At 49.9% G+C, this 53,864-nt stretch overlaps 9 protein-coding genes across 9 annotated transcripts; 5 read left to right on the forward strand and 4 right to left on the reverse strand.

Annotated features, from left to right (window-relative positions):
- Positions 1-4,616: 4,616 nt before the first annotated feature.
- On the forward strand, positions 4,617-6,836 carry FTJAE_7849 (CAMK kinase; the record flags this gene model as incomplete). Its single annotated transcript, XM_037354604.1, has 1 exon — positions 4,617-6,836. The coding sequence occupies one exon, from the start codon at positions 4,617-4,619 to the stop codon at positions 6,834-6,836; it is 2,220 nt and encodes a 739-aa protein (XP_037205105.1).
- A 4,212-nt stretch (positions 6,837-11,048) lies between these two features.
- FTJAE_7850 (clr5 domain protein) lies at positions 11,049-13,812 on the forward strand (the record flags this gene model as incomplete). Its single annotated transcript, XM_037354606.1, has 3 exons — positions 11,049-12,158; positions 12,210-12,391; positions 12,441-13,812. The coding sequence occupies 3 exons, from the start codon at positions 11,049-11,051 to the stop codon at positions 13,810-13,812; spliced, it is 2,664 nt and encodes an 887-aa protein (XP_037205106.1).
- An 878-nt stretch (positions 13,813-14,690) lies between these two features.
- FTJAE_7851 (tRNA (adenine-N(1)-)-methyltransferase) lies at positions 14,691-16,123 on the forward strand (the record flags this gene model as incomplete). The annotated part of the gene is made up of 3 exons (XM_037354607.1): positions 14,691-14,775; positions 14,842-15,077; positions 15,134-16,123. 3 exons carry the CDS (start codon positions 14,691-14,693, stop codon positions 16,121-16,123), a joined length of 1,311 nt encoding a protein of 436 aa, XP_037205107.1.
- Positions 16,124-16,775: 652 nt separating this feature from the next.
- FTJAE_7852 (uncharacterized protein) lies at positions 16,776-21,158 on the reverse strand (the record flags this gene model as incomplete). The annotated part of the gene is made up of 1 exon (XM_037354608.1): positions 16,776-21,158. One exon carries the CDS (start codon positions 21,156-21,158, stop codon positions 16,776-16,778), a length of 4,383 nt encoding a protein of 1,460 aa, XP_037205108.1.
- Positions 21,159-27,283: 6,125 nt separating this feature from the next.
- Positions 27,284-28,116, reverse strand: FTJAE_7853 (DNA-binding SAP; the record flags this gene model as incomplete). The annotated part of the gene is made up of 2 exons (XM_037354609.1): positions 27,284-27,891; positions 27,975-28,116. 2 exons carry the CDS (start codon positions 28,114-28,116, stop codon positions 27,284-27,286), a joined length of 750 nt encoding a protein of 249 aa, XP_037205109.1.
- Positions 28,117-29,924: 1,808 nt separating this feature from the next.
- Positions 29,925-31,760, forward strand: FTJAE_7854 (phosphatase DCR2; the record flags this gene model as incomplete). Its single annotated transcript, XM_037354610.1, has 4 exons — positions 29,925-29,939; positions 30,022-30,855; positions 30,907-31,433; positions 31,487-31,760. The coding sequence occupies 4 exons, from the start codon at positions 29,925-29,927 to the stop codon at positions 31,758-31,760; spliced, it is 1,650 nt and encodes a 549-aa protein (XP_037205110.1).
- A 916-nt stretch (positions 31,761-32,676) lies between these two features.
- FTJAE_7855 (uncharacterized protein) lies at positions 32,677-38,904 on the reverse strand (the record flags this gene model as incomplete). The annotated part of the gene is made up of 1 exon (XM_037354611.1): positions 32,677-38,904. The coding sequence occupies one exon, from the start codon at positions 38,902-38,904 to the stop codon at positions 32,677-32,679; it is 6,228 nt and encodes a 2,075-aa protein (XP_037205111.1).
- Positions 38,905-42,085: 3,181 nt separating this feature from the next.
- FTJAE_7856 (uncharacterized protein) lies at positions 42,086-42,877 on the reverse strand (the record flags this gene model as incomplete). The annotated part of the gene is made up of 1 exon (XM_037354612.1): positions 42,086-42,877. The coding sequence occupies one exon, from the start codon at positions 42,875-42,877 to the stop codon at positions 42,086-42,088; it is 792 nt and encodes a 263-aa protein (XP_037205112.1).
- Positions 42,878-47,626: 4,749 nt separating this feature from the next.
- Positions 47,627-48,523, forward strand: FTJAE_7857 (endonuclease exonuclease phosphatase family; the record flags this gene model as incomplete). The annotated part of the gene is made up of 1 exon (XM_037354613.1): positions 47,627-48,523. One exon carries the CDS (start codon positions 47,627-47,629, stop codon positions 48,521-48,523), a length of 897 nt encoding a protein of 298 aa, XP_037205113.1.
- Between the last annotated feature and the right edge of the window lie 5,341 nt (positions 48,524-53,864).

Below are 53,864 nucleotides of genomic sequence, written 5' to 3' on the forward strand. Positions count from 1 at the left end.
GGGCTGTGTAGTTGAAGCGGGACCTTATCAAGGATCTGCGTAGACTTTATCCATCTTATAAAAGCTTATCCTATTGTTATTGACTCTCTCTTTCATGATGTTGAATGGGTAAGGGCAAAGCAGCATCGTGATGTTTTGCGCGGATCACACAGTCTTGCGTTTGCAACGAGATAACAAACTTAACTCTGTGATGTGACCATTGACGGCAGTATGCCTGGGATAAGATATCCCTGCATTAGTGGCCGTTGAACATGGCTCTTGAGTGTTCTGTCGAGTTCGTTGTGGCATATGCTTGTGAGTGTTGGGTTGCATAGTTACGGTCTTCTTAGGGATGCTTGACGAACAATGCTGGCAGGCAACAACGCAATGAAGTCAGAAGTGAGATATCATGATGATTCATCGGTATACCACACGATATTGACAAACAACGTTATTTTCTAGGCCATTGGCTCCGTAGTACCTGGACGGCAACGAACTGAGATGAAGTCAAAATACCAGCAACCATCACCTTCGCTGTCTCCTAGAACTGCCTCAAGTAAGACACGAGCTGTTTTCTGTTAAGAAATAGGACCTTTTACAGTGCAATTAAATAAGAGTGTTCCAGGATAGGTAATTATAAGAAAAGGTTTTATAGAAGCGACTGCTCTCGCTATATATTGTATTTACAAGTCAACCGTCAATAGGAGCTTTCAACCACTACCCGGTAGGCTATTACATGCATAGACATCAATTAGAACTTTCCATCTAAGCAATAACATCCGGTATGGTGTAGTGGCTAACATTTCGCGCTCTCATAACCTGAGGGATTAGTACCGCGGAGCCCAGGGTTCGATTCCCTGTACCGGAGTCATTTATCTTTTGCACTTCTGGTAAATAATAATAATAACATTCTTTTTTATAACTAAATACTCGGTTCAGCAAGCTGTTAGTTAGTTACTATTAACAGGCAGATACAGCAAGATATATTACTTAATAATATAATTATTTTACTTATCTTTTTATAAATCTTCTGTTTTTTATAAGACACCCTATACCTTATATAAAAGTCGGGTATTTCTAAATACAGTGTAATAGTATTTGAAAGGTATATAGCGAGTATTAGCTTTATGGAAAAGCGGCCTAGCAAGAACAGTTCTGGGAAATGTATTTCCTGGCTGGGTAACTCTATCTCACGATAAATTGACATGCATTACCATCTTTAATAATTATAGATATAAGTGACAGCGTCCTCTGACGATTGAACAGAGACCTATCCCAGAACGTGTTGAGCCTTTTCATAAGGATGCCACGGGTTTCAGCGGCTGGTATAATTTGTCATTGAGATGGTCTGTAGAATTAGAGTGTCGCTGCAAGTAAGCCAATAATGTCAGCGGATGGACCATGTGGTCGAGGCAGAGGATCAGGTCGAAGCGTAACGAATCTCGGAGGCGTGAAAGAAACTCGAACCGAAAAATGATGGATGTGTGCTCAGTGACGCGAGTGGTCCGAAAGGATCTACGGCACGGCGCGGCATCCAAGTATGTTCGTTCATGATAAAAGCAAATGTCTTTACTCCTTTGAGACGCTTCCTTGGGTGACATCAAAGGCGTCGTAGGCCGAAGTGTACCAAGACTTGGCAAAGCGAACATTGCGTGGAGCTTACTAACGGTGAGTGAGGTGAGGGTGGTATTTCACAGACGCCGAAGGACCCAGAGGGTTTCGGCAGTCGAGAGACCGGAGGGCCGGAGCGGAGGGATCGGGCGATGACATCGAAGAGCGGTACATGTGACGACTCATGAAGTTACAGTTATCGACGTCATGACAGAGCAAAAAGCGACAAGGGGTGAGGGGACCAGTTTGCAATGGAATCAAGGGACGATCGCAGAAATGCGTAGGAATGGAGCGGGTGGGCGATTATAGGGCTCTTAGTGGCCGCCTTGGTGGGCTCTCTGCGGCGGCAGTGGGATAGGGCAGCGTGGCAGCGGGGATTGAGAGTGGAGAGCTTCAAGATAGAGAGAGAGATAACTGGAGAGACCGGGCAGAGAGTGTTTTGGTATAGTTGTTGGTGAGGGCTTGATGTTTGCCTGTTACCAGCGTCAATACAAGAGCAAAAGGATCCAATGCAAGTAATGCATAACCGACAGATGGGTGATACACATAAAATTGAAGCCGGCGTTTTTGTCACCATCGTTACTGAGCGACCATCTGTGTTTCGCTTATGTTGAATCCTGGTTCCCTCTCTCGGGATGCCCCAAAGAGACAGCAAAGGTCGAGGAAATATGGGGCAATGCATGCAGGTGTAACGAAGCAACACAGCGCCAAACGTTACTTTGCAGATGAGCCCCTGTAAGTTAAGTGCAAAGTACTGAAGTGTACTGTATCAGTATCAAAGATGTTCTGTAATTTGCGCCTTCCCTCTCTCTGTCTCAACTGAGTCAATCAGTTTCCTATCAGATATGTCTGAGCTTGCTTCTGAGAAAAGTTAGATTTGTTTGGTAAACTTAATTGCCCAACTCTACTGCATTACCGTAATACCTCCCCTCGTATAGTCTTTGCTAATTAGTGGAATTAATCACATAATAAGTAGAATACGGAATAATTAATATTGAGGCTCGTGTTGTAGATGATATACTCGTGTAGTCTGCTTCCATGTGCTTGGGCATTCATTCGGCTTATTTGTTGGGTGGTGGTATCTAAGATATCGTAACGTTAATATCATCAACCTCCACACCAATTTCATGAATCATCCATTCATTCATCCCCCATTCCAACACGGGCTGCAGTGTCCTTTTTGACCTTCTGTTTCCACCGGATCTTTTGTTTCTTATCTACAATCAATCTGCATCTTCAATTGAGGGAAATCTTTGACCCTAGGACAAAATCTTCTCTCCAGGAAATTACAAGTCCATGCACTCCCGGCTCAACTCAGCGTGACCTCCAATTTCACCACACCACGCCCAACAACATACCATATCCGTAAAAGTGACCGTATTGCAATATTTGACGTTCCTGCACGAGACCAATTGTCCTGGATCCCCAGCTCGACAGTCCGTCTTGGCTACTGCTACTGCTACAGTTACCGTTGCCGCATACCTACCTAGATACTTAGGTAGCCCTGCAGCTCATTAAAGGCGCCGTCACCTCAATTGACACCATCGCCTGCACAACATCAACGAGCGTCCACGACTCAGCAAAAACAAAGTTTACCTGGGCCCGATTTCAAGGCAAACCTAACTTAATCCCGAACTCGAACCCCTCCTTTCCCTCTCGTCTCCAAAGCAGAGCACATCCATACATCCTACTAACCATCAAGCGATAAGGATTCCATCGTCTGCAAGTAACTTTGGAAGCGCTCAACGCTGCAGGGGTACCTAAAGCTACTATCGACTTATCACTGTGACGGCCCCAGTTTTCCTCACCCGCTGCCAAAGCTTTGAGCAGAGCCCGGTGGATGAACTCCCGCGGCGATAGGCAAGGCCAACTCCTCTCATTGAGGTAGAACTCCTATCCATTCAGGAAGAAATATACAAGGAGAAGGGGAGCGAGTCCAAACACAAACGGTCGAGAAAAGAACAAAAAGACGACACAGCGAGACGAGTTCAGACGGAACGAGTCACAGAGACAGGAAGGACCCGCTCCGATCCCCGGTCCCCAATCTCTGGTGCTAACCTAGCACATCGCACCTGCACTCGTGCTAGTGGAGGCTACTTGAAGCTAGTGGCAGTAAGGCCCTCCAAGTGCGGTCCATGCCCCTCGAAGCGCAAAAAGGACCAAGACCTCGGATTAGAGGGGCTAAAATAATCAGGTAAGGTAGTCATCAACATCTCCTAGTTTACCACAGACGTTGCCCCAATATTTCTGTCACCCATGATCAGCTCTTTAGTTTTCTGACATCCCTTCCCTCAGGGAGCCTGTCCTGTCTTTGCTTCTCACAGTTCAAAGGTCAAAGGTCAAAGGCCTGGCCTTCCATGCTACTGCTGCTGTACTGTACTGTGCTGTGCTGGTACTGGTGCTGGACCCACGAACGATCAACCACCCAAATCTTGGCTGTTCACGTCGATCTTGACTCCTTTGACTTCTCCTCTTCTTTCTTTTCTGTTCTTCTGTTTCTCTTGTTCTCGCTCTGTTTGAGCGACACCTGTCGACACATTCATCCTCCCTCCTCTGAACGACGTTTCGAACCGCCTCTCATGTTCGCGTTATAGAAGAGCCTTTGGCCAATTTCTCCTCTTCCTTCCGCCGTTCTCCTCGTCCTTATAAACGAACCCCTTGGACTCCTTCAACTCGATCAACGCTCCCTCAACCAGCATCGCCAAGCCCATTCCTTAGCACAGTGCTCCCTTGACGCATTCGCATTCCCCCAGAGTTTCCCTTGCGCCAAGGTACGTTCCTAAGGCCTTCAAGATCTCATCATTGCATTGTCTCTGAATATCAACACTCGTCACCCCACCTGGATTTCGAAATACAGCGACTTAGCCAATTCCATTTTCGTACATATCTCATTCGCAGCAGGCTGACAGGCAATTCAACAGTCTTGCGATCTAAACAAACGACGATTACTCGACTATCCCCTCCTTCAAATTCGCTAGACCTTAATCTGGTTCTAAGCGACTCCGACGACCCGACAGCGCGGAGCCATGAACACGCCCCACGCCCCCCGAACTGCGACGGCCCTGCCCCTCGACGACAACTCTCAAGACACAGGCAACAATTCTTTTAGAGGTCGTGATACCTCCCTTCGCACAGCTTCTCGTCCCATACCAGTTCCTGCACACACACCTTCTCGTGCTGGGGCCTCCCTTACACCAAATCCTCGTCGGCACGACCACGCCTACGCTACATTGTCCACCAGTCCCTTGTCGTCCTTCACGCTTCCTGATGTCTCTGTTACAACGCCGCCGCTTGCTCATTTCCGTGCTGATACAATAGCACCGACTTCCATACAAGAGGGCGAACTCCCGCAACCACAATCCAATACCCTGTCCATTGGATCACCGGCTATTCCAAGACGCTCCGTCAGTCCTGTGGGATCCTTGCGTATCTCAACTGACTTTGCTACACGTCCCGTAACCCCAGACCGCCGTGAATCATTCAACAACAGCAACGGGAATGGCAGTGGTTCATCCCGTGGCTCGTTGACGTTGAACCACAGGGCTTCGTCCAACAGCCTTCATCCCATCTCCCGGACACCAAGTCTTAAAGCTGCCTTGACTAACAGTCTTGGTTCTGCCAGCGGCACAAGCAGTTTGGTGCCTAGTCCTATTATTTCTGCTATGGGGGATATGACGCCCCTTCCAAGCCCGCTCATGTCGGGTGATTCCCCAGGACCCTGGAAGAGGCTGAGCGCAGGTTCTGCGTCACCTCCCCAACAGCGCCTCAAAAGCGTAGGAGAGGGCTCTGTTCTGGTTACGAGTACAGGTGAATCGATTGATGCAGCACTTTCCAATGGTGCCAAACGTAAAATCTATTCAACCCTCGAGCCCGGCGACCATGTTCATACACAATCGCCTTCTAACCAGCAGCCACGACAGCATACGAGAAACCGCAGCGTGAGCGAATACGTTCCTGATCCTATGGGCATTCCTAAGAGACAAATATCCGTTTCAGCACGACCCAACGCCGAGGCTTCAGCACGGTCCCATGAACCCCAGCTTCGAAGAGAGCTTAACCTTGCAGAATCGCGAGGACTTACCCCTTCTGTGGTTCAGCCACCAACTCCTCCACCAAGCGAGTCTTCGCGAGACTCTGCTGATGGCGCCGGCAAGCCTAAAGGACCCCGATTCGAATATTTCGAAGCAAACGGACGCAATGATAAGAAGCGGCGCCGATGGAGGGCCGTGCGAATGCTTGGTCAGGGAACCTTCAGTAGGGTCATGTTGGCTACAAGCCAGATTGAACCCGACGAAGACTCTCCCGAAGTTGATCATGGAAGGCTGACACCAAAACCGGAACAGAGCCTTGACCGTAAGACTTTGGTTGCCGTGAAGGTCTGCGAGCATGGTCCAAAAGGCGGCGCCAGCGAGGAACGCGTTGAGATGAGTCTAAAACGTGAACTTGAAATCATGCTTTCCATCCACCACCCCTCGCTTGTCGACCTAAAAGCTTGGAGCATTGAGCCTACTCGGGCCATCCTTGTCTTGAGCTATTGCCCTGGAGGTGATATGTTTGATATCGCGACCAGCCACCGTAGTGTGCTCAAAGAGCCTCTATTACGAAGAATATTTGCCGAAATGGTTGGTGCAGTGAGCTATCTCCACGAAAGGAGAATTGTTCACCGAGATATCAAACTCGAGAATGTCCTCGTCAACCTCACCCCCTCTGAGCTTGCAGACCCATCAATCGACTGGGCTACCTACCCTTACTCAGTGGTAATTCTGAGTGATTTGGGCCTTTCGAGACGCATCGCCGATGATGAGAAACTGGAAACTCGATGTGGATCAGAAGACTATGCAGCCCCCGAGGTTATCATGGGACAACCTTACGATGGACGAGCTACCGATGCTTGGTCACTCGGTGTTCTTCTGTATGCTCTTCTAGAGGCTCGGCTTCCCTTTGATCCTCACCCAGGTATGAGTGAAGCGCATCGCATGCGCAGTCGCACTAGCCACCGTATCGCGAGAGTCGAATGGAAATGGGTAGAATATTACGGTGATGACACCGACCACGATGGCGACGAAGCTAAGTTCAAGCAAAAGGGTCTCCTCGGTGCTATGGAGATCACAGAGGGGTTGCTAAGGCGAGCTAGGGGTCGTTGGACCGTCGACAAGGTAGCCAAGACTCCCTGGGTTCAGGGTGCCATCAACGTCGAAGGCGGAATACGTTTCCGCGAAGAGAAGGACGGCGAGGAAGTTTCCTGACATTCAATTTTGCGACTCTAAAGTCACAGAAAGTATCTTGACTTCTTTCAACTTGGACCAGAGGTCTGTTCTCGGATATTGCCCATAACCAACTTGATGATTCTTGAAACCATCGGTTGCACCACTGCCACCAAAATGGCGGCTCCCTTAAAACTACATTACAATCTATTGCGCGCCCCTTCTACGAATCTTTATACGACTACATGACGGGACAAGGGGGCACATGGGTAACGGATTGATCAAATCAGGAAGAATGATGGAAGGTGTTGTTTCATGGGTATCAGTATGATGCGGTTTGGTTGTGTATTTATAGCATTTGGTTGTGTTTTGGCATTTGTGCTTTGGCTGTCTTGGGTTTGGTTCGTTCTATCTTGACATCCTTTGTTGTTTTATCCTTCGATTACCCACTTTGTTTCCTCGTTCTTACATTAAACCATACCACTCGTAGGCTTTCAGGAGTAGAAAAAGGTTATACCAAAATGGATAGAAAGGTGTTTTCATACTCTATTATGTTCTCATGCCTAATGTGAAAAGCAAACTTCTCAATTGTGAGAAACTCTGCAACAAAGATAGTCTGTACTTGTTGCTACACTGATTCAACTACTCAGACTTTTGTCTAGAACAACATGCACTTTGGTAACAGTGGTTTCACTGAGGCATTGACTATGGTGATATCTTCCAGAGTAAGACTGAGTGCGACTTGAGGGGGTTTGCTGCGTGAACCCCCCTCTCGTAGACTGCAGCTTGTTTGCTCTGTTGCGTCGTAATAATGGCTGTCGCATTGGAAAGCCATTTTTCGTATTCTTATTGGCATCGTCTGATTCCACCGACGTCATTCTGTGCAAGAATGCCTTTATAAAGTATCTAGACAATGAGCATTCTATTCTGCAAAACGAACAACAGTTTCTTGTCTTCCCCGTAGACATGCCTAACTTCTTCATGCTTTCAAAAATGCTGCATCGATTTCCTCCTTCAGGCCTACCATGCTCGTATATCTTGTTCACATGCTACTCTTCATTCAGGGACTGAATCTGACAACGGTCGACGTTGACAGAGTTACCGGCCCGTTTATTGTTTCTTGCAGAGGTTAATTTGACTCAAGGTTTGGCTGCACTGCACATCGTATTTCAGGTCGTAATGCCACTGATGGCTCAAGTTAACGCCTTGGATTCCCGCAACAACAAAATATGCTTATATTGACGTCCAACTCCGGTTCGGGGGGTTTGTTCCCCCTCGTTGATGACTGGCCAGTCGCTTAACACAAGGTCACATTTGTCTTATCAGCTGGAACCCCTCTGTATCAGCTAAGAGATCTGCAAAGGCTGGCCATTGACCTGGCTATTTTTATCTGCTGGGGGACAACTGACAACGAACCATGAAGTCATGAGTCGACTCAGTCTACTGGGAGCTGTCCAATGAACACACAGTTCAATATCAGCACAAGAACTCAGCTCCCCCCTTGCTGCCTTGAATTTCCCCCCTTATCACTGTCAATCGAAAGGAAGAAAAGAAGGACGGATGGAACACGTAGGGGGCACATCAAGCAGGCTAGCTGTTGAGGTTGTCAGACGTGATGCCGCATCCAGTGATATGCACCGACTGGGCCGTAGACTATGTCTCGGGGCATTTAGCTAGAGACGCGGCGGATGCGGACCAGATCACCGTGTACAATGTGGCTTGACCCTACTGCTGATCTCAGCCTTGGCAGCGGCTTGCTCTTGATCAATCTGCTTCAATTGGACCCCTGAGAAAGAAACCGTAAATCTCGTAATAGCATCACGGCATCTGGAGTGATATTATGGAGTACACTCCAGTGACTGCTTTCAGGGACCCGATGACGAGCTTACTGGATCGTGCGAGATGGAGTTGCGGCATGATCTCCGTCGTTCAATGGGAGCAGGGGACAGGGGGTGCCGGCATCGAGCAAAGCACATGCAAGGCGACTCGCAAGCATGGGTTTGACTATGCTGTCTTGGGTCATATCCCCAGGACACTCGGGCACAAAACAGACGCTATCATAGCAACCTGAATTAGAGACAAAGACTTGTTCTTCTGATGAGTTGCATTGACGGTCATATCCGTGTGATATTTGAAAGAGTATTACATAGAATCACAAGCGACTCGTTATCTTCGAACGACACACATCAGTTCTTTGAGATAACTCGGCCGCTTTCTCGGCCGAGTACATTTCGACTTATGGGAGCCGTTGCCGGACCAGGGCTGTGTGGCATGTCATGGCTCCAGCCAACATGGAACGTTCCATTTTCAGCCCATTCCGGTACCCTCTCGTAAAAGCGAACGAGCAATCATAACTGAGCAAATGATTTCGCTCTGAACTTTGCAGTTGTCGAATCATTCAAGCAAGCAAGACTTTCCAAGGTTGATCTTGCGTTATTCGGGCCCAGTAAGGCGTTGTCAGTCCTCTTCGAAACATTCGAAATTTCCTTCTCCTCGGAACAAATTACGGGAAAACGAGACTTCTAAGACAACGGCGCCATGTGGACGGTAGGAAACGAAAGCCTCCAAGGCTCATTTGCAGGCTATCGGCGGGAGCCGGCTTGGCTACAGAGCCAGTAAGAAGCACGGCTCTCGCTCCCCCACAACATTGTGTCTTCCTTCAATTTGCAAGATAACCACTGTCCTAGGGCAGTCTCCTCATTTGATTGGAGCAAACTGACTGAAGATCGATAGAGCTCCTTCGCGTCGAGATACAGAGCTTCGCAGCAGAACCTGCGTCTCGGTACCCTGATTCGCGCTCAAGCAGCAATCCTTCCAGGGTGACAATGCCTGGCAAACTTCGTCACTAGCCACTTAGACCAACTCACGGTGTGGCCTCAGAAACAGCAGGTCGAACAGACAGTGGCGTGCGCCACGGCCGAAGCGATCGGACGGCCAGTAAAGTTTCCAAGTTCAAGTCAGAGTCCCAAGCTTCTCCGAAACCATTCCCATTTCTTCCTGTCCACCGAATGTGCCGTGCCGATCGTATTGTCACTCTTGCAGCACCTGACAATATCAGGGGAATAGAGTTGCGTCTTGTCTCTCGTGGTGCCTTTGATTCAGCTGAGCTGAGAGAGAAAACCAAGATAACGAAGCCTTCTGGAATATCTCAGAACTCAATCCTCTCAGAGCATACACACAGGATAATACGCTGGAATGCTCATCCCCTCGGCAGATTTCCCTGTCGGTACGAGCCCCCAGAGCCGTATCGAGTCAATATGATTGGTGCTTCTGAGTTAGGGTGGTGTCTCCGTCTTGTCCACCTTCTGCTTTTGGCCGTTTGGTCGCATGCTCTCACAAGCGCACCCCTGAAAGCTTTCATCTCACTGGTTGAATATCATCGACCCCAGCGATGGCGTTGTCTTTCTAAGTTTCTAGTGCAGCCTTATCGGCCCTTCTTTCTCTGTGCTGCTGAATCTCCAATTCATAATTCGTTCTCTTGAGGTCGTTCTCTCTTTTATCGCCTCTGCACTGCCTGGTAACTCGAGTCGTTGGTTTTGAGAGTCATTGCTGCTGTGTTTTAGCTGTGCCTGGATGCTTTTTGGCCGCGTTTGGTTTTAACCATAAACCCCTCGGAACTGCTGAACCGAGGATATGTCTGTTTCCCTCTTATCTCCCTCAAAGAGCCCACTCCAGCCTCCTCTAGACAACATATTGGGTTGCCTTTCTGGGAAACTTTGGCGAGGGAACTTTTGCTGGCGCTCTCTCACGCGCATTACTTGGCGTTCTGGCCGTGGACGCTCCCCGTCTTTTTTCTGGCTCCCATTGCATTGATGGTCCTATCACAGCACCGCCCATATCTTGTCTAGCTGCTGCGTCAAGTCTGGGGAACGATAACGTTAGCAAGCCCTGGCCATTGCTTTGGTGCGACTCACTGCACTGTCCTACAGGCGGCAGACACCCCAGTCCTTGTAGTGTCCGCTGGGTTGTCGTTCTTGGTTTGGTTCTGCTCGCTCTTGCCTGTCTGTACTGTCCGTTCGAGCGCTCTTCCTTATTATACGTACCGATAGACATGAGCGTTTCTGCCCGCCTATTCATCCTCCCGTTCTTGAACCTCCATCTGAGCTCTCCCGCTCGCCACATTAACGAGTGATGAATTCTCGCATTGGCGACTGAGGACACAGCCGAGGCCTTCGACTCGCCTCAGTCCGTCATTGACTGCCTTTCAGCCAGCGGACCGGGCCTCTCACGTCCGGCCTGGGCATCACCGGCGACATGTTTAACCATTCAGCAGGCGGGCCTCGCCCTTCCGACAACAATGAGGACCCGTCGTATGGTTTCGCCGACCAAGGCTGGCACAGGTTCACCATGAACAATAACAACACAAATAGTTTCTCGACGGGAAATTCGCAATCATATCACGATGGCGGCGCATCCTATGGCGACTCATCCGGCATGGATTGGGCGCCAACTCCATCAGCAGAATATGACATGCGATTCGATCAACACGACCCCATGTCTCAAGATGTCGAACTCGATAACATGAGCTCTTCTCATGGTGGAGGAGGTGGCGTTGGACGTCTGGTTGCGCATTTCGAGAACAAATCCTTTGCGCCCCCTCTACCTCCAAGACCATCGAACGTCGTAACAAGCCCAGTGCATCAAGAGCCTCCCGTTTCCTCGCCGTTCGGAAACTTCAGTGTCACCTCGCCTATCGTTACAAGTCCTCTTGACAGTCCTGCAGAGCCCAACTATGGACTCTTGAGTGGTCATTCAAGAGTCACCAGTCCGATCGTTAGCCCGCCGCCCGCCCTCGCTTTTGGCGGATTTCATGATATACCAGTCCACAGTCCAGGCGTGGGTTCGCCGTCCGGTCCTTTCGGAAGCATGAACAGTTTCATGGTCAACAACAATAGAGTGACGACCCCGATGGAGACAGCATCCATGGCTGGGCCTTCAATGATGCCAAATTCTAGCATGAACGCCAAAATCACCTCACCCGGTCCAGTCACCCCAGGTGTGCCGGGTACGCCTGGATTTGCCATATGGCGACCACCAGTACCAATGACTTCTAAACCCTCCTTGGATCAACCACAAGGTAGCAGCACTTCCTCAAATTCCGGCTATTTCGCAAAACCCCCGATCCCCTCTACACCTAAACCTGTGATGAACGCCGGAAGCCAGCTGGTCTTGGATTTCAATACCAATTCCACCTTTAATGCTAAAGGCAAGGCCCCTGCGAAGCCGCCTGTCAAGCCGCCTAGGCCTGTTCGACAACCCTCCCGATCATCAATGTCCACACCTGGCCCTTTTAGCCCTTCTATTAAACAGGAACCCTCTACACCACAACTTTCTCAAGCCTCCACCTCCTCTATGCTGCCTCCGGTATGTTTCGTGGGATCTCAAGCGGGGGAACCCATTACTAACTCGTCTCAGAATGAACGAAGACCTTCTGTATCTCAACGATCTCAAGCAGGAAGCCGCCCTTCAAGAGAACAGGTTCCCGCTGAGGCATGGGAATCTTTCAAGCACACAATTCGTAAATTGTATCTTGAGGAGAGGAAACCACTTAAAGAGGTCATGTCTGTCATGGCCGACCAGTATGGCTTCCAGGCAACGTAAGTCCTTATTCATCTCCCACCGAGTGCCATAACTCATCCTTTGTAGACCAAAAATGTACAAGACCCGATTCTCGCAATGGGGTTTTGTGAAGAATAATACTGAAGAGGAAGTGAAGCGCCTGCTGTCCATGAAGTTCCAGCGCGACGCCGAGGGCAAGGTGTCTGAATTCGTTCGTAACGGCAAGGTTGTTAATTTGGGCACCTACTTGAAGAGAAAAGGTGTTACCGAGTATGACTTGGTCGATTTCGAACTGCCTGCCGATTTGCCAGCACATATCAGATGCAGAACACCAACTCCGCCTCCAACACCAGGATATCTCCAATCACCGGATCTCCTTCGGGCTCAAGAAATCATCATCAGCAACATGAGAAAAGCGTTCTTGCAATGTCGACAGTTCGAAGTCGAGACTGACGCCCAAGTTGGATGGCAAACTATCATGGTGTGGGGAGCGGGCTCAAGTGATCTTCTTCTTGAGGCTAACCACTATTTCGAGATGAAGGACCACGATCAGGGTGGTCATTTCCTGATGAAGGCTTTCCAGCAGCTTGAATCAGATCTGAAGAAGTTGTCTCCTCAGGGAATCAAGGAGTTGCTTCTGGGTATGGTTCATCGCGATCCAGGAATGATGACGGCCCTCTGCAAGTATTTAGCGGCTTACTCGACGACCAACTTCGAGAGGTCACATCCTCTGCGGCAGATCTTCTCTTGCTTATATGAGGTGCAACAGAAGCATGGCCCAGGCACACTATCGGAATTGCTGTGGGGAAGCATTCCAACCATCGCTGAGGAGCTGGAGGCCATTTATGGTCGCAAGCATCCCTATGTGGCTCGAACATGGGTTGACCTCGCCATGTTTTATAACCATGTGAATCAAGAGCGACTAGAAAAATTGGTTGGAGAACTACGACTGCTGCAGCGACAATTGGAGCAACGACTAGGCCCTGAAAGCGTTGACGTCCTCGTTCTCCGATATACAATTGTCCAGTTGATGTTCGCGGCTCACCCTCAATCTGATGCGACCAAGCAAGCAACGATCGACCTCTGGCATCACATGAGAGGCATGGGACTTCTATTCCCTATTCGTAGTCAGCAACCGAACATGTTCTGCTATCATAGTCCCGTCAAGGTCGATCCTTGGACGAAGCGCTGTCGGCGTCGATACGATTCTGGTGTTCAATTCCTCGAAGAACATGTCGGGGTTCGTGTTGTCGTGTACTTCGAGGAGGACTTCCATACCACGGAGCACGCACCAGAACATATTCCTCACCAGCAGCAACAACGCCAGCATCAGCACAGCCACCAATATCAGCATCGGCAGTCACAGCAGCAGCAACGCCCACAACAGCTCCAAGCACAGGACTCGTGGGCGGCCGCGATGGGGCAGCAAATGTCGAGCTCAAAATATTCGTTCATCTGAGCAGGATCTCAGATGGTTTATTGTTCTTGGTCTTGATGCGTAGGATCGGGATCTGGCGTATGTAATTCGACGAAGCCGGTGTTTTCAACAAGTATTGGTGGCGGAAGCGGCTTCAACGACTGCACGATATACTAGTACACGCGTTGCCAGTATATGTACATATCTTGGTACCGATAACTTTGGATTCGATCATGATCCCATTGATGATTACACAGCCTGGAGTCTGGTACCGAGCAAGCATATCTTTTCTTTGTGGGTTTTAACGTCTCATGGACTGGCGTTTATTCTTTGGGTTTTGCGTTAGCCAGCACAGCACAGCGCAGCGCAGCGGGATTTGGGGGGAAACGTGCTTGAACATTTTGGTTTTGGTCGGTTATGATATGACATCCCCCATTGTATAATAGTAAGTAACTGACGCGTCGGGTATTGATGAGACGAGACGAGGTTGGATGATGGCGGAGTTTGGGGAGTCTTCAGAATGACGGCGCTCTAAAGAGAAATGGAGAGGTTTACATTGAGAAGGTGCAAGGCAGGCGCGAAGGTTTGGAACCAAAGGTTGGAAGGAAGGATATGAACAAACCCCTCCACAACGAGGGAAGGCGATACCCTGGGCCAAAATTACAAGTCGATACCTTGGTAGTGAAATCAGGTAATACAAATAGACATTTATCTACAAAACATATATAAATTGTACTTGTTTCCAACCACTGCTTCCGACAACATTACTTACTTAGTCTTTATGTCTTCATCAGTTCTGAGGTTCAAATGGTCGCCGCAGCCATGATCCCTGCGAGTTATTTCCGAGCTACCCCCGGCACAAAACGAAAACCTCTACAAATCCTCATCATGACAACCTCTCCACCGTTCAAGCCCCCATCATGCGCCTGTCCAACCCTTCAGCCCTCGCGGGCCTCCCTTTCACCTCCCTGAAACGATTCTATTCTTCATCGCGCACCGTCCAAAGTAAGTCAATTCCCGCCTTTGCCCTCCCGAAGTCTCATCATGGACGCTAAACCCACGGTCTTCCAGAAAATGACGTCCTCTTCCTGCGCCAACAGGGTATTAAAGCTCCCAAATGGCATCTTTCGTCTCCTCTCCGCGCCGATACGAAAATAAGACTTGGCTATGGTGCCTCTATCAATTCGTCCGAGCTCATTGGTCGCCAGGTGCTTGATGTTGTGAATGATAGCTCGGGACGCCCTGTCACTCTTCATGAACCGACATTGGCTTCATACATCATTAACAGCCCTCGACAAGCCACACCGGTGCGATGCAGTGCCAATTGAACTCAACAACTATTACTGATATAATTGATTCTTAGATCTATCCCCACCATGCGAACACCATCGTGTCGCTCCTCGATTTAAACCTTTCCCGGCCTGGTGAAGAGGAACATGACGCAGATCCCAATCACCCGGCCCAGCCGTTTGAGATATTTGAGGCTGGTACTGGAATGGGGAGCTTAACGCTACATCTCGCTCGTGCTCTTCATGCAGCAAATCCAGCTGTACCTCCAAGCCTGCGAAACACCCTTTGCACGGCACGCTACAGGACTGATGGGTTTGGTCTTGATCTGACCGACGAGGACCAGGCTGCCCTTAACTCTTACCGGTCCAGCCGTCGCGCCGTGTTACATACCCTTGACCGGAACGTTAAACACTCGCGCGCAGCGCATAAACTGATTCGCCACTTCCGCCGCTCTTTGTACTTTCCTACTATAGACTTCCATGTCGGCTCCGTAGACGAGTATATCTCATCCCGTCTGGCTGAGACGGATAACCAGCCTTTTTTGTCTCATGCAATTCTCGACCTCCCGTCCGCTCACGACCACGCTTCCCAGGTTATTCAGGCCCTTCACCCTAACGGCCTTCTTGTCATTTTCACACCCTCCATTAGTCAAATCGGCGACTTCCAAACCTGGGTTGCTCGCACAGGCCAGCCCATGCGCCCTGAGAGGGTAATTGAACTTGAGGTTTCGACAACGGCCGACGGTGTTCTTGATACTGGTGGTGGCAAGGAGTGGGATGTCAAAACCGTTATCCCCAGAGAAAACCCTGAGGGCGCTGCAGTGCAGGTCATGCGACCTAAGGTGGGTGAGCGAGTCACTGGTGGTGGGTTTGTAGCTGTTCTCAGGCGATGGCCTGTTGATCAAATACGCCCCCAAGCTGAGTCCTCTACACAGGAGAGTTCTTCTGAAGTTGAGTATGAATTTGAGGATGAGGAAGCTTCTGAAGCTGAGGGAAAACCAGAGGTTGAAGAAACTACTCAAGCTGAGGGCACGGTGGGGACTGAGCCAGCGAAGACTGAATGATGTTCATGAATCGTAACAATCTATAAATCTTGTACAACACAATCTGTATAGTAGACTTTTAAACCTATAGGGTTTAGGCATATATAAGGCAAACAATAGACGAAGCAACGAATGTAATAGGAGTGGAAGAACAGTAATGCCGCTTGCTATCTCGTTCTGGCTCCCCAAAGCATGAATGGGTATCTCTATGCAACATGCTCAAATATCAAGTCGTATCTCCTCCTCACATTCAATCATCAAGATTTCATAATCATCCCTGTCCCGTCTTTCTTTTTCCCCCAATCATTTGCACTCCTTTTCCAAATTCTGCGGAGTGCAATGTCCAGCATTTCCCCCATATTAAGAACCCAAAAAATGACCCCGTAGCTTGAAATACCAGTGCATCCAGTGCGTGGTCTAACCCAACCTGCGGCACCGAAGATTAATCAAACAAGTAAAAAGAACTTATGCCTCTGCTGCAGAGGAACGAAATGAAATAAAGATTGCTTTCCGTGGTTCAATCTTGTGGTATAGCCTCTTTTTCTGAGGAATGGGCTTGCGCCGCATGGACTCTTCCAACCTGTAATGCTTTCCAATTAAACTTGCGTATCTTGCGCAATGTTGTGACCGATAAGGAAAAGTAGAGGAAGAAAATTTGTGTTGTGTTAAGTGCTTAGACACTGGTGATGCGCTCAAGAGGAGCTCGAGCGCAGCAGACCATGAGCTTCAGGCTTGTACCGAGCTCTTCAGACTCAGAGAGCAGAGACTTATCGGTCCAGATGCTCTTTCCAGAGGGGTTCTCAGCTGCGTTCTCATAGCATCGTGTGTACCACCATCGGCCAACGCGACTGACCATCTTGGTGATGCCCTCGTCTGCCAAGGGGCTGTCATCACTCATCATCTCGGATAGACTTGGCGGATCCTTCTTCTTCTCAGCAGTAGTCTTGCCCTTGTCGGCCTTGCTGTCTGAGCGACTGACAGAACTTGCCACAGGCACACCCACTCGTGCTGCCTTGATGGTAGTGAAACCAACCTTGCCGAGAAGACGAACAATGAGGTCCGCGGTCGATCCGAGACTAGTATCAGGTGTCTTCTCATTGATCCTCTCTTTGAGACGGCGGACTGTACGCCGGCCCCGGTTGCCCATGTTGTTCAGGTCAACGTCAAGAATGGAGAGCTCGATGAAGCCTCCTGGCTTCAGCACACGACGAGCTTCAGTGAGGATGCTGCGGTAGTATGCTTCAGGAGCTGCGACGGGGAAGCGGTACACAACAGCCGTAAAGCTCTGAGGGGCGAAGGGAAACTTGTCAAGGTGAGAGACGTATTGGATCTGATGGTGGTTTGGAGGGCTGAGAGGAAAGCTCGAAGATGAACTCTTGAGTTCTTCAGGAAGAGGAGCGCGAGGAGAGAGGTTGAAGAAGGTAGCAGCCGGATATGTTTCCGCAGCGTAGAATGACCAGTCATCGTTACCAAGGCCATCAATCACAAGGATCGAGTGCCTCTTCAGTGATCCCTCAACAGGTACCAGTTCGTGGCGAACGTCACTGAAGAGAACATGCCCAAAGGTAAGCCACTTGCTTACCGTCATTGAACCAACTCTGAGATTGACTTGTGCGAGTGGTGACCCATCCTCCGAAGAGGAACTGGCATCAGATCGTCTTGTCTTGTGGGAAGATCGACTGCTTCGCCGAGATACCTCGCCAGTTTCAGGCACCTCGGTGTTGGTATTGGTGTTGCGATCTTCATAACCCGAAACAAATTTAGAGACTGAGAAGGGAGTACTAGGGCTTGGGTGAGGTTGGAAGGCCGCCCGAAGACGTTCAGTCATATCGGCGCTGCAAGTGCTGGAGATGGTTGTTGCCTTGGATTGTCGGCTTGCCTTCTTATCGAAGACAATCGTCGGCGACTCCAAGGGCTTCTCCTTGCTAGCCAGCTTCGACTCGTAAGTTTCAAGGTGGAACGGTGTACCTCGTGACGAAGTTGCTGAGGGAAGTGCTTTGCCAGCATCTTCTCCAAGGAGATCATCATACTCATCCCACACCTCATCTTCGGCGGGAGGATCGCAAGGCTGCGGGATCACGGCAGTAGAGCCAGAGAAGGCGAGAATGCCAGAACAGCTAGAGCTAGATGTACCAATAGTTCCCTCGGAGTCCTTGCGAGGCGAAAAGGCTAAGAACTCTTTTTCAACCCGACTCAAAGCAGGAGGGTTGGAGTCTCTTGATGAGAGGTTGTTTGTGCTTCCTGCTGTTGAACCATCGGTAGTCAAATCGGGGACAGGAGTCGAGGGCCTGGAAGGCGAAGGGCCTTTGGCTATTGACTCAGGGTCATAGACCTCAAGGTTCTCAGGTGCCAGCTGCATGCTAGCTCTGAAAGGCCTAGAAAAGCTCATAGGTGACACATGTTCAGTACGGTTGCTCACAACCTTGGGGATCCTTCCGACTTGAGGAAGTCGGCTTCGTCGACCAGCAGTGGTGCTTGTTGACGGAGGCTGAAGAGTAGGCTTCTTGGACATTAAAGTCTGCTGGGGTACAGGCAGCCGAGGCTTGGTCTTCATCTCGATGCTCTCACGCCTTGGGGGTCTAGCTGGCTCTACAGGTCGCACCGGGGAATTGGCTGACGACCGCATCTCTGGTGTACCTTGCGAAAGCTCGGGAGTATCACCAACACTCGGTGACTTTCCGTAAACCTCGGCAAACCTCAAGACATCTTGAATGTCCATGGGCTCGCTGTCCTCTTGCTCTGACGAATCCATCATGGCGTAGAATGCAAGGGGCTTCTTCTCCACTGGTTTGACAGTAGCTGAGACCTTCTCACTTTGCTTAGGTTGCTGCGTCTGGGTTGATCTTCCAAATAGATTCCACTTCCGAGGTGACCGAGATCTCTTGATAAGTTTCTTGGGTGCAGGGTGAGAAGTCTTAGCCTCGTGAGAAATCTCCCGTTGCAGTTCGAAGTGGGATTCATCAGACATCACACTAGTATCAAAGCTTGTCATAGACGACGATGCATAACCTGATGTGTTGATGGGTTGAGGCAGCTTCAGGGGATCATCCGGCGAAGATCGGAGACGATGGACAGATCTTCGGAAAGCCAACGTGGACTTCATCGTAGGGCCTTCAGAATCACTGCTCTCGGATGGACGACGAGCACCAAAAGCCGGGTGTAGGGTGCGTGACATGGGCGATGGCCACAAAGTGTTTCGAGGCTGCTCTTGAGATACTGCCAATGACTGCGAGCTTCCGAATCTCGACTCCTCGGTCGCCAGGCTCTGTGAGCTTACACTTCGAGAGATTTCAGAGCTTGCATTTCGATTCTCGATAACCGCACCTCCAGCGATGACCACTGGGTTGACCCGGTCTGTGAAGAAGGAATCGTTGCTAGAACGGGGTTCCTGAGTTGTTTGACTACCAGGAGAATTGCGTGTCATGTTGCTGATACTGCCGCTGCGTCTCTTGTGAGCACCAATGCGTCCATAGCCTTCATGGCCTGTGCCAGCTACAGGACCCTTGCGGAGAGTCTTCTTTTCCTTCTCGTTCTTCTCGACTTGTGTTGCGTTGGCATGCTTCTTGCGACTAAAGAACGGGAAGCGCGAGAAAGAGGAGGTTGCCACATTAGGGCTCGGTGTGCGCGTCATTCGAGGTGGCTCGAGGCCCTTACGCTTCTTCGATTCGGCGGTTGGCTTGGCTGCCGATTGAGCATACAACTCGCCTCTGATGGGCAGCTGCGAGGTTGATGCTGTTCGACCTCCATGAGTGTACTGTGGCTTTGGGGGCGACAGAGCTGCTGTAGCCGCAGATTCACTTCCACGTCTTTCGGTTGATGGGAGGGATTGACTGGAAAGATTGCTGTGGATAACTGGCATGGGGTTGAATAGTTGAGATTGCATGTCGGGGGTGCCATCTCTGCTGGGCCGTGAAGGGGGCACAGCTCTTGGGGAGGCAGAAGATTGGGCACTTCCCTCAGGGGAGGGGGATCGTAAAACAGGTCTTGATACCTTGCGTACCGACTTGGGCGACGATGTCTCCTCACGAAAGTACTGTGATGACTTCCGTGGTGGAGGACTGGGTGGAGACGGAGGCAGATTCTTGGTCTTCTTCTTGATGGTGGCTTCTCGAACGGTAGAGTTCGACGAGGATGAAGTCAGGGACTCTCTAACAGCTGCGAGGCCATGAGGATCGACAGTGATGGCATCAACCTCGTTGGGGAAACTTCCACCGGCTCTTCGTGTCACAGGAGGTCTGTTGAGGATAGGACTTTGCAGTCGGTTCTTGTTCTGGGCGCGAAGGGGTGCAACAAGACCAGGAGACTGGGAAGCAATTGAGGTTGGCGTGGTGTCACGACTATAGGACCCTGGTCCAGGTGACTCGGAGAACCTAGTAGATGGGCTTCCACTAGTTCCAGAAAACAGTAGGCTGGCTGGAGTTGGAGGTGGAAGATCGTGTGTCGCTAACCGGAACGGAACCTCAATGCGATTATCCGAGCTGTCAGACGGACGTCGAATGTTGCGATAACGGTCCAGTTCGGGGTAGATCACTGGTGATTTGGAAGGTTTCTTTACCTCTACAACCTCAGCAATTTGGATCTCGGCAGGGCTGCTGGTAAGTTCTCTGTCCAGATGGAAGCCGAAAGCAGGGTCGAGTGAGCCTCGGCGCTTATGCTGGGACGAAGAAGAAGAGTCTGTACGAGATGAGCCAGTCCGTGTTGTCTTGACATCACCGGATAATGATGACTTCTTCCTACGCAGAACGTTTGGGTTAGACCTTGGGTTGTCCATGGACTGGGCTGATGATGATGATCCAGAACCTCCACGATGGTTGGCAGTTGATCGTGTGGATGCTGAAGTTGAAGAAGAACCCCATGATTGGGCTTGATGAGTAAGGCCAGGTCGTGGTACAGGTTGAGGAATTGATGGTCGTCGAGTAGTAGAAGGTTGAGGAGGTCTTGCTGATGGACGTGAGATGGATGAGGGCTTCGGTAATGGTCGTGGGATCTCTTCCCTCCTTCCTGATCTGTTGAGTGGCTTTGGAGCATTCGAGGTAACTCCAGGCTCAGTTCCCATTGTCATTCCCGGACCAGGCCGTCTTATGCGAGACGGCTCCGAGGGCCTGGTCGGGATACCAGACCCCAATCTGTAAGATTCCATCTTCCAACCTTCTTCAGGATCGATTTCGTGTACTTAATCCCATATTTCGCCGGGAAGATTCTGAGCAGGTGTACGATATATATGAAAGTCCAAAAAAAAGAAAAGTAACCCAGACCGTGAATCGGGAGAGCGAGGTAGAGTCGTCGTTATTAGTGTGGAGGGGAATCGTTACTCTAAGAATTGGTGTGGGTAAATTTATCAGCTCGAAGAGGCCTAGTTCGTTGGGTGATGGTGTGGGCTGTGGGATGAACCCGCGTCTAAAAGTTTGGTTGACGGACGGACGGTAGAGCTGGCGCTTCGGTTGATGTGATGAGTGTTTGAGGTGCGGGCTTTAGTACAGTAGTGTCGTTCCAAGGTTGGAGTGTAAGTGGAGGAAGTGAGACAGGACAAGGAAGAGGGAAAGGATAATTAGATGAGTTGAAGAAGTTTAAGAGATGAAGAGACAATGCAATGGTAGATAGACGACAAGGAGACACAAGACAGGACAGTGGCAAAACTAGAGAGCGAACAGGTATAGATATGATAAGGTAAGAAAAGAAAGTAAGTAAGTCAAGAGGAGAGAGATGGTAGGTAGCAGCGGGGAGGGCCGAGACGGAAACGGGAGCATATAACTAAGGTAGGAAGACAGAGGTACAGTAGTATTTAGGCAATGGACGGCCTTTCTGGGGCCATCATCATGAGTGGACGACGACATCTGGTACATGAATACATGGACGGATGGGCAGAGGTACATGCTAGGTATGCTTGGGAGAGAAGAGAGAGAGAGAGAGAGAGGATGGAGGACTCTGACTGTGGCGTTTCTCCTAATCCTGGTCTGGCCTGGGAGGTTGCAGGCATTGCCTTGCCAGGCATTGCATCTCGGGCGTGGAGTCCGCCCATGCAATGCGATGCGATGCGATGCGATAAAACCCTCCCGCCAAGTTTGACTCATCCGTTTGGTCAGCGAGAGTCTAGAGAAAACACTGCAGCCAGCAGCTGGTACCTAGTCTAGTATCCGTCGCTGCGGAGCACATCAACTCCAAGCGTGCTACTGCGCCGCGTTCCCTCCTTCGGGGTGCATATCCATATTATCCTATGAGAAAGCACTCATGGCATCTTGACGCAGTGATTGGGCACCACACCCTTGTAGCGATTTGCACTCCCAATCCTGGTCACCTTGAAGGACCCTTGGTGTGGGCTATCCATAGTGGGGCTTCACAAAGAGAGAGACCAAGAGAGACAGAGACGGAAACGTGAGAGAAGGACATCTTTAAACGACTGGTTAACCTTGAACTGGGCTGGGCTGGACCGTTGACATTAGTTAGTTAACTTACATAGTTAGTAGAGTGGGCCAGAAAGGGATGGGCCGATGGCCGCTCATCATGGACTAATCTTGGATCTCCAGTTATAACCCGAGATGTTGGAGGAGAGACAGACAAAAGGGTGGGTAAACAATAAGGAGGAGTGCGTACACAGATATGGAAAGATAACGTCGAATCATAGTCTAATACCTCTCTCATATGAAAAAAGCCTGACCAAGAACTGATGCGGGTGCAGGGTATATAGTCCTGATATTTGGTGGTTGCGTCCCGTTTGGGAGATGATGAAGCTGTGTGAGGGGGGGCAGGAATGGTATTCCCAGTGACTGATTATCTTTTCTCTCGACGTCTCGAATTTCCAATAGTCAGGGGTCGTGAATCTATGTCCGGAGCCGAAGGACAGAGCCGTGGGTGTCAAGACAATGAGAGTTTGGAGCAGGGTATCATCATCTCGATGGGGAGTAGGAAACTGTCCGTGACTCCGAGTTAGAGTAGAAACATGACGGACGGCGCTTGTTCCTTGTTCTTGTTCTTCAGCACAAATATGCGACGTCGTTGGAGGCATATGCATGTCTTAGACATGCATATCAAATGTCTCACTTTGTTCCTCTCCCACAGGTTAATCTGGTCTGCATGTCTCTGAAATGTCTTGCCCACAGCCAGCCTCACCTTCCAGATCCGTTGATCAATATTATGAGCGTAAGCAAACACCAGACGCCTATAGTCTCGTCTCGTCTCATCTCATTGAGGGTAGTAATCTCGATTGCGAATAGCAACAAAACTTGGACTGTAATGTTACTGCATGGACCTTCACATCCAACCATGAGTGGACCTGGCATTCACATTTTTAGAATTCAGGGTAAGCTTTTACCGTCCCAACGGGCGAGTCCCGTTATAAAATCGCCCCGCATTAGGGAAAGTCTATCATTATCGGATCCTTGGTAGGATGATCTGACAGTATTCATCTCGAATTGTATATCTTTCCTGCCATTTTCGCAATATGACATGAAGTCCAAGACCTCGAATCAACTCCTTCAGTGGCAGGACTTGGTCGTCGTTGGTCGCTGACCGGGGGTGAGAGATCCCTGGGGCGAAATACCTACACCCTCGATCCTGTCGGTCAAACACCAAGCCCCAGACCAGCTGCATGAGTTGCATCTGCAGCCAAGGTAGCGGCCAAGTTGGTACAAGAATAGCATCATGAGAGGAGTCCGTCTTTATGGGACCATTCTCTGCGGCGTCTATGCTAGACGCGAGAATGTTGGGATAGCAGCAGCAGCAGCAGTTTGCACGCCTCTCACGATACTAGAGCACGATACTCAACAGACAGGATAGGACTCACAGCTTCAGCGTTCAACGTCCCGCCTTATCCCGCTCTACGAATTTGCTTTGTCCCGTAAACACGAACGCCTCGTCCCTCGCCCTCCCTCCCATTCGTTGAAAATCCCAACGCAAAGCGCCCACGGGTGTCAATCGCCAAAGGACTCATCGATGCCATTGGTTGCTGTTCAAAGATTTTCTACCAATGAATCACACGCACTCGCACTCTCTCGTTTCACTCCATGACCCGTCAGAATGGACCCCAGGATAATGATAACCCTCTCTCCTGCATGTCTGTCGTCCTTTTCCTTGTAAAAAGTCTACGATGAGTGAACGACTAATCCACAATGTGTATCATCGTTCGCCAATCCTCGCTGCAAAAAACTATGTCTTGCTCAGACCCCTGCACTTGGCTATTGACATGGGGTCCTATAATTCGGTAGAGGCGATGGCGAAGAGGGAGCTCAAAGTCGGTACGGTATCCAACAAGATACGGATCGTTCAGTCATGAGCGAAGCGATGAGCGATTGCGCGATATAGGTCTCCGTCTTCGTATTGGCCAACGTAGGCAGACAGTCAAAGTTCACCGCCATGCATTGTTAGTCTCGTGACAGGCACTTTGGACAAGACACCACGAGACCAAAAAAGCAACCCCAGGCAAAACGGTCGGCAGTCGAAAAGAAACGCACCATCCTGGTGTTTCCGACGTCATTCCAAGACACAAGGCATTCTCCGATTCTCATACGTGCTGGCAGCCTTATCACGAGGTCAGGTCCCAAACGTTCGGTGAGAGCCTGAGCCTCTAGAGCCTCCAAGTAAGACCCAGATCGGTGTGTGCGGCTAGGCCCTGTCTCTAGAGCAAGCTTGGCTAGCTGAAAGACGTCCAGCTTGGATAGTGGCAAGGCGAGAATCATTAATGCGCTGGCAAGGCGGCAAACGCGTCTTGACGTCGACATCTCACCGATTGTCCATGAATTCCATGTCGTACCTGGATCAGTCTTAGATCTTGCTGCAGGACCCGGCATGATTTGGTGAACATGTTTCCAAAAGTGGCTACAAGAGAGGCATCCCATATGCAGCATGCAGCTCCGCCACAGCAAAAATGAAAAATTTCCCCATATCCGCCACAGGTTCACAGATCCTTGAGGCTGGTGACCCTGATTTCTGGGAGTTGAGATGCCTTCACTGACGTGGCAGATCGCGCGTGGCTGGCCACTCCGGCAGCCGTACCTGAAGCCTCAAGCCCTACTCAGGCCAGGCCAGGTCCCCCCTGTCCATGTGGCTTGTCAGTCGGCCGAGCGAATAAGGTCCCATCTGAGATGCTTGTCCTGTCCCCTTGCAAAGTCACTCGAATTCGAGATCAAAGTACTCTCTACTTGGGCAGCGGTGAGTGCATGCAAACGGCCCCGATGTGCAGCTTTGCCTCATTGACAACTCATCAAACTGCAATGTTTGCCAGCCCGTGATGTGAAGCGATGCGCAAGCCCAGCACTCTCGGTTGTGAAGCTATTTCTTCGCTTGCGATGATCAAGCGGGCCTGCCTACACCCTCGAGCACAACGACGGGCTCTAAGCATCCAACGGCAACTGGAGTCGCTGGAGTCGGAGTGGTCCATTTGATTAGACGCCTCTACCAACCATAGCCGCCAGACGGCTCGGCGACCAGGGCTGCTTTATCGCGAGAACAGGGGTTTTACCCTCTTGATTGGCTTGTTGTCTGAGACTTGGCTCGAGCTTAGCGTTTGGGAATGTTGACAACCACACGATCAGAGCTGTTGGTGATGATGGTCCTATCTCGCTTCCTTCTTTCTTTATAGTGTCTTCCATTCTGCTCATCATCTCACCAATATTGGCCATTGAGGCATGGCAGCCACTGCACGTTTTGTCCGGGCCCTTTCGGAGACTGCAACTATCGTCCGAGAACGGAGATCGTGGCTTGCGTCGTTGAAGAACCCATGAGCCCTTTTGGGATTGCGGGATTAGCGCAGCCGCGAGTATTTGTTTCTCGTTGGTTCCAGGCGTTTTCGAGCTATTCACAATGTGTTTCCTTGGTCCGAAGTCTTGGGCCAGACATGTCATTCTTCCGATCAAGGTGTGCCCCTTCTCCTATACATCTCTAACGTCGATCTGCTCAATGGCTGCAGATGTCTACGAATCGCCAGTACTCGGATCATCCCTGAGTGCTGACAGGGCTGATAAATAGAGTCTCGTGCTTTGCTGCAGATATGATGCTCATGTCGGACTATCCAATATGAGGTATCAACGATGAACTTAGATAACGTGGTCTCCCGCTTGGCCGGCTTTCGCTCACCAGCTGTAACTTCTCAGCTGTTACCAGAGATGCGCCTTTTCCAGAAAGAGGACTGAAAATTCTTCTGTCGTTTTCCACTCCTCCATAAAGGTCTCCTAGTTCAACCATCCATAAGGAGAAAAGTAAGTTGCACTACAAGTGGCACTCCATGAATAGGGGCGTCGCAAGACCAGGACCGCGGCACCGGCAGTCGTGCAACAGCGCACAAGTCTCACGGGAGCTAGAGTCAAAGGAAGGCATCCCCGTGATGGAAGCTCAATTCCGCCGTATATGTAGTGGGACCCAGGCATGGTCATGGTGTTGAGTGTTAGTGGATATGCATGTCAAGCTTCAAGTCAGCTTGGCCCCATCTCCGGCTCGTATCCGAACAGTCCAGTCTCTTTGTCGTTCCGGCGGCGGCCAGACTAACAGTAAATAGTTAAAGTTAATCGGGCCCCTTCCTGTCTGACGAGATGCAAAATCTTGAAGATCCGCTTCCCCTTAGTTGAAGTGTAACCATTCGGATCGTGCGGATTCTTCCGATTTTGAAGGATGATCCCAGTAGAATCTTGCTTTACGCAAGGCCACCGTGTTCGCACAACATCGAGATAGGGGTAAGACGTCTATTGACGAGGTATGACCGGCGGACGATTCTTTGTGCTTTTCCTCACCCCCTCCAAGCTCCCGCATAGGGGCGTTATGTCATCGGACAGCTGAACACTTGGACGCCTGGTTCGATATTGACCAGTTCAGGCTATGTGCAAGGACTGGCCGTTTGAGAAACTGCAAATTGACGTTTTCTTGCTGTTCCATTCGGCTGCCTTGCATCAGGTTGTCTTGTCCGGAACTGTTACCAAGGCTGCTCATCACAGCCGGTTAGATCTGGAGACAGAGAACTTACCATGGACCTCGAGATTGTGATTGATAGTGGGCATTGGTCGAACCGAAGACGCCGATTTCCTCTTTATTCATTTATCCTTGATAGTCTGCGCCTGAATATGAAAATAAGAATGTTGTACAAGTAGAAATGGTCCATTCACCTAAGTCTGCCTGCTCCGCCCAGTTTCAGCCTATCCTCAATTTGAAACCCTTTTCTTGCCAAATTTCATGTCGTACTGGTTATAAAGAGAACTACTAGTTCCCAGCAAACCTAGCAGCACGCTTCTCTGCCTTGGCCTTCTCTGTTGGGTCATCAAGGATACCACTTCTGGTAGACGTCTTCTCCTTTCGAGCGCCACCATCGCGACCGCCGTCCCGACCACCACGGCCGCGTCGACGACCGCCACCACCATTCCTTCTGTCCATGCTTTGTCGCTTTCCAGGGCGGTTGCCTTCACCTTCAGTGGTGCGATCTCGGCCTCGTTTTCGCGAGCGCTCAGGGAGTGCTGAATCAAGAGTAGTAGCAAGCTCCTTTTCGTCGAGGCCAAATCGCTTCGCGCGGTCGGCGCGCTTCTTGGCGTCCTCGTCCTCCTCAATACCGAACCGCTTGGCACGTTCGGCACGTTTCTTGGCTTCGTCGTCAGCAGCGGTGGATTGTAAACCGATAGCATAAGACTTCTCAGGCTCCGCTGTCTCGGCGGGCTTCTCTGCTGTCATCTCTTCGGCCTTAGCGGCCTCGACGGGTGCAGCCTCGGTGGCAGGAACCTCAGCAACAGGCTCAGAGGCGGCTACAGGCGCGGCAGCGGCGGGTGCAGCAGGAGCCTCGTCATCACTGTAGCTGATTTCATCCTCCTTGTTCTCAGCTGTGAAGAGTCCAATTAGCCAATGTTGTGGATGCGATGCGACGCGCGAGGGGTTCGATCGCAGGTCTGATAGAGTCACGTACCGGGCTTCTCAGCGGTTTCGGAGGCTCGATCGTTCTCTTGGAGCCTTGCAATAAGATCCGCCTTGTTGCCCGTTTGAGGCAGACCCTTCTCGGCCAGCAGCTTCTTCAGCTCAGGCACCTTGAGTGACGAATATTCGGCCATGCTGCGCAAGTCGATTGAAGCGCGTTAAGTAATGATTAGGAGACTTTTCAGGATCGGAGAAGAAGCGCGGCTAGAAATTCAATTGTTGCGACTTGGGCTGCGATGGTTTGATGGAAGAAGAAAAAAGGCTTGAGTTGCTTCGATGAAGCGGACGAGGGCGAAGCAAGGTACGCGCCTCAAACAAAGAATGGATAGGAGCGACCCACAGTGATACAAGCATCATCCCCTAGAATCAGCCAAGGGTAAACTCTTTATCTTATCTCGAACCAAACAAATAAATGAATAGTAGACTCGATATTGAAGAATGCCTGGCATGTATATGAATTGCGAAGCCTAAAGTATTATTTTATTTGACTTGTCGAACCTGGCTTCAATTATCCCACTGAACGTGTTCTGTATCCAATGACGCCCTCTATTATGAAACCAATCTTGCTTTCTTATTGGCTTGACGGTGTTTGCCTCTGTTCACAGGGAGATGTGCACGGGCCATGAAGCTCCGAAAGAAGCTCGACAAAGCTCTTTGTTGCCCGCTTCTAGAGCTCTACTTACTCTCTCTACCTTTGTACCTAGACTACCTATGCATTCGTTGGCATCATCAGGTCTCATTGCATTGCAGGATGTGCCAGAGACAACAACACCCTCACTTATGCAAGTCGACTCATGGAGCAACGGTATCTCAAGCAGAGTATGGTTGTCTTGTCAAACCAAATCGCACATTCTGCAGCATCATAGACCGGCCTGCACAGACAAATTCTAGCCAGAGAAAGGGCTGCTTAGGATGCCACATGATCCCAGTATTGGATGGTAACCGAGGGCCTCACCTCACGTGGCCATATCGAGAGTGCATCTACTGATGTAACCCCAGAATGGCCTGTACAGCTGAGCACGCCTGTTTTTTAGGTGTGCTCGCAGGAGAGTTATGCAAGGTAGAGGCATTTCGGAAGATGAGCTGTTGTCTCAATACATTTTTGTTAATGAATCATCAATATTCAGAAATGGCAACAAAACAATAGCCATATTCAAGTAAACGATTCACATCCATTAAAGAGCCACAAACTCAAATACTCCCCTGTAACCCGAGATCCGGATCCTTAACCGGGCGCTCCACACTTGATGGGCTAGCTCTAGGTACCTCTCTATTAGGTAGTACCCTTTTTTTTTTTTGACGGTTCACCAGGGGAAAGGTCGAGTATCACAATTGAACGATTTCTTGGCTTTTGGCCCTTTTTTACGGTCAGGAAGGTGCGGAATAGCTTGGTTCCTCCTTTCCCCTGTTACGGTGAATGTCAGGTGTTTTGCTTACCTTAGGTTGCTTTGCTTTTCTTGACTCTGCCTACAGTATCTCACTGCTTCTCTCGTAAAATAGTGTCTGCATTGCCGCTTGTTCCATCGACAACTACCAACATTGTTAGTTAGTGTTAACGGACGGACTGTCCCCTCCCGTCCCCACGATTTGTCTGTCGATCGCATCATCATCACCCATTCAATTCATATCGACATCTGTAACCATCACCTCTCAACTTGTAGAGAACACCCTCGCGACCGCTGCAATAGCTTCAACCTGTTCGAGAGACCCGCGCGGATTATTCCATCATATCCATTACCGACTTGGCCCCACGAATCATGCAATAGCACCCCCGATCCGACCCCTTAGAAGATGCGAAAAGTTCGGCCTGCCATTAAACCTCCGAATGCCCGTTTCGAACGTCGTTATCTGGCCGTTCATCCTTGAAGTGGCCTGAATATTATACTTGGATAAATTCAGAGCGATTCTTGTTAGCCCGTTAACCTCCCATTATTACCACATCATGACCCGAAGAATTGTATGTGGCCCATGTTCTCTGGAAATTCATGATCAGTATTGATCCAGAGGAGGCTGTTGACTAACCTCATTCCCATCACTAGGTTCGAACAGCTGCTCAGCTCGCTGGCGCTGCCATTTTCACTTTTCTAGTTATCGCCTTTCTCGACCGTAATTATCGTGTCCTCCCAAATTCGATTCATAGTTATATGCCCTCCCATCACCCCGGACTGGTCGTCACCGATGTCACAATAGTCACTTGCTCAAGCGTTAACCCTTTCTCCTCATGCGAACTCGGCAAAGAATGGCACCGAATCGACAAGGAGCTCTATCTCGGCAAGACGTGGACAACGAGCGCATACATGTACATCATGCGAAAGCATGAGGGGGATCTCACTGCGGACGATCGTGTTGTTGTGGATGTTGCGGTCGGCAGGCTCCAACCTCAACCCAAGGGAGAAACGGACGACTCATGGGAATCTCGTCCATCAGGTATCTGGATCAAGCGCTCAGCCAAGAAGAAAGCCAGCGATTCGAAGCAGGCGGTAACGGATCTTGATGTTCTTTTCGGAGATGATGCTGTCGAGGCAAGAGACGGATATGCTGTGACGGGAACACCTTTGCTCCTCAACACCGGTGGCAGTCTTCTCTCTGTCCAGCTGACCGTGCGCCGAGGTCCTCCACGAGAGGTCAAGAAGCCAACGCCCAGGATCAACAGTGATGGCCGATACAAGATTATGCAGATTGGTGATCTGCATCTAAGTACAGGAGTTGGCGTTTGCCGCGAGGCAGTTCCTGATTCTTACAACGGCGGTAAATGTGAGGCGGATCCCAGGACACTGGAGTTTGTTAGCCGAGTCCTTGATGACGAGAAGCCCGATCTGGTAATATTGAGTGGCGACCAAGTCAACGGCGACACAGCACCAGATGCACCTACAGTGAGTATTGCCTGGCTCAACATCATAGTGTTCGCCTCTAACACCGTCTAGGCCATGTTCAAGATCATCTCGCTCCTGATTGAGCGAAAGATCCCTTACGCTGCCATTTTCGGTAACCACGACGACGAACAGACCATGTCTCGTGAGGCACAGATGGCCATTATGGAGACTCTTCCTTATTCTCTCTCCATTGCTGGGCCAGCTGATATCGAGGGTGTTGGGAATTACTACATCGAAGTCCTGGCCCGTGGAAAGACGGATCATTCTGCTCTGACAATCTATCTTCTCGATACGCACGCCTACTCGCCCGACGAGCGCAACTTTCCTGGTTATGATTGGGTTAAGCCTAACCAAATAGAATGGTTCAAGAAGACTGCTGCTGGTCTCAAGAAGAATCACAACGAGTATACCGGCCGCCACATGGACATCGCTTTCATTCATATTCCCTTGACAGAGTATGCTAACCCGGAACTACCCCGTGTTGGTGACTGGAAAGAAGGAGTCACTGCCCCAATATACAACTCTGGTTTCCGCGATGCCCTTGTAGAGCAGGGTGTCCTTATGGTCAGCGCAGGACAGTAAGTTTTGGGATTCCTATCTTGACTTGAAAAAAACTAATTTCATATTTTAGTGATCATTGCAATGACTACTGCTCTCTATCTCTGATGGGTGAAGGCGAGACCAAGGTCCCAGCCATGTGGATGTGCTACGCTGGTGGTTCTGGCTTCGGCGGTTACGCCGGCTACGGTGGTTACCATCGCCGAGTACGCTTGTTTGAAGTCGACACAAACGAGGCTCGTATCAAGACTTGGAAACGTCTTGAATACGGAGACATTGCTGCCCGAATACACCAACAGATTATCGTCGATGGCGGTAAACCTCAACCCATCACTCCTATTTCATGAGCTTACGACACTCTACATTTACGGGGCAAAGTCCCCCTTCTGAACTTATTGTATTCGTGTTTTGGGATGATTAGCTGCTACGCGTCTATAGAAGGGTGTGGTCCTTTTCCGTTTACAAAATAAGACGGGTCATAGGACCGCATCAAGGAGTATGTTCGAACATGGGGTTTCTTGTATAACAATCAAAATATCCCACCTCTCATTGCATACAGCAACAAGCAGAGTTAACGACGGCATTATATAGTCTCGGGATAGGGAATGGAGTTGTTTTGGTCGACTAAAATACTACGTATGAGTCTTGAGCTCATTTTCATGGTTTATCCTATATCAGTCTTTTACAGCATTGTGATTCATGATGACTTCGGGTGAAGTAGCCGCAAGCAACCCTTAGTTTGGAGTTGATAAAAATCTGCAATTTTTTGAACAGTTCACATCGGGCAAGTTGTGTAAATATGATTCAATTGTCATCCACTATATGCTTCTCTCCTCGCTATGCTCTCTTCGCTCCCCCTACTATGCTCACTGAAAACAAAACCCCAAACGTCCTCCTCATGATGATCTGCAAAATGCATGCTGATGTACTCCTCCTGGCCCAAGACTTCTCCGGTAGCCCAGACCATTGCAATCCAGACGCCGTCCGCCCATGTCTAGATGCGTGAACGCAGAAACGAGATTGGTATATACAATCGTATTAAAAGGTTTGAGGAAATGTGGTATCGTTAAGTCTCGCCGCATGCCATGCATCGAGAATAATAAGAACAAATGTAAAGATGATGGTGTGCCGAGCAACACCGGGATATCAAAATAGGAAAAGTGACTAATGTAATGAGTCTGGGGATAAGCCAGATTGTGAATGTGCTTGCAATCAAATACAAGAGAAGGTATAAACTGTTGAAGGAGGTGGCAGCAGAGTTGCTTAGATTGTCATGACCTCCTGGTGAACAAGCCTCAGAACCCAGCTTGCCTCTGCAACGCTGGCGCACTGGAAGCACCACTTCTTGACGTTGCCACCTGTCGGGCCCGTAGCCGGAACAACGCCGACAACGCCATTGCTGTCCTTCATCTCTTCCCAGACACCACATACAATACCACGGCTGCCCATGGCTGTGAAGCATCCACTGCCCAGGACCGCGTCTAACAGGATTTTTGGCTGCTCTGAGTCCTTGCGTGGAATCGTGGTGACAGTGACACGTTTCTCCAGACCGTGGTCGGCACGAAGAGCCTGGTGCCAGCCTGGAGGAGGTCTTCGAATGGATAGTTTACAGTTGCCAAAGTCCTCCCACTTGGCGGCTGCGACAAGGAGATGTAGGCGGATCTTGAGATCTTCGGTACCAAAGCTTGTGGGGCCGCGACCGCTGTTCTCGACACTGATGGAGGGCGAGCGAGGTGTGTTGCCGCCATAAGATGAAGATCCAGGAGTGTTGCTGCCACCATAGCGGCTGTTTCGGTTAACAGAGGAGCGAGCCAGGCTGAAAGGAAGTCCGCGACCAGTGAGTCTCTTGAGGAAGCTTGACGCGGAGAGAGTAGATGAGGGAGTAGTGCTTGCACCATCGTGAGATTGGGCAGGCGCACGAACTGAACCACGGTAGCTGTTCTTACGGCCGAACCAGCTTCGTCGTCGACTGCTAGTGTCATCATTATCGGGAGGTGGTTTATGTTCACCAAAGCTTCTGAACCGAGCTTCATTCTCAAGCTCAATGAACTTTTGGTTGTTGAGACGAGCGTGGTGAACTGACATGTAAAGGTTGTAGCAGTCAGGTCCGTTGTGGCATCGGAAGCGAAAGTTTCCTCCACCGTGTGAGCTGGCAAGCTGGCAGTCAGATCGAACGGACGAGCGGATTTCAAGATCGAGAGCTGTGCTCTGACGGATGAGGACGAGTGGGGTGAGGTCGAGTGCGAGCATGGGCTTATCTCCCTGCTCAGCTCCGCTATGTACTGCATACGCCTCAATCAAGCCTGGAGTGACGATGACTTCCAGGTTGCCTCCGGAAAGATCCTTCCACAACCCCTTGTCGGACCACCTGGAAATGGTAGCCACGTATCTTGTAGCATTGTCTTCGGGGGCAACCTTTTGTCCGTGGAGGCCAGCCTGAGAGGCCGAGTTTGATGGAGCCAGGCTATCAATTGAGCCAGATACGACGGATTCATGGAGTTCATGTCGTTGGTGATAGTCGTGAAGAGATCCTTCCTCTTCAAGTGTCTCAAGTTGATGGTCCAACTCCTCTCTGATAATGTCTCGAGCTGGGTGTTCATCTCTGATACTAACTCCTAGCTCAGTCTCTGGGAGATCAACGCTCTCGATATCGTCGTCTGAGGAATCATAGCTGTAATCTGATTCGGTGTAGTCATCCTCGGTATTTTCGTAACTGCCCGTGATATCAGTGCCAGAAATTGATGATTGGTCTGACGGTAGGTATTCGTGCTTGAGCGGAGATGAGGTTCGGCGTTTGACACGACTGCTGTTGGGAGGCTCAAGAGGTGGTGCTTTTGAAAACCTGGGCTTCGAAGGAGCTTGTTGGCTAGGACTGGGACTAAAAGTTCGATGAGCTGGAGGTGGCGGTGCGCCATCGTCTCTGTATGATGAACTACTTGGGCTCTTGCGTATGTTGAGGGGATCAGGTTGCATGCTCTGCGAGGTCATTGGTCTGTCCTCATAACCGTAGTCGTATTGTGTTGGTGTCCTCTGCAGATCGTACTGATCGGGCGACTTCATAGGAGGAGGAGTTACAGGAGATGCCGATCGCGGGCGGTATCTGGCTGGCAACGCTCGCTTCGGTGTAGTTGGGCTGGCTGGAGGAGACTCAGCAGCAGATGAGCGGCGAGAGTGTGAGTTCCGCAAAGATTGGGCAGAGTACTTGCGAGAGGACCCTCGAACACCAACTGGGACATCAGGCATGCGAGACTGTGAGTATGGCTCTTCATCGTCGATTATACTTGGCTCTGGCTCTCTGGGAGGAACAGGTGAAACTGGAAGGATATCGAGCCAGTCCAAGATTTGGTCTTCATTGTCAGTGGTGAGTGTGAGTAGCTCGTGCCATGGCCTGTCGTTGTGCGTTCCTCGGATCATAACAACCATGTCAAAGTTGCCGTCTCCTGTCCTGGCTGAGATCAACTCAATAGGTACAGGAGGGAATAGAAGGTATGATCGGCCCTTGACCCCATTTTCGCGGATCAGGATATCACCCTTATCTTCAGGATAACGCTGGTTATCTCGGTGTACCAATTCAATCTGGCACTCAAGGCGCTGACCATTGGAATGTGCCAAGTCGAGAGAGAAGAAGTCCTTGGCGCTGACTTGTCGTGATGGCTCAATGTACACGGCCTCCATGGGAGCAAGTGTTCGAAGGTCTCGCGATCTGGTTGTATCGGTGTTGATCGCGTCTTCATCAGTCAATCGAGCCATTTCTTCTCGATGTCGGCGGCGAGCCTTTTCTTGAAGGTCCTCAAAGTCACTCAGGAGATCATAAGTATCATTGGTCCCAAGAATGGAGTCGACACACTTGAAGAATTTTGTTATTTGCTTGAGTCGGAGGAGTGGTCTCTTGAGAAGGTGTGCCACATCAACACGCTCTCCTGTAGCATCAACAATATCCCCAGACTCGTTCCTGGGCATGGCACCAACAAGAGAGTCCTCATCTTCTGGGGATCCAGCAGCCGGGGCAAGATTGACGACGAGATCCTGGAAGCCCAGCCTCCAGGCATCGAGGTACTTATGATAGATGGGTACGACGCCATGGCCCCAAGAAGCCAGTCGACGAATATCATGAATGGGAGCCTTGCGGTGAGCCATGCGAAGTTTCTCTAGGGCAACACCCATATTAACCACAGACTTGGAGAGAGCATCAGCTTTTGTCACTGGGGTACTAGTGCCAAACAGATCAGTAGCGTTGTCGCCATTGACGACCTGTGATAGTAGGACTGGGATCACACCGTCGACCAGTGTCTTCAACTCTCTAAGATAGAGACTCTCATCTTCGGTAAATTCTTTGAGCAGGTCGTCATTTGTCACATCTGTGGCCCCACCCCGGCTCTTCCGCATACTGGGTCTTGATCGGTTACTTGTGATGGCACTGGGGACGTTCTTGTCATCAGGTAGCGAGAGGACTGAGACAAGATCAGAGTGACGAGTAAGCCGTCGCTTGAGGCCAGATCCTTGGCTCTTGGAGTTCGAGCGAGAGTTCGAACGTCTTGTCTCTTTCGTTACGCCAGTGGATTGCGTAAGAGTGGATTGCGTGACATCAGTGGTAAGATCCGATTCGACAGCGCTGGAAGCTTCCTCAGAAAGAATTGTAGACAACTCATATTGACCTCGAGTTGGCGGTGGAAGACGAGGGCCCGCCATACGTGCCGACGGTAAAGCGGATCGGTCATCACGATTTTGTTCTGGTTCTCGCGCCGGTTCCCGAATCGGTTCCCGTGGTTGCTCTGGGCTTCGAGGCTTCTTCTTTTCTTCCAAGGGAGATGGGGATCTGACACTTCTCGACTTTTCAGCCTTTGAGAGTTCTGTTTCAGTCCAATTTTCAGTTGAGTCATCGTATGTAAGTTCGTCATCATAACGAGACTCTTCATGGTGATAATCATCATATTTTGACCCCTCGTACTTTGAGTCATCATAACGCGAATCACTGTATCTGGAATCGGTATGCATGGATTCGGGCTCGTCATCATAAGGTCGTTCCTCTCGACTCTGGTAAGGCTTCACCTTAGGAAGAGAATTGCCTGATTCTCCGGTAAAGGCTTCCTTGAGCATCCCAAAAAGCGAATTCTTGGGGCTTGACTTGACAGGTGAAGATGTAGTTCGAGTTGCTTTGGTCCTCTTGAGGCCCAAGCCACCTGGAGCTTTGGTTGGTGCCTTTGTATCTTGCCGCTTTGGTTTAGTCTTGGCTTCAGGCTCTGGTGAGGGAGCTGGCGAGGAAATTGGCGAGACCTCTTCTGGTGCAGACTCTTTCATGGCAGCCGGTTCGGGCTGTGGTTCAGATTTGGGCTCCGGTTTAGGTTTTGGGGTTGACTTCTTCGGTGGCTCAGGTTCTGGGGACGCCTCCTTGGCAGGTTCTTTGACAGGCCCGGGTTTTGGTACAGGCGATGGTGTAGGTTTCTCGTTAACGGGTTCCTTCACGGGCTCTGGCGTAACAGGCAACTTTTCGCTCGATACAGTTCTGTCAGCCGTATCTGGTTTACTCATAGTTGAGGACGATACCCTTCGTTTTTCGGTGCGAGACGAGCGGCGATGACTTTTGATCGTTTCAGGGGACGATGGCTTATCTGGGACATGCTCGCTCAGAGGTGTTGTAGCTGGCTCAGCCTTGGGCTCCTCAACGAACGGGTCAACCGTAGTGTTGAGCCACTTTTCAATGCTCCGAGGGTTGTTTGGAACAGTATCTCTTGGGGGAGGATGCTCGTTCATCTCATGAATGATCTTGTTGGCGCCTTCCACCACCTTCTTGAAGACTTTGGGCATGGACTTGAAGCTGGTATTTCTTTCAGGCTTGGCAGGGCGAGCAGGGCGAATGGGTCGACTTCGAAGAGGTCCTCCACGCGCTCGCAGAGGTAGATCAAGTTCAGTGAATGCAGAGTTACCCCAGGGGATTTCTCCAGGGATGTCTGCTATTGACTTTGCCAAAATACTTGAAGACAAATCTGAGCCGTCGAGTTGAGAGGGCTCAATCGTAGATTCTTCTTCGGGCACCCACGTCTCTTTGCCCTTCTGTTTTGTCGTGGGAGGCTGATAACTTTTTGGTCTAGGTTTTGACTTGTGTGCTGATACGCTTCTCTTCTTGGTGGGAGTGTCAATTGCTGAATCGTCTTCCATAATTTCAATTGGCGCAGTCCCAGACAAACCTGACTTGTCGGTTGTCTTTGTTGTTTTAGACAGTTCCGAGTCATCCTCAATGACCTCGATAAACTTGTTTGTCGATACCTCCGAAGGATCCTCAATGACTTCGATCTTGGATTTATCTGACTGCGACTTCTTCATTTCCCGTTTCACAGAACTCATACTAGGTCTCCGTGAGCTAGGAGCGGATTTGAGCCGCAGTCTTGCCGTACGAACTGAAGTTCCGGCGTTGGACGAGATATCGCTCATAGGTCTAACTCTGATTCCTTCGTCATCGGTAAGTGTTGTCCTAACGGCTTTCACACGAATACCGTCATCATTATTCCTTCCCCTTCGGATTGGTTTAACGCGAATGCCATCATCAGGTCCTGGTGTTGATTTGGCGGATCGTGCTTTGGTGAACCGACTGCTAGTGACGTTGCTCACTGTGAATTCGCTGTCACTCATGAACTCGCTGTCGGTATCATCCATCCACGGTTTCGCACCGACCGACTTGGAAGACTTATGACTTCTGGGTGCAGGAGGATCTGGAATCTCGACCATTTCCGCCCATGCCTTGACTCTGCTTGCGACGCGAGGATTAGCGGCGGTGCGCAAAACAAAATCTTTCGGTATTTTGGCTGGAGCAGGTGTTTTGGCAGGCGAGGTCTTCTTTGGTATATGCTTCCGATTTTTCCGCCAATGTTCGTCGCTAACAACACGTTTCTTAGGCGGTGGTTTCGCTGCTACGGGTGTAGGTGTTGTCGGTGTTTCATCAGGTGTAGCCTCATCACCTGTGGCCAGACTCTCCTTCGTCTTGTTGTTGGGTCGCTTGAGTTTCTTTCTCATCTTGATGCGAACTCGATCCTCCTCTGTTACACTCTGGAACTCCTCATCTTCAAACGCAATATCAGGGGGCTCTGTCGCTGCGTCGTCAGGGGTATTCTCCATAGCAGCAGCATTGGCCTTTTGCCATTTCTTGACCCGGTCTCGGACACCGTTCGGGGGTTGGATGCGCTTGACTTGGGACTGCTTCATTTCATGGCGCAATTCGGCCTTGACAGCTTCTAAGCTCATTCGCCGTTGACGCTCGGCAGCCTGTCGAGAGGCCGAGGGCCGGCCCAGGAGGAAGTCATGGAGGAGCGTAGGCTCTCTGGTGGATTTGGCACGCGGTCGCCCACGGTGTGCCACTGGAGGTGCTGACTTGGGCGTTTCCTTTCCATCATTTTCGTCTTGTGCGGAAGGCTTCAGAGGAGTCTCAGGTTCAGGCTCGGGATCTAGCACTGCGTCGTCTACTGCTTCCTCTGGAGACGCGGGGTTTGATGATGACATGATCTCAGCTACCTAGAAAGACAAAACTGGTGAGCATTTTTCTGCAACCCAGTTGCGGCGGGGAGACATGATTGTGTGATGCGTCGGAGACGGGAGAGCACGTCAGACTCATACCTGAAGGTCGGTAACATGCTGTGCAGCTGTACCAGAGAAGCGGTGGGGTCACAGTCGAGGCCGAACTCGCTCTCTTGATGGCTGGCAACAATTCACTCTTCGAATTGATTTTGCGTCGTTGAAATATGCTATCGGACCGTCCGGGAAGCTTTGCAGGAGCAGTGGGAGGGCGGAGTAGCCGTTGGAGTTGCACATGCAACTGAACAAGAAGAACGAACGAATGAATTGGATGGTGGGTAAATGAAATGTAGGAGAACGAAAAGGTTTGTGATTACAAAGACAATGGCAAAAGCCTCGTGTAAATGATAGGAAGTGGAGGGTTCTCCAAAAGCGAAATGCACCGCAAGATTAAGATTGTTGTGCCATCCACGTCTCAAGCCGTTGGAGGGACCTTTTGGAGGTTGCGTCGTTGACCTTGGACTTGGCCATTATTGAGGTGCGGGTGTCCCAGTAACCAAAAGGGATCCACACTGGAGCTCAGTGTAAACAACATTTGAGACCATCCCACCTATCAGGGTCAGGGATAGAGGGATGTGGCGCTCGACTGACAGGGGACACTTCCAGGGCTTCAGTGGGTCAATCATTTAAGGCCATGGCTACAGATGAGTGGGATATGGCGGGTGGCTGTTGCGTGATAGGCTAGCTCCCCTTCAGGGTCAATCAAGTCCACTGTAACAAAGTCCAAGCCTCCCGAGCCTGGCTGAACCCGATCTCCCGGTGCTACTATATCTCGGCCAATTTTCTCCAACCGACTGCCGCTTTTCCTGACTCGACGTGGAAAGATCTTCGATAAGCTTCTTTTTTGTGAGTTGAGATGTCTTATGCTTCTATAATTATCCCCATTCCATTGCTTTTTGCTCGCCAAGTATATAACTACACCAAGACTGGACAGCATATCGAGATCCGGAATCCCATTGATGACTCTGGACTGCTGCGTTGCGTTACCATCATATTACGCATATCAAGAATGGACAACACAACCTCGACATGGGTGACCCTCCATTCTCTTGGCCAAACACCTGCTAGTATCAATGCGCCGTCCGGCCTTGTTTTCGTTGCTGACGACAACCACCAAGCGAGAACAAAAGGCAGGCCATCCCATATGGGCTTCTACTGCAGCCATGTGTGTTTCAGCCATTGACTTGAAGCCAGTATCGAATATTATCCAAGTTTCTTATGCATTTAGACTTTTCGTGACTGCGGACAAGTCCAGTTACACGCGGCAAGCCTGCTTATGTACACATGTCGTTGGGCATCCATCCTTGATTCTGATCCTGTTCTGGTTCGCTTCTCTTTACCCAGTCATAAACAAAAACAAGGATTGTGCCCGTGCTCGCAAGCGAAGAGCATGAGCCCTTTATTGTCTGCCAAGTACCCTCGTATACCGCTCTTTATCGACCCGCAATATTCGGTATCAACGATTGATGTTTCATGACTGACCCTGGAACTCTATGGAATCGTGGCGCCGGAATACCCTGCCGAGATCTCAACGTTCACAGTCCCGCATACCTTGTCGACGATTTTCAGCTTTCATAGACAGTTATTGTCCCAAGAACCTGGTCTAGATGTTGGCTTAATCAACTCCAAGACTGTGTAAGTTGCTATTTTCTATCCCTTAAACTGAAGGGCCAAGTTATACGAGCCCGAAAACCGTGGATAACTGCCGTCCATGAATAGCCAGGCTTTGTTTTCTCGCTAAACAGGCCTTGGGATGCTTACCCTGTAACAAGTGCAATTAGAGCAAAAATTGCGTCGATAACGCATAGATGAGTTAGTCTATATTGATATTAAATTTCACCTTCGTAGCATTTTAATATGTCGACAAGTTTATGCTAGGCATGTTAACGAATAATCTTTATATTTTTGTGGTAAGATGGTCCCGCTGTCTGAAGCGACATGAACAATTTCGCACAGGGGAATGAATCTCGGGATGACCGCATGCTTGTCCAGAATCACATCAGTATTATATTATCTGTATCACCTACCCGAGACCCAAGCTGTGTCAGCTGCGTGACCAGCAAAGGGCACATTCAGTCAAATCATGACTGTGAACTGAGTTGAGTCCTGGTCCATATTCTACAGTGGCGACATTCTTTGCGAGATTATCAACGACTATTGATATCGAAACGGGGTGACAACTTGAATAGATCATCTTAAAGGAGTTGGAAAGAAAACTGCTTTAAACTACCTACTTTACATAGGCTTCTGATGTGTCTAAACTGGCTCGCAATCTGAATTCCGGATAAGTGACGTGAGTAGCCTGCTATATTTAGACTGCTCTGAGGAGTAGAGATCTCATCACTAAAGAGAGCGTTGCCTACTCATTTGCAGCGAGCAATTCTCAAGAAAGCCTTTGTCCTTACATCATTTGCTTAAATAGGTATCCAAACATCTTTTTGAGCACAGTGTCTTAGAGTTCAGCCCCAGATGCTACGACCTCTTTGTAATCACCACCATGTCTCAAAGGAAGACAAAGGAAATTCTTGTTATGGGTTTCTAATTAGGCTTTATGTGCTACTGGCCGTCTTTCTTATTCTGTCTGGGCATACTATTTCTTTAGTGTAGCACCTTGTGACTCTTCCAGAGGCTATGTCCTTAGTCTTCCAAGGCAACACAATCAACAGTCAAGTCACGAGACCAGCACGTTTACTGTTGATCACCAGTCTTTGTCTCACAAGATCGGATGCCCTGTATCACGAGTCACTGTAACATCAAAGAAACCACGAGGAAAATCATTTGTTCAAACTAATGTCAATTTATCGCAAAATTCCCCAAATCCAAATAGGTATCGAAAGCGGATTGCTCCTAAAGAAATGTAACTATGGTATGCAAAATGCCAGCCAGCTATGTGTTCCAGCTTCAATCCTCCTCCAATGAATGCACCCGATAAATGCAAGCCAGACAAATAGGTATCCTCCTTGGACCAGCCATTACCCTTGATCCGCCACTCCCTCCATGCTAGTCAACGCCGCCTATGCAGATGCAACCTCCTGTGATGCTATAAGAAACCAATACGAAAGAGATGCAGACCTGAACGCCAAGTTATGCAATATCGATCCATCCCCCCTTAGACTTCCTGAGCAGGCAAGACGAAGCGAACCTTCTTGTTCGATTTGGCCTTCTTCCCCTTGCGCCTCTTACTCTCAGCCTCATCATCACTGGTGTCACTGTGAGCACCAACACTGCTTCCAACCTCACTCATCATCTCCTCCTCGGTCTCCTCCTCAATAGACCACACATCGGGGCTTGGCTCCCGCCATAGTTGTCCTGGGCGGCGTGTTGCTGAGTGTCCTCGGGAACTGGCTCCATGGCGTCCACGGCCCCTGGATCGGCCACGTAGCTTTGGGCTGCTTGAGAGGGCAGAAGGTGAGAGGAGAGAGTTGTTGGTCGACTGGTTGAAAGCAGGGCTCTTGGGTCGGACAGGTGGTCGGCTGTTGGCAAAGAGGTCCCTAAGAGAGAGGAGTCCTCCGTGCTTACTGGGTGAGAAGCTGACATAGTCCTCATCATCGTCATCATAATCATCCTCATTGTTGGACTCTGAGATCTCAGAGCTGGTGTCTGGTGACATGGGACGTAGGCCAGGCTTGCGTAGTCCATCGAGTGTTGATGGACTTACACTGCGGACAAAGGGTCGAGGAGAACTGGCATCCTCAATACCCGCATCAAAGTCTAGCAAGACGTCGTCCATATCATCGTCGTCAAGAAGAGGCGCTGGTGTAAGAAAGTAGGTAAGAGGGTCATCATCGATATCATCAAGAGATGGAAGGGGCCGGTTCTTGGTAGAGAGGGTAGGCTTGAGGCGCATCTGGACAGGTGGCCAAGAGTCTCGACGAGACCGCATCTCAGACTCGGTCGGCATAGTGGAGATTCGTAAGAATGAATTTCGAGTGAAGTAAAGTAAAGTTGATTTGGTCAAAGGGTCTACTGAGGCCTGCGAGGTATATATGTATGCAGGGACCTCTTTGTAAGTGAAATGGGTAGGTGCTAGAGAGCTTCACCGCGATTTGGTGTTAAAAACAGGTATGAACCAGGCGAAACAAAGACCGGTTGTCTTAAGGCTGGGAAGTGGATGCCCTGACGTTTTTTCCATGGAAGACCCTTTGGAGTCACTCACCGCAGGCAGAAGAGTTTCTTTGTGCGTTGTGTGAGAGGACTGAACAGAACACGAAGAAGGCCGACGGTATAGGACTCAGAGAGGCAATATAACGAACGGGCGAGCACGCCTCACCTATATACCAGTCAGTCAGCCAGCCAGATAAACAAGCCTCCCCACGAGCTCACATTCCAATTCATAGCCTACTGCACATACACTATCTGAGACACAGGCATCAGCCGTGCGGTACCTTTCAAGGCATCGAAATAAGGCCAAGGAAGAAAGGGCTGCAAGAACCCACACCCAAAACAGGGCTGTATCTCCAAAAGCGGTCCATGTCCCAGTCATATCATGGAATTCTTGTAAACCCCGAGGGCCTTGTGAGTGGTAGGCAGAGGACTCCGAGCACTATGGGTGGTCATCGGCCTCCAATAGGCGGGGTTGCCTATCATCGCACGTGAAGCTATCCAGCCAAGATGAATACGAACCTGTAGAGTCTCGCGCGCACGACGCCACGCGGCCCGTCGATAGGATAATCGGGAGGCGCCGGGTCTGAAAATGGAAGTCATGGGTTGAGTTAGCGGGTTGATAATCAAGAGAAACGAGCTGAGAGAAGTTGGTGGCTGACGATAAATCAGCTCTTTGGGCTACAATATTGGATGCCACGGGCTCGAGTTGGTAGTGATAAACAGGTTCAAATGCACATAGGGTCCACGGTCTAGCGCTGCAGCCGCCAGTAAAAACCACAAAAGGGCAGCCAACTCGATCTGCCGTGATCGACAGAAACAAAAAAGATGGTGAGATGCCTCCATAGTTGGCCTGAATTATGGCATCTCATTCGCTCACATGAACATGGAGGTTGGCTTGGGCATGGACATTTGCGATGGCATTTCCTTGACAAACTCGGTCGCGGGGTCGGTGACACTCTCCGGAGAATGCTATATCAAGTGAGACATGGTCGACACCACCAACAAGGCCATTTCATCTCATCTGACTGTGCCTTCACGTCTCTCAGCTCCACCTGCGTTACCGGACTATGGCGAGGTAGTCATGCTGAACTCCCCAGGAACTAACAATGATTCAAATTCACGATCGGGCATTTCCTGCAAGATCGATTGCATTGAGGCCATCCGGACCTGTCTGTTGTGCATGGTGCCTTGCAGCTTGGATAGCGTATCCGCAAAGACTCCATATTTGGGCCATCATGCTTGAGTCGGGTGTCAAGCACGCGGGGCTTTCTACTGTTCTACTGCCAACTTTTCTTTTCCATGGGCTTGCAGGGCAATCAAGTTGAAAGCTGGGCGTCGTGAACTGGAGGGTCGGGTGCTTCGGCCAAGGACGGGGTTGAGTAATACGCAGTTGTGAGGTAAGAATGATGAGTCAAAAACGAAGGCAGCCTCTATTGATTCAAGTTATCAATAACTACACCCATGTTGATGTTGGATCCTTGCGACGATCATCAACGATTACGTGGATTAGCACGCAAGTCCGGAGATGCCATGAGTGAGAAAAGGGTGTGGTGAACGGGCGCCTGTCCTGTGTAGGCTGCCTCGAAAAGAAAAGATGGATTTCTAATTGTCCCATCAGCAAAAGTCCAGCCAGCCTCTGCCTCTCTAGCCTCTTCTAGCCTCCCCCAGATCTCCAATGTCCAATCCTGCTTTGATCCAATCTGGTGGTCCTCCCTGGTCTTATGATCACCTCACCCATGGCCCCGCGCAGCCACCAACACGCCTAGGCCCGCCTTTTTTTTTTTTTTTACACTGCCAAGTTGAGAGACACGCGGCGATAAGAGGTATCTCTCCTCGAAACATGACAAATTTGGCCGTCATTATCGTGTAAATGCTTCAATTTTGAGACCACATGGTATCAAGCCATGAATCACCACTTAAAGTTCGGCCGTGCATGGTAAGACGGGACCTTGTCTGTTCTCGTTAGACCTCAATTCAAGTGGGCATGTGCCGTTCCGAACGGCGTCGATGCGTCCCGTAGCTAATTCAAGATATGTTCGCAAGTAAACTTTGACTAAAAGCAATAGTTGAAACGCCCACCCACCGAAGAATATGCCTTTTCTGGTTGAAGACCCGGGCCACGGGCCGCAATTATGGGTCTAGACCCGGAAACCCTTCGGGTGATGATCCACTATTTCTCGGAGGCCACACTCAATCTCAGCCGCAGTAGACTTCTTACCAGGGTCTATCAATTATGACTGGTTACCGTCTGAGCCATGCCATAAGCGAAGATAAGCTTGCAGGTCCTTGCGGTGACACAGCTGACTCTGACGGTAATTCGCCTGTTATAGCGAGATGTCAGTCGATGTGCAAGTAAAGGCTTCCGACTATGGATCATTTCCATAGTAATTCTGCCTCTCAATGATGCATAAAGCAAGTCTTATCTCGAAACAAGAGATATCGTAGTCGAAGGATAAGTTTACAAGCAGTAGGCTACCTTGGGCTAACGTTTACGACATTTCCCGTCAAAATTCTTTTGCGCTTCGACTGATAAAATGACACAATTGACAGCTCTTTTGTGATGGTGGGAGACAAACCTACAGTGATTCTGGCTCCGATGATTCCTAAATGAGCCACTCGCTGCCGCTTCGGTGATAGACCTCAACTCAATGTTGCTTGTATACGGGAATGGCGTACAGCTATTCTACTTGGTATGGATTGTGACTGAAAGTATATCGCAAGACCTGCCGTACCGCCCCTACCACAAAAGCTTCAACGCCTTGAGCTTCAGTTCTGTCTGTCAAGGCTAAAACAAAGCATAGACACTACTATATTGTCCGTAGTGCAGTTGATTTGGTGTAGTAGCTCGATATATCACGGATATTTACCTCTGCAAACGCCTAAACACCAGTGCCGCAGCATTGTAAGTGGAATATCTCACCATTGTATGGAAGAGCCATCCATAACTTCCATCCTTGAGCTGCTCCAGGTAAAGAGACGAAACACTGTGACTTATCTTTGATTGCACTTTGCATCAATGGAGTCAATAGCCAAGTGAGCTTTGTATGTGACACTAAGGATCCCTGAGTGCGTGCCCATGGAAAGATGGCGTTTCGCCGTGCCAAGACGGAGCAAACTAAGGATTAACGATTGATCATCGTCAGGAAAGCTGTATACGCCTTTCCAGATATGCATGGACTGGTTCAACCTGGCATCCACTTCAATCTTAACCGTATGTCGTGAGGCTTTGAACTATTGAACAACAGCTATTTGGCATGTCAGGTTATTCGAATCATAGGATGATGGGGCATGGCATCACTTATATCCGAAGATTGAAGAAGATCACACTTTCTACAAGTCAGTAATTACTATGAGAAACACGACATGAACCAGGCTCGGATAATTGTATTTATCTCCTACTAGTGCTGTGAGTTACGTGGAGCATGGTTATGAATAAGTGTCATGTCGTAAGCGTTCTGGCAAATTGAATTGTTTACAATAAATGAAAGACCATATGTGCTGAATATATGCCCATTTAGCGACCCTAGCAGTCTAATGAATTGTTAAGGTGCTATTGTGGAGTTCCGGTGCCATGATCGCGATAAAAGCCGAAGCTCACGAGGGTTGGTATAGGGTGGCGATTTTCAAGGCGACGGCAGGTCATCGAGCTTGAGTGACTATGGCAAGTCCCATGTAATAGTTATAGGCAGAGTTGCATGTCATTCAAGAGGAAATCGTTCAAAAGATATTGCATTTCCATCACAGCGGTCGATTCTGAAATTGTCATTCATGTATGAATACGTGTTGCATCCAACGTTGCGCTTTGCACCACACATTGGACAAGAGAAGAGTCTCACCCCATATACTAACAATAGACAAGAATAAGCCATCAAAGAGGCCACAGCACTGAATGTTGTAGGTGCCTTTGTGATGAGATAGACATGTCTAAGACACAATAAACATGATAATGATGGTACTCATGATCCGTTCTGACAAGGCTACCTAGCCTTGCGAGAGAACTTCTTTCTCTGGCATAAATTAATTCTTTTACAAGACGACTAGTATGTAAGATATGATCAGAAATTTAAGAATTACTTGGCAAGCCCTTGGAGTGCAGTCCTCCCATCTTCATTAGCAAGTCCCATTTAGCCACGCAAAAGAGAGGGATTGGCTGTTGTAAGGACGCAAATCGAAGAATAACTACGCGGGACTTGATTTAAGAAAACACAAGGCCAGAGTATGGTCCTGCTTGAGAACATCAACGCACCAAGCTTAATATCAGAGACAGAAGAGTTGGTGGCTGTGGGTCGACCCCTGCGGCATCGAATCTGGGGTAAACAGACGCCATGCCTATCGCAGCACGTATCCCCACGTGATGACCTCATTGGATTGGTGACTGGTCCACTCAGGCCCGACTTACGACGCTCATGGTAAACATTCAGTATCGCGACAACTTCGTCTTTGCCCTTCCAAGCCTAAAACTCCTAGTTATTACCTATCTTTATTCCATTCTAGACCGAGGATCACTTCTTAGCAAGGCTCCAATATCATCACTGTAAACCCCACAATGACTCAACTCGACATCCCCTCGACCGCATCTTTGAGAATGGAAGTTCTCAACAAGCACCAGAGAATGCCTCTGCGCATCCTCACCTTCAACGTTCGCTACGCAACGAACAATCGTGAACATAATGAGAAACCATGGGATGTGCGCCGGCCTAAGCTCATCAATCAATTGAACTTTGTTACCGCCGGCCATGAAAGCCCCTTCATTTGCCTCCAGGAATGTCTCAACCACCAGGTCAACGAGATCCAGGAGGATCTGGGCTCTGATTGGAAGCATGTTGGCCGTGGACGCGGAGAGAAACCTGAGGACGGAGAGTTTTCTCCTATTTTCTATCGCAATGATGTATGGAAGAACGTACGCAAGGAGGTCCGATGGCTGAGCAAGACACCCGAGAAGCCCTCTCGCGGTTGGGATGCAGTCCTGAACCGAATCGTCACAATGGGAGAATTCGAACACCGAGTCACAGGTACCCGTGTCGTAGTATTCAGCACGCATTTCGACCACATCGGTGTCAAGGCCCGTCAGCACAGTGCCGAGCTCCTCATCAAGTTCGCCAAAGAATGGGGTCAAGCAGGCGACAAGAAGGCGTCAGCCGTCCTCATCGGCGGCGACTTCAACAGTGAGCCCGAGGATGGCGCGTACAAGACAATCACGGCGTCTGGGTCAGGCATCTCTGACGTATCGGACCTGGTGCCCAAGCATAAACACTACGGCAACGAAACGACGTACACGAGCTTCGGGGAGGGGTGGGAACCCTCGCGTATCGACTTCCTGTTCATCCAGGAGCCGAGAACAGCTCATGTCAAGACTTTTGGGGTTCTGGCCAATGGGTTTGATGATGGCGTTCGTGTTTCTGACCATCGACCTGTCGTGTCAGACTTGGACATTGTGGTTTGATCGGGCACAGGGTGGTACTGTGCCCAACGTGAGTGCAGTCTGTGATAAGTTGACATATGCTTCTTCACATAATTACAGAGTGTCAATAGCTAAATACCTCAATTATGGTGCATGCATGTTTGATGAGGATGCCGTGGCGCTGGCTTCACTGCATATATGACAACAATATAGCAGAGACATTGTTGGACACCGTTGTCGTGGCCGCCGGAATACTCATACACCAAGAGTTGTCCCACGTTATAGTTTGATATTTGACAGACACTTGAAACATACCTGATTACTGATAGTCGGATGAGGAGCCCTCGACTGCTATCTTTGCACATCAAATCTCTAGTGGCTATACAAGTCTGTCAACAGCCACCGTGAGCATGTAACTCGCTCTCAATGTATGACGAGATTGAGCACCACCTTTTGAATCCCACGCCATCGATCGTAGAGTCACTGCATCGACTGCAGCTGATACGATTGGGTAGCTACCCGTTCTCGCACCCATCCTTTCAACCGCAGTGCCATGCAAGCTAGCAGAACGGGAAACATGCATAACCATAGATATCACGGTGTTGATCATAACCAAGCACAGATAGCAACTCGGCGAGTAACACGCATCTCGCTATCGCAGACTTACATCTTCTTGGCCGAGCATCGGAAACTGACCTATCAACGACAAAACACCGTAACCGTGGCTGGCTGCCTGGGCGAGACACCATGCCAATGAGGCATGTCCGAGATGGGAATCTTCGGAAGATGAGGCTCTGCTCGGCAAAAACGAATATGGTCCCCATGTTTGGATGCATTGAGGGGCAAAACCCAAAAAGCGGTGTGTGGAAGATGGTGGAGGAGAAGAGGGGTTTGGGGCGCTCTCCAACTTCACGTTGTAGTGGTTCACAGCGCCGATGGTTGAGTTCGGGGACACGATAGATACCGTCGTTCTCTGAGTGTGCTAACTTGATCACAAGTCGAAATCAGTAGATTTGACAAAGGAGCGGTCGCCTCCACTGATCTTCAAGCGGTGCTATGCAACATGGGATTTCATGCAGCGATATGCAACCACAAGGAGCTATTGTTGTCTCAAGTGTATTCTTGAAGATATTCCAGGCGAGCCGTTATACGCGGCCCCAGGAATAGGATACTAGGAAGACCTGGCCGCGGTCTAGTACCGGATGCTTGTGCCATTGATGGTTGCAATTATGCTTGTCATCCATAAGAACAGACTAATATAGTTGTACTACCCACTGTAGTTCAGAACTAGTCTGACTCGTTGAGAGAAGGGAGAACTGGCAGTCATCGGAGTACGAGATGTCTTGAGATTCACGATATGTTGCTTGTCAAGTTGTTTCAACTTGATCTGTACAGAACTGTCTCAACTGGCCACTGGGAGCCGCATTCATAAACGCATATTCTGATGGTAACCACACATGATTAGACACAACCTCAGTGAATGGCCGGAATCGTGAACTAATCATGCCGGCTGACGGCCCTGTAGAGCTGCGTCAATGCCTTGGATGCACGTCTAGCCTATCCCCACACAATCTGAAAGCCAAGGCAAGCCATCCGAGGGAACCCCGGCTGAAAGGTGTCCCCGTCTGGCTTAGCGAGCAGCAGCTTCGAACCCGGCAATTCACAAACTGGAGATGCTCAATCGTCTTCGTGCCTGTCAAGATAGAGCGGCGGCAACACAGCAGCGAGCTTGTAATAGTCCCAGAGATCTTGGGAAACACAAACTGTCAGCGTGGCATGTATAAGCAGACACGAAGCCAATCAACAACCTCGAGTTGACCGAATATTGCATCGAGGTCTAAAATCCGAGACATCGACATGCGAAGTTGGTGGGCGAATGTGCAAAGCAAAGGGTAAACATGAGGTTAGAGGGTGCAAGGTGATGGCCGTGCAGGGGCGTGGATAGGGACGACAGATGTCGATTATTGGACGGGTAGATCGAATAAGAGTTAGCAGCGTGTCCCCTCTCGATTGCGACTCATCGAGGTCAGCTGATAAAGATGTCACCGACTCAGTACAGTATCAAAATTACTCGATGTCAGTTGTCCGAGAGCGCTGGCTGCTTGGTAATCTGGCACAGCAAAAAAACGGCGACGGAGTCACAATTGTATAGATGTGTTGTTGTTCTCGAAGTCACCGTCCGAATCCAGGTTTGGAGTATGAAACAAAAACAACTCACATGACATGTTTGAAGCGATCCTGTGCTTGTTGTTCGTCGGTGGCAGGACGGAGGAATCCGGTCTGGGCGCGGAAGGACAAGGAGGTGAAGCCGGGGAGAGTGGAGTCACTCGCTCCGGGGCTCGGCCGGGCAAGAAGTTGTGTTGGACACGTATACATGCCGTGACGAATCGTGCGACACGATGCTTGAACGGAGGCTGGACCGGATCGCCAGGAAACAACAGGGCATGAACTGGCGGCAGCATCGCCGAGCGCGGGACCAACCGCCCGAACTTGGTCGTGGAGTGGTTCCGCGGCCGTTGTATATGGCCGCTGGAGGTTGGGCACCAGGCCCGTGCAAGCATCAAGCATGGATGGCCATTGCGGCAAAGCTATCTACCTATAGTACACCTGTCAAATAGAAACGTCAGCGCCGCAAGCGCGATGAAACAAGTGACAGCACACTTGAGCAATTTCATTCTTTACCTTTTGAGGAGGAATCGCGGAGACATGAAAAGAGGCACTATCACAAGTAAATGAAACACAGTCTTGCTCCTGCTATGAGTCAACTTTACAATAACCTCAAAACTTAGACGGCCAAGCCCGGAGCCTCAACTCAATCGTGACAACCAGTCACAAGTCCCAGACATGGATGGCGGACAGCTTGTCACGACCAGGTTTAGCAGCAGTGCTTCGATATCCCACGTGTACCCCGCGCTGCACTCACGTCTGGCATTAACTTGGTGTAGATCGGGTTCATTGTTGGTACCCGAGCAAGGGAATTGAGCCAGCTTGGGCAAAGGTCTACGCCCAGTTAGGCACGAAGGTGAAGAAGGCTCCGGGGGCGGGCTAAACACGGCACTTTGGTGGAGGCGTAGATCAACGGAGACCATGAGAAATCGTGATGGCGTTTTACGCCCCTCTTGAGGATAATCGGGCATCTCTCAGCTCTGCTGTACGAGGTTCAATGGCCATTATTGATTTCTCAGAGGCACAGCCGTTTGGCGAGTTCGGCATGGCTATCCTACTCTGTGTATCTTGTCCTACCTCGTCAAGCCCTTGTGCCATGTGTGCACAAGCCCGATCTGCCTAGAAGAGCGGTTGAGATTCGGGCCTGTCATTTACCTGTCACCTATCGGGAACGGTCCATCTAACGGCGAACAACCCTGTTACGTTTCTTGTTGTTTCCTCGAGATCCTGGACGGAGCAAAGTCTGTATGTAGCCAGCCGCTTACAGTGCCGAGTGCAGTATTCGAAGCAGTTCTGTTCTGTGTTAAGAAACCGCAATTTCTCAAGAGTGAGCCACAATCCTCCTCTTCTTCATCTGGTCTGGGAGGGGTGTGCCATCAGCCTCGTCCAGGTGTGCAACGCGGATTTTGACAACGGATATCGCTGGTGACTGGCAGACAGCGAACGCGAGGAAGATTCGAAAAGAATCGTTGGACCAAAGACTCTGAACAAGATCCACAGTTGGGCCTGACTGCTTGGGACTGGCGCCAGTCATACAAAGGCATTCCCTGTAAGATAACACCCAGACCCGCCCGAAAGTCTCTCAACAATCCCTCAAATGCGGGCTTTCAGGGCACCATCTGGGGTCATGTCGACAGATCAGATCCATTCTCGGCGGCGCAGAGGGCTGGGCTGGGTCGGGTTGCTGGGTCGCTAGGATTCGGGATTGGAAAGCGTCTAAGTTAGTTAGCGGGCAGCTTTTATCGACAGCGAGCCAGTGATTAACCGCCTCACTTAGGGAGGATGAATGAATGAATGTATGTATGTATGTATATATGGCTTAGCGACTGTTTGCTGGTGTTTTGCATCGCGAATGTTTCACAATCTGGGACAACTCACATGACAATTCAGTGAATTGCCAGGGTCCATGTGTAATCCTGACATGGGTTGGTCTGAATTGATGGCTGAAGTCGGTGAAAATGAGCCAGATCTTGGGGTTTGGTGGCTAGTTACCTTTAGCCATCATCGATAATGCGCTCTAGTTTCGATATCGTGACCGTGTTAACGGCTAAGAGTAGTCGACGACACTAGAAAGAAGAGATTTCCTATCTAAAAGACCATATCGACTGACAATCGTTTTGGCCGTTGAATCAATACAGGCATACCCCAGCATGGTTTTGAGAGTGACTCGAAGCTTAGTGAAAACTCCATCATCCAGCTCGCTTGCTTGTTGGTGGCCGTGGGCGGGATGGCTCCATAATCCATTCCATTCAGCACCACGACCAGCAAAGCACAACACAGCAAGAGTGAGGACCCTGGTTTGAGCACAGTAGCCACCCCCACCTCTTCAATTTCTGGCATGACTGTCCTCTATGGTATTTTGAGTTTACAATTATTCAGAAGGGAATGGTAAGACGGGAATTTGGAGTGAGGAAGAGAAGAGAATCTGGGGCAACTACCTACTAATGTTGCTTAGCTGAGCAGGAGAAAATGCCAACTGCCAACGCATTGAGTGAGGCGGGCCGGAGCGAGAGACCCTCACCTCACCTCAAGGCCCCCTGCCACCCTCTGAAGTGTCCATGGTGAGAGACAGCCCAGAGATGGATGCTGACGAATACGATACAGCGCATTCAGGAGTCATTGAATGAGTCGGGAAGTAAGAGGCGGGAAGCATGAACGAACGGACGGATGTCTACCTATGTTTGTGGCTGCTGTGTTAATAATAGTGCACGTAGTGATCCGTTGCTGGATGAACGAGGATAGGTAGGTAGATCGAGTCTGGTGTCTGTCTGTCTGTCTCACTGGCTGACTTTTTTTTCTGGTGCTGATGAATCAAGATATTTTGGGCAAAACGAACGAGTGAAAACAGACGGCAACCAATCTCTATCTGCGTCTTGTTCTGCTTTTGTGTCAGTGCCTTCGTCATTGCTCTCAGCGACTTGACGTGGTTGATTTGATTTGATTTGATTTGACTGACTGACTGCAGTGTGCAGTTCCATTGCTGTGCTGGCTCCAGCGTTGAGTCGCTTGATTGATCGTCCATCGTCCCGTGGTGTAGAGCCACCCCCTCCCTTTTGACGAGATTCTCCCTTGCTTCCTCTAGAGTCGCACCTTGAGGTGAGTTTACTTACACGCCCATCCACACTCTCAATCTTTCTCATTTCCCTCCTCCTTGTCTGTCAATTGTGAAGAGTTTTCTATCACTCCAAGCTCGAGGCATCGAGTCTTCTCTGCCATA

This window comes from Fusarium tjaetaba (genome assembly GCF_013396195.1).
Source record: "Fusarium tjaetaba strain NRRL 66243 chromosome Unknown NRRL66243_c0000159, whole genome shotgun sequence".
In the NCBI taxonomy this organism is placed as follows: Eukaryota; Fungi; Ascomycota; class Sordariomycetes; order Hypocreales; family Nectriaceae; genus Fusarium; species Fusarium tjaetaba.